At 37.7% G+C, this 60,948-nt stretch overlaps 9 protein-coding genes across 10 annotated transcripts in view; 1 reads left to right on the top strand and 8 right to left on the bottom strand.

The window, feature by feature from the left end:
- Positions 1-2,099: 2,099 nt before the first annotated feature.
- On the bottom strand, positions 2,100-2,881 carry LOC108118402 (putative gustatory receptor 36a). Its single transcript, XM_017231078.2, has 2 exons — positions 2,309-2,881; positions 2,100-2,252 (listed from the first exon to the last, which is right to left on the bottom strand). Exons 1-2 carry the CDS (start codon positions 2,879-2,881, stop codon positions 2,100-2,102), a joined length of 726 nt encoding a protein of 241 aa, XP_017086567.2.
- An 809-nt stretch (positions 2,882-3,690) lies between these two features.
- LOC108118401 (putative gustatory receptor 36c) lies at positions 3,691-4,990 on the bottom strand. Its single transcript, XM_017231077.1, has 3 exons — positions 4,720-4,990; positions 3,896-4,650; positions 3,691-3,843 (listed from the first exon to the last, which is right to left on the bottom strand). The coding sequence occupies exons 1-3, from the start codon at positions 4,988-4,990 to the stop codon at positions 3,691-3,693; spliced, it is 1,179 nt and encodes a 392-aa protein (XP_017086566.1).
- Positions 4,991-5,323: 333 nt separating this feature from the next.
- Positions 5,324-6,623, bottom strand: LOC108118430 (putative gustatory receptor 36b). The gene is made up of 3 exons (XM_017231112.1): positions 6,353-6,623; positions 5,535-6,289; positions 5,324-5,476 (listed from the first exon to the last, which is right to left on the bottom strand). Exons 1-3 carry the CDS (start codon positions 6,621-6,623, stop codon positions 5,324-5,326), a joined length of 1,179 nt encoding a protein of 392 aa, XP_017086601.1.
- Positions 6,624-12,556: 5,933 nt separating this feature from the next.
- LOC108118431 (putative gustatory receptor 36a) lies at positions 12,557-13,877 on the bottom strand. Its single transcript, XM_017231113.2, has 3 exons — positions 13,610-13,877; positions 12,775-13,529; positions 12,557-12,709 (listed from the first exon to the last, which is right to left on the bottom strand). Exons 1-3 carry the CDS (start codon positions 13,875-13,877, stop codon positions 12,557-12,559), a joined length of 1,176 nt encoding a protein of 391 aa, XP_017086602.2.
- Positions 13,878-17,194: 3,317 nt separating this feature from the next.
- On the bottom strand, positions 17,195-17,732 carry LOC108118421. Its single transcript, XM_017231098.2, has one exon. The coding sequence runs from the start codon at positions 17,674-17,676 to the stop codon at positions 17,302-17,304; it is 375 nt and encodes a 124-aa protein (XP_017086587.2). The 5' UTR covers positions 17,677-17,732; the 3' UTR covers positions 17,195-17,301.
- Positions 17,733-19,201: 1,469 nt separating this feature from the next.
- On the bottom strand, positions 19,202-20,028 carry LOC108118485. Its single transcript, XM_017231218.2, has one exon. It carries the CDS (start codon positions 19,756-19,758, stop codon positions 19,384-19,386), a length of 375 nt encoding a protein of 124 aa, XP_017086707.1. The 5' UTR covers positions 19,759-20,028; the 3' UTR covers positions 19,202-19,383.
- LOC108118484 lies at positions 19,202-20,602 on the bottom strand. The gene is given in 2 exon segments (XM_017231217.2): positions 19,202-20,414; positions 20,417-20,602. Coding segments are annotated over 2 exon segments (429 nt in total). The 5' UTR covers positions 20,484-20,602; the 3' UTR covers positions 19,202-20,052.
- A 13-nt stretch (positions 20,603-20,615) lies between these two features.
- LOC108118482 lies at positions 20,616-54,251 on the bottom strand. 2 transcript variants are annotated; one of them, XM_017231214.2, is made up of 7 exons: positions 52,793-54,251; positions 51,552-51,873; positions 33,242-33,450; positions 30,124-30,259; positions 21,947-22,209; positions 21,757-21,880; positions 20,616-21,689 (listed from the first exon to the last, which is right to left on the bottom strand). In XM_017231214.2, exons 2-7 carry the CDS (start codon positions 51,736-51,738, stop codon positions 21,589-21,591), a joined length of 1,020 nt encoding a protein of 339 aa, XP_017086703.1. In that variant the 5' UTR covers positions 51,739-51,873; positions 52,793-54,251; the 3' UTR covers positions 20,616-21,588. The 2 variants fall into 2 exon arrangements, with proteins under 2 accessions (XP_017086703.1, XP_017086705.1); XM_017231216.2 differs by having other exon boundaries at positions 53,684-54,251.
- Positions 54,252-59,544: 5,293 nt separating this feature from the next.
- Positions 59,545-60,948, top strand: part of LOC108118410 — a 2,659-nt gene continuing 1,255 nt past the window's right edge. Inside the window, exon 1 of the mRNA XM_017231086.2 lies at positions 59,545-60,948. This exon is cut by the window's right edge and continues 467 nt beyond it. Coding sequence (XP_017086575.2) covers positions 59,967-60,948 — 982 coding nt within the window. The 5' untranslated portion in view covers positions 59,545-59,966.

The following is a 60,948-nucleotide window of genomic DNA, read 5'->3' as shown; positions in this document are numbered from 1 at the left end:
TAATAGCTACCAAAATACAAGAAGCATCTGTATTTTTTCAGTCGCTATCCTTCGAGATCTTAGGATTATTTTCTTATTTTATTTCATTGATTCTTTGGTCAGACCTTCAAAATGGAAATCCGCCCCTGTTTCTTTAATGGAAAAGCCAACAAAACACACAGAAGGAATGGCAATTGCTACAATCATCTTTCTTGCATTGCCATAAAAATGCGTGGCAACGAACAAATTACTCATAAAAATAAATAAAAAATTGCCGCCTTCCCGTCAGTGTCTGCTATTTGGCCAGACCTTGGTCTCGCTGCAATTTCTGGCACATCATTCGGCCGAAGCCGGGGCCGTAAATTATATAGATTCTGGACAAAATTTCTACACTTCTGGCATGCAGGCAGCGGCAGGCCTTAGATGTTCGCCGGTCCGACCCATTAAAAGCCATTTTGTCCGGGGAAATGGAAATGATTTTGTGTCATTGCAGTTACGTGTTGGTCAAAATGGCAACGCAAATTCGGAAGCAGCAAAAAATATATACAAAATTCAACTCAGCAGCTTTAAGTCTATGCATTTCGAGCTTGGATAAATTTATGGAGAACATGGATTTATTTTAATTCATTTTCAATTCTCATTGGGTCAGATGCTGTAAAGTATTTAATACTTTTCCCCAAAACTTCTGAACTCTCTAACAAGAAAGCCACCTAATTTTCTATAACAATTTAAGATTTTAAAGCCTCGAATACCTTTCTTTCACAGCTATCCCAAAAGTAGGTAACCCATAAAATCAGTTCCCCAATTTACATTTTATCGAGAAGGCAGTTGTTTGGCTCATTACGTTGGCCATTTTTATTGGCTTCTAAAGATTTGCAGCTCGGACCCAACTCTCCAGCTCGAGCCTAGGAACAGGAATCCGCTCACGCATCCTCATCTGGTGCTGATTTCATCAGAAAATACATTTCGTTACCTGTGAATTTTTATGGTCCACAGCGGAGGGGGTATGGCAATGTGTTGTGGCAATTTTCATATATCTAAACAAAAGGCAAGTTTCCCGTTTCCTGCCTATCTGGCCACAAATGGTTAATGCCATCTTAAGCTCCTAGCAGACTCAGCCGATATTTGATTTTTTACGACTTTCAACATACCCACACTGAATCCTTTCCTTGCGATTTACTTTCGCTTAAAATAACAATTTCAAATTGGTTTTACTGCCTCGGGCCTGGATTTTCTCCTCGTTTTGTGTTTATGTCGCCTCGCATTTTGATCGCTTTGCATAAGCGCATTTCAGCAATTTGCTTTGCCTCTGACCATTTGCTATATACGGCTTAAAGTGCCACTCCGGCAGCCCTTTAACCTCTTTAGAGTCAAGTGCATTAGATCTGGAAAAGCTGCACTCGAAGGGGTGAATAACGGAGACTTTTTATGTAGAGGAGTGTGGAGGGCTAGAAAGACAAACTTTTTCGAACCAGACAATAATTGAAAATGCTCTTTCTGTGTGCGAAAGTGTGCGTGTGCTGGCCGAGTTTGTTGGCCCAACTTTGTGTGCTGGCCTTAAATTTATGTTAATTGAAATTAATGTGCGCTGGCCACAGCTCAAGCTCAAACAAACAAAAATTCAGAAAAAAAAAAACCGAATGGAAAATGGCAAACTTTTCCTGGCATTGGCATCCAACCTCGTCGTCGCATTAAAAGGCCAAAAATTCCCTTTGTTTCAACATTACATAATTTGATTCTCATTCGTATCGAAATACAAATCACATTAAAATTAAATTCACTCGGTTCTAGCCAAAGGCAATTTGTGGCAAATACATTCGTGTGCTCTAAAAATTTAATTTGACATTTTTGTCATTTGAGTTCGTATATGAAATTGAGCTGTTTGTAATTTTTATATTTTTGGTAATTTTACTGAAATGGTTTACAATTTTCAATCGAAACATATATCTTAACAAATAATCCTTTTTATATGTTTGGAAACGTATTTGGATAATTAGTTAATCGCCTTGGAAACCTTAATGAATGAATTCCTAATGGATACTTGCATTGTTGCATTAATCGCACGTAACAAAAAGAATGCTTACTAAAAGATTCACTGCCTTTTTATTTTTATTTTATTTTTAAAAGTTTTCCATGTCATATTGAATAAGAAATATTGAATGCGTAATGATTGAGCCACACATGGCAGCCGTAGAGCTGCGGGTGACTGGGAATAGTTTCATCACGTTTATACTCATCGGGTTCCGAACAAGTTGAAGCTGCAGTTTCTCAAACTTTGAAAAAGAAACTTCATTTTATAAGTATAACTGTATTTGATACAATATCTTACGGATTCCTCAAGGCGAACATCCAAACTAGATGAGAACAGTGTTCGCTCTTCTAATAGACGCACCATCTTATTGTGATCATCCAAAACAAAAAGTGTGTTTAACAGATTCAGCATGGCATCTAGATAGAAGAAAAAGTTCCAGACGAATGCCATGATTACAATATCAAGTGTCAAATTCAGATTCTCATGCCCATATTTGAAGAGACTATAGGTCATGTATAAGGCGACCACCGACGAGAAGTAGTATCCACCGTACACCATCACACCCTGTAGTCCAATTATTGCTCCAAGTTGGGTTATAATCCATTGCAGATGACTTTGCAATTTGGCAATATCGTCTAACTTATCCGACAAATAGCAACATCTTGTCATGAAGACACCCTTTCGCTTGGGAATGTGACTTAACATCTTACATTCTTCCACTAATTTCTGCAGCTCTGTGTTTATATGCTGATATTGTGACCGTATAAAAAGCATTACTAGATAGTGCTGCGATACAGCCAGATTCAAAATCGTCGAAGTCCAGAACTGCAGAGCCAAGCCCACCATTTGGGCGGAGTTCATTCCACCCATTATTTGTACAGTAATCGCAAATTGAAAGAGGTCAGTCGCAAAGCTGGTTAAGATCTTTATGAGGCACGCGAAACGGGACCAACTGTTTACAGGAAAAATGTTGGCCGAAAAAAGTCGAAGTATTTTCCTCACGAGGTCCATCAGCTGACTGCGTCGGTGCCATCTGTTGAGCACTGTCGAAAGCCCTGAAAAGAATTTTAATAAGAAATGCTATTTAATGATCCACTCCCACCTGCAATGGTTCTTAGACTGGACATTGCGATGACAGCATAAACATGTAGTTTATTTCCAAGGAGCATACTGAAATCGATGTGACGTGTCCAGAAATAAATATGGAGGATTAAAATAGCGATGTTGACCGCAGCGGCATAGAGAGTAGATCCCCATCGCGTGTAAACACATCCTGTCCTCCAGTCATGCTCAAAATTGCTCAATCCAACGACATGACAGTAAAAATTAACTTGTCCCAGCAACAAACCTACCCAATCGACCATTTCGAAAGACTAATTGCTGTTACTATCCACAACAAGGACATTCAAATATAGTTATGTCATCGGTTTGCTTAGCATATTCGATGGGTACTTTAATCTAGACGGTGTCTGATAATAATCCTATTTTTAGGCATTGAACATTATATCTCATCAAGATAAAAAGCTCATTTGTTTCGACCGTCATATTATACAATATAGTGTAACTAATACAAATAAAATTTGAAATCGTTTTGTAGAAAACGCTACAACCAGAAATAATTAAAAGTATAGAAATGCCAAAGTTAAACGAGTGTATTTTTTACAATGGGTGAATAAAAATTAAAAGTTTTCCATATCGTATTGAATTAGGAAGATTGAATGTGTTATGAGATTTCCAAACATGGCCATAGTGGAACTGCGATCGACTTCGTAGAATTTCATAACATCAATTTTTAAAGGATTCCGAATCAACTGCAACGTTAGGCTCTCAAACTGAAAAATATAACATTTGGATCTTAGAATTTGTATTCTTATTATAACTTACTGATTCCTCAAGTCGGACATCTAAGCCAGGAGCAAAAAGTGTTCGCTGTTCCAAAAGATGTAGCATTTCTTTGTGATCCTCAAGGACATTGATCATGACCGACAGATTTAGCATACCATCGAGGTAGTAGAAGAAACACCAAAAACAGGACAGGATCCAAGCGGTCAGTGTCATATTCATACTCGCGTAGCCATGCTTAAGGGTACTATAGGTCAGATAGATCGTGGATACCGAGGATAAATAGTACCCTGCATAGACCAAGGCCCCTTGAATCCCAAATGTTTCTTCCAACTGGTTCACAATTTTATGCAGTTGGCTCTGTATCTTGGCTATATCCTCCAATTTATCCGATAGATAACAACACCTGGTCATAAAAGCCCCCGGTCGCGGTGGATTCCAGCTTAGCTCCATGGCCTCTGCGATCACCTGTCGCAATTCGGAATTAAGTAGACGAAATTGAGCCCGAACAAACAGAATTATCAGGTAATGCTGCGATATGGCCAAATTCAGGATGGCCGCCATCCAAAACTGCAAGGCCATACCCAAGAAGAACTGCGAGTCCACTTGACCCATTACATTTAATATGAAGGCGGCTTGAAGGAGATCGGTGACTGATCCAGAAATAAACTTAATGAGAATGCCCTTCCTATATATCCTCTTCACCTGCGGCCTGCTAATATAAATCCGAAGTACCTGTTTCGTTAAGTCCATCAATCTTTTGCGCTGGTACCATCTGTGAATCACCGTAAAAAGTCCTAAAAAATTAAGAGATTTGTTTTTAAGAATTAACTCAAAAACAGAGCTCTATCAACAATAAACGATACCTGTAGCAATTCTCATACCCGCCATTATAACGACAACATATTCATGAAGCTTGTTTGCTTTGCCGAAAATCACATTCGCTATATTAGTATTCCCGGTCCAGTGATATATATATAAAATGAAAATAATAGAATCGATCGCAATTGCATATAATGTACTCCATTTGGCTGTGAAGACACGACCCGTATTCCAGTCAAATTCAAAGTTACTAAGACCGACTAAGTGACCATAATAGTAGAGCAGACTCAGTATCAAAGTTTCCCAGTCGAGCATTTCCGTGAACTGAAAGTGTCCTCAATTTTGGTTGTCCTTAACGGGCAATTGCTTCATGACTAAGCCTAATGTACTGATCCTGGAAAAGATCTGCTGATAAGATAGGGCCACGAGTGGAAGGCTAATAGAAAATGTTTATTAAGGTTAGTCAATGTAAAAATAGCCCTTTTGTGTTAATATATTGTGTGTTCTGTATATTAACAAACGAAAACATTTTTGTAAGATATTTTACTGCTGAAATGTACATTTAAAGTACGTCTTAATTCAAGTTCAGAATATATTTCAAACTGAAAATTTCAGAATCTTTATATATTTTTTAGCTCTCCATTCTATTTAAAAGTATTCCATATCAAACTGTATTAGAAATATCGAATTCGCTAGAACAGATCCACACATGGCCGCAGTAGAGCTACGGGTAATAGGGAAAATATTCATAACATCCATTTTCAGAGGGTTCCTCGCCAGTTGCAACTGCAGACTTTCAAACTGAAAGGAAAATGCATAAATATACGAGGTATATTCAATTATGAAAATAATATCTTACAGATTCCTCTAAGCGAACATCCAAACTAGATGCGAATATTGTCCTCTGCTCCAAAAGACGGAGCATCTCGCCGTGATGATCCCACATATACAACATATTAAAACAATTGATCAGGGCATCGATATAGAATACAGCGCACCAAATGCCGCCAAGAACCATGGAATTAACTGTCATATTAAGATTTTCATGACCATATCTGTATACGCTGTAGGTCAGATAATAAACACCAATGGATGATATATAGTAACCGCTATAAAACATCAGCCCCTGAATGCCGAATACCTCTCCCAACTGAGCCAAAATCGACTGCAATTGGCTCTGGACCTTGGCTATATCATCCACCTGATCGGATAGATAGCAGCATCTTGTCATAAAGACACCTTTCCGCTGTTTGAGGTAACTTAGCCTACGGCTTTCTTCGATCACCTGTCGCAGCTTCATATTAGCTATCTGGTATTGGGCCCGTACAAAAAGCATTACGAAATAATGCTGCGATAAGGCCAGATTTGAAATGAATGAAATGCATGTTCTTAAAAAAATACCCAACATTACTGTCTGTGCTTGGCGACTCGCTGAATCCACGAAAAGCAGCACTTGAAACAGGTCTATTGCACAGCCACTGAAGAGCTTCAGTAGAATGCCCCAGCGGATCATCTTTTTCACCTGGGGATTGGCCAAATAAAGACGAATTATATCTTTGGTTAGGCGCATTATTTGACTACGCTGGAGCCACCGGTTAAGCACCGTAATAAGTCCTGAAAATATATCATTTACATGAAGACTTAATAATTTGAAATAGTCTTTAGTTTTTTTTATACCTGTTGTGATCTTCAGACCGGCAATAATAATGGTAACATACTCGTGCAACTTATTTGCACTAACAAAAATCAAATTTGTATTATGTTTTTTCACGATCCAATAAAAAATAAGAGATATCGTTAGAACGGCATTCACCGTGAAGGCGTACAGAGAACTACGCCAGGATTTGAATACGCGTCCTGTCCGCCAGTCGTACTCAAAGTTGTTTAACCCCACGAAGTGGCAGTAAAAGTATACAGACCTCAGCAAGAAACCGACCCAGTCACCCATTTCGCAAAACTGAAACGCTGACTGTTTGTAGCCAGACTAATTTAGCTTAGTCCACAACTACCCCGATTCGATTTCAAGTATAGATATATCATATACAAAGATTCGTTACACTGAAAAATATTTATTTTGTTGAATAAAAATAATTCCAGAAAATAAGATTGTATTCATATGAGCAAGAAAAATGATTATTTGAATCATTTAGTTTATGTTTTTGAGTGCTTATAGAATTTCAATATGAATGGTGTAAGTATTAGCCAAAAAATTCCAAAAATTTGACATTGAAAATTGACCTTAATGGTATTCTATATCAAATTGAATGAGGACAATAGAATACATTATAATAGATCCACACATATTAGCGACAGAGATCCGAGTTATGGGAAAAAGGTTACATCCATACATAGTAAATGGGTTTCGCACTAGTTGAAGCTGAAAGCTTTCAAACTAAGAACAAAAGAACAAATATTAAAGATATAGATATCTATTTGATGCTGTCTTACGGATTCCTCAAGGCGTAAATCCAAACTGGTGGCAAATAATGTTCGCTTTTCCAATTCCCTCAACATTTCGTTGTAATCATCTAAGGCATAAAGCATATTAAAAATATTCATAAAGACATCCAATAAACTAATGCAGCACCAAATTAAAATTATAATTGCAGTTTGTTGTGCCGATTTTATATTGAAAAGATTATATTTGAAGAGAGTGTAGATGGAGAAGATCCCGATCGCCGAGTTTAGGAAGTACAAGCTGTATACCATTACCCTATGGATCCCAAAGATGTCTTCCACTTGGGATACAATCTTCTGCAGCTGATCTTGATGCTTAGCAATTTCTTCTATATTATCCGCCAGATCGCAACATCTGGCCATGAATATACCTCTTCGATGAGGAAGGTAACTTAACCTTTCGCATTCTTTGATCACATCTCGTAGCTGCTTAATTATATGTTTATATTGCAGTCGAACAAAAACAAAGATTAAATAATGTTGCCAAACATATAGGTTCAAAATTGACGCGATTAAAATCTGTAACCCGAAGACAAGGCCTTGAAACCCAAAATGTTTTAATGCGCCTAGCGAAATAGCAAAAAACAATGCTTGTTTGGCGAAACTTGTTACGGTTTTCACAATAATTTCTGGATGTAAATTTATGCTTTGGGGGCTCCTTAAAAACAAGCGGAGTATACTTTTAGTAAGGTGCATTATATCACTACGACGACGCCATCTGCTAAGTATTGTAAAAAGCCCTAAAAATATTAATATTAGTAGTGTTCAGAAAATACTTATTAGTACCTGCTATTATCCTGAGAGCATACGTACTGATGGTTACAAATAACTGCAGCTTGTTTCCTCTCTTAAACATCATATTGTAATCTAATTGCCAGGTCAGGCAATAAAGAACACAAATAAAAAGGGCTACGTTGATCGTTGCGGCGTAAAGTGTACATTTCCAGGTCTTGTAGACACGTCCTGTTTTCCAGTCGTACTTAAAGTTGTTTAAGCCAATCAACTGGCAGTAAAAGTAAACTGCCTTTAGCAACAAACCAATCCAGCTCACCATTTCGAATAACTGAAAGAGCTCTCAGTATAATTTCCATTAATGGAAAATATTTAATTGGCTCGAGCTGCCTGACAAGAAAATATTACGCCAATTCCAGAGATTTTTCAGATCAGATTGGCCTGTCAATATAAGTTTCTTCGCGTTGAGGTAAGCATTACAAAATTAAAACTCATTTGAATTACAAAAGAAAAACAATTTCATTTTTAGGGGGTATGGTGCATTATTTATTAAAAAGTAATAATATTTTTCAATGTGTTATTCTTATTAAAATGTTATAAATCTTTTTAAAACTTGTAATTAAATTAATTATATATTTCAATAATTGCAAATAATTCTAATCGATTTGCAAATCATATTGAATCAGAACTATTGAATTCAATATTACACTGTTACACATAGCTGCAATGGATGCATGATCCACTTGGAACATTCCCATGATTTCAATTTTCAGAGGATTCCGTACCAGCTGGAGTTGGAGGCTGTCAAACTAAAATTAACATTTTGCCATTAAAAAATAGGTCAATTAGATTGAAATATCTTACAGTTTCCTCAAGGCGAACATCCAACATAGAAGCAAACAATGTTCTCTCCTCCAATAGACGCATCATCTTTTTGTGCATAGCAATGATGGAAAAGCATATTTTAAGATTGAGAAAGCCGTCCAAATAGTAAAAGCAACTCCAAATAGATAGCACTTCAAGAAAACAATATGTCAAATTCAATTTCTCTGGACCATATTTAAACACACAGTATATCAGAAAGTTAGTTATGACTGAGGTCATGTAGTATCCACTGTAAGCCATCACCGCTTGAACCCCAAATACCTCCCCTAGCTGGGTTACAATCGACTGCAATCGGCTCTGAAGCTTGGCAATATCATCTAACTGATCGGATATAAAACAGCATCTAGTCATCACTGTACCTTTTTTCTGAGAAAGGTAGCTAAGCCTCTGACATTCTTGAATTAGTCGTCTCAGCTTCTTGTTTATATCGTGGTATTGCATCCAGATAAAAATGAGGACCATATTGTATTGTAATATGGCCATGTTCATAATTGACAAGGTCCAAAACTGAAGTACTAACCGGATAGGTAGCCCGGTAATTGTAAAATCCATTAAAACTACATTCAAAACAATATAGATGAGGTCCAATCCAATGCTGGTAAAGATCTTAAAGAATATCCAACGAAATTTCCTGTTTGTCGGTGGGTTACTCAGCATAAGAAGGGTAAAACGTCTGACTATCTGCATAAGTTGCTTACGCTGGCGCCATCTATTTAGAATCGTGCAAGTTCCTGAAAAAAATGTATCTAAGTCTGTTTTTCACTCATATATCTCACCTGCAACAATCCTGAGAAAACTTATAACCTCAGCCACACTGACGTGCAGAGGTTTTGCATTTCCATTTATTGTTTTAGAGTCAAGGGGCCCAAATGAACAATAAACAAGGACAGCAAAGAAAACAGAATTAATTGAAATGGCGTATAGAGTGCATTTCCAGGACTTGTATACACGTCCTGTTCTCAAGTCGAACTTAAAGTTATTTAAGCCGATCAATTGGCAGTAAAAGTTGCCCGCCTTTAGCAAGAATCCAACCCAGTTAACCATTTCGAAGAACTAAATGGTTCCTAGATGGGAATCCAGTTCATACCTTAAATTAAATTATACTGCACTGCCTGACAAGGAAATATTGCGCTAATTCCGGAGATTTGTCAGATCAGATTGGCCTGTCAATATTTTTACTATAATGTGTCGGTTATTTTTATATTTTGTGGGTTGGCTTCAGCGCTAACAAATTACTCATTTTAATGACTGTTTAATGAAAAATAAAAGAGGAAAATACCAAATAGGTAAAATATTATATATATCGGAAATGGTGCTATTTATTAAAGATATATAATATTATTTAATTAGAGTTTATGAAAAAATTCTAATGCGATTCCCCAAAAGTTTTGCATGTTATATTTAATAAGGTTTATTGAGTTTATTATTAGACTGCCACATTTTGTAGCAGTGGAGCCCTGTTTGGCAAGGAGCATTCCCATGGTTAATGATTTGTGGTTAATTGAAATGAAATAAATAAATATAAGTCAGGCTGCCGTCCACATAGTACACTAAGCTCCAGAGGCCCACTCTAACGCCCATAAAACCCGAAAAACTAAAATCGTGATCTTAAGATGGTACCCCATCCGAGTTCGCCCTCTGTTAGGCCCTCGAAGTCGCGGAAAACGGTGGCATTTATGATATTAAAATTTTCGTTTTCAATTGAACTTGAATACAAGCTTTTTTGTCAATACCAATCGATATACCAACAATTTTGTAACTACTATAGGTATTTTTTAAAGCGGTAATAAACTCGAAGTAGTGTTTTTTTATTAAATAGTTATTCTGAGAAAAAGGTTAAATCCTTTAGATGTAATAAGCATAACATTTTTAGCACGTGCAATTGTATAAGGTAAAAAAATGAAGATATTTCAAGCTCGGTTGGTTATTCAATTAATAGTGTTCCAAATCATACTGAATAAGGACTATTGAATTCATTATTATACTGCTAATCATGGCAGCAGTAGAACCCCGATCGACACGGAACATTCCCATGATTTCAAATTTAAGAGGATTTCGTATTATTTGCAGTTGGAAGCTCTCAAACTAAAGAAAAGAATCTTTCTTTTAAAAGGTGTATAACTACATATAACTATTACTACTTACAGTTTCTTCAAGGCGAACATCCAACATAGAGGCAAACAATGTTCTCTCCTCCAAAAGATTCATCAACTTTTGGTGGTTACTTAAAATATTATAAATAATTAAAAGACAAAGAAAGCCGTCCATATAGTAAAAAGAAGTACAAAGGCTGTAAAAAACAAGGCAGCTAGTGGTTAGATTCAGATTTTCTATACCATATTTGAAGAAAGAATATATTATATAGCTTCCGATGACGGATGTCATGTAGTATCCACAGTATGACAGCAACTGTTGGACGTTGAATGCCTCTGTCAACTGGGTTACAATCGACTGCACTTGGCTCTGAAGCTTAGCAATATCTTCCAACTGATCGGATAGAAAACAACATCTAGTCATAACCCCACCTTTTCTCTGAGAAAGGTAGCTGAGCTTCTGACTTTCCTGGATTAATTTTCGCAGCTTCTTGCCTAACTCATGATACTGCGCCCAGATGAAAATCAGTACTATATCGTATTGTAGCAAAGCCACATTTGTAATGGACAGTGTCCAAAACTGCAAACATAAATGGAGAGCTTGTCCTAAGTTAATTCGATCCACAATTTCTAAGGCGAAAGCAACATGACAGAAGTCAGTCGCTACGCTGGTGAAGATCTTCAAGAAAAGCAACCAACGAAATTGCCTTTCAGTCAGTAGATACTCCTGCCAAAGACGGATGGTACGTCTGACGATCTGCATCAGTTGGTTACGCTGGCGCCATCTATTTAAAATCGTGCAAACCCCTAAAAAATAATAAATTTAAATCTCTCTTTCACTTATTTATTTGTATTACCTCCAATAATCCTGAGGGCACTCATAGTCTGAACTAATTTGACGTGCAGATCGTTTGATGTTCTAAACAACGATAGATTTTCTATCGGTTTAATAAAAGAACAAACAAGGAGAGTACAAAGTGTGACGTTACTCGAAACGGCGTAAAGAGTACATCGTCGGGACTTAAAAACTCGTCCTGTTTCCGGGTCGTACTCAAAGTTGGATAAGCCAATAAGGTGGCAATAAAAATATACGAGTCTTAGCCAGAAACTTTCCCACTTAACCATTTTGCAAAACTGTACGGTTCAATGTAAAAGGGCTACATATTTTAAAGGCTACAATGGCACTGTGACTGACATAAACAAATGATACTTATACCGAATGGAAGTTTTTGTGATTAGATAAATTCAGAGTAATATTTCATGAAGAGGGCTTGGTGGTTGTATTGGAATGAAAAAGAAATTTATGTTCTCTATACAATTAAATAAAATGAGAATGAGGAGTATCTAATTAAATTGAACAATGTGCAGAGTCAGCAGGGAAATACATTCCTAAGATAGTAGCCCCAGGAAGCTCTCCATCATGGCAGAAACATGGATCACTTCGTGATCGAAGGATGAATTCCAGGACAGGCTACTCAACCAGTAACGGAAAGACTTATATTAAAAATTTCTATTTGCACTTGAGTCATTCCTTATCTTAGACAATCAAATGATTCATTATCATTGTCTGTATAATACAACTAATTGTCTGTAATTGTCATGCCTGGATAATAAATCAGAAATAGATGAAAGGTATCATTGCAATTGTTTCACCGCTAAGAAAACCCCAATAAATAAGCTAAAAAAATTATATTTGTTAACTGGTCAATGCAACTTAAAAATATTCCATGTCATATTGAATGAGAAATATTGAATGCGTTATTATTGATCCAAACATCGCCGTGGCAGAGCTGCGACTAAGAGAGAATAATTTGTTTACATCAATTTTGAATGAATTTCGAATTATCTGTAATTGGATGCTTTCAAACTGTAAGTAGGCAAACACGTTTTGATAATTTATATTAAGATATATTGAACCAACACTCTTCTTACCGATTCTTCCAAACGTACATCTAAGCCGGATGCAAACAGTGTTCGTTCCTCTAGAAGTCGTTTCATTTCATTGTGATCGTCTAGAACATTGAGCATGATGAACAGATTGATCATGGCGTCTAGATAGTAGAAGAAGCACCAGCTAATGGCTAATATTACAGAACTGATAGTCAGTTGTAGATCCTCCAAACCACTTTTGGTAATACTGTACATAAAGTAAGTGGTTATAATTGAGAAGACATAATATCCAGAATAAACCATCAATCCTTGGATGCCGACAAATTCATTTAACTCCGTCACAATGGATTGCAGTTGACTTTGGATCCTAGCTATATTATCTACTTGATCCGCCAGAGAGCAACACCTGGTCATGAAGCATCCCTTTCGTACAGGAAGGTGGCTTAAGATTATGCATTCGTTGATCACCTGTCGCAGTTCTGTATTGAGGAGATGATAATAAGCCCGAACAAAAAGCGTTATCAAATAATGCTGCGATGTGGCCAAATTTATAATGGCTGACATCCAGAACTGCAAAGTTAACCCCAATGACTGATTAGAATTTGTTCGAGCTACTGAATTCCAGGTGAGTGCAATTTGAAGGAAGTCGGTGATTATGGCTATGACAACCTTAATGAGGATTCCCCAGCGAGAAATTCTCTTAACCTGAGGTTTTGCTAGATAAAGACGAAGTACTTTTCTGGCCAAGCGCATTAATCGGGCTCTCTGGCGCCATCTATTCATAACGGTACATAGACCTGAAAAATCAATAACGGTTAGGAATTGGCTTTGGAAAAAGTTTGGAAAAGTATATATTCAAGATATAAAAAGTCCTGACCTGAAGTCATTCTCAGTCCGACCATAACCATGATGGCATATAGGTGTAGCTTGTTACCCTTACCGATGAACACACCGAAGTTAGTTTGCTTTGAAGATTGAACAAAAATGAGAATAAAAATGATGAAGTTGATAGCGATCCCGAGGAGGGTACTATTTTTGGATGTAAAAACTCGACCTCTTCGCCAGTCAATCTCAAAGTTGCTTAGTCCTATAAGGTGTCCATAATAGTAGATAACCTTCAATAACAAACCAGCCCAGTCGGACATGTTGACCAACTAAAAATGTTGTGCCTTATTTTGCTACGCCAAGGATATTCCATTTGTAACAATGACTTTCACTAACCTAATGTACCGATTGCTGACACAGATTATTTGTGATTAGATTGTATTTGAAGGACGAGAATAATTTATTGCTAGTACAACCTGGGCCTCGGATTAAATAAGGAATAAATATTTATTAACCTGGCCTGAGCATTGGGTTGGTTTGTCTTTCATCTGCCAGCAATACAGTTACTGTAAAGAGATTTATTTAAACCCAATGATTGAGTCACGCATCTAACAAAAATGATTTTTTGGTGGCTTAATTAAATACGATCCTAAAATAATGAGCATAAAGTTTACTTATTGCAATCGAGTAGGTATTGTTGTCAATACCAACTAGAATTAATGAATATCATTTAACAAATATGATAAAAATTTGTATGCTATAGAAAATGCTTTAAAAAATTTTCCATATCATATTGAATTAATAATATTAATTTTGATAAAATGGATACACACTGCGCGAGACCGCAGTTGGAGATGGAGCCTGTCAAATTCATAAAAGTATAAAAGAGAGCACTGAACTGAATCTTACAGGTTTATCAAGATGGACACCCAACCAGGTTCAGGCTTAATTACCTAAAAAATAAATCGACCCCTTGTAATAATAAATAATTTAAATTTTATTGATTATATAAGGGGTTTTGAATTACTTTAAAAGTATTCCATGTCATATTGAATAAGGAATATGGAGTTTGTTATTATAGATCCAAACATAGCCATAGTAGAAGTGCGGGACACTGAGAAAAGTTTCATTACTTCAATTTTAAGCGGGTTTCGTATCAATTGAAGTTGAATGCTCTCAAACTGCAATGAATGTATATTCAAGGTTAATATTAAACAATGATTAGGTAAGAAACAGCCTACAGATTTCTCCAGACGGATATCTAAAGTAGAGGCAAACAGAGTTCGTTCCAATATACGCATTGTCTCCTCGTAATCATCTGCTACATTAAGGGTGTTGAACAAATTGAGAACGGCATCCAGGTAGTAAAAGAAGCATAACGTGTAGAACAGAATTACTGATATCAAAGTTATCTGCAGATTCTCGTGCCCAAATTTTAGGAAAATATAGGTCAGATATGTCGTTGCTATCGAGAATATATAATAGCTGCAATACACCATCAACCCCTGTATTCCAGATATCTCTTCCATCTGAGAATTAATCGATTGGAGCTGACTTTGTAATTGGGATATATCTTCCAGCTGATCCGACAGATTGCAACACTTGGTCATGAAAACACCATGTCGCTGGGGAAAGTAACTTAACTTCCTGCTTTCATCAATTACCTTTCGAAGCTCTGTGTTAAGCAGGCGATAGAAGCCCCTAACTAATAACGATAGCAGATAATACTGTGAGATAGCCATATTTACAATGGCCGACATCCAGAACCGTAATGACATCCCTAAGCCATCGTAAGCTCTTCCACGGCTTATTGCATTCCAGGTTAATGCCATTTGAAAAACATCTGTCACTATTGCAATGATGATCTTGATAAGAATGTCCCACCGGAAAATTCCCATCACTTGCGGCTTTTTTAGCACTAGCCGAAGCACAATCTTCACCAAGCGCATCATTTGCGTCCGCCGACTCCATCTGGTGAATATGATAGACAGGCCTAGACAAATAGAACTGGTTATTGTCCTTATCTAATATTATGTATAAACTTATTTTTATATCCCACCAGTTGCTAATTTTAGTCCAAATACAATCAAGATAACACATTGGTGCAGCTTGTTTGCCTTTCCGATTATAACACTTATGTTAGTTTGCTTGGGAATTTGCAATATTAAGACAGTACAGATTACAACGTTAATCACGATGGCATAGACGGTACTTCTTGTGGATGTAAAGACGCGACCTGTTCGCCAATCAAACTCAAAATTACTAACACCGATAAAGTGTCCATAATAATAGACTGCCTTCAATAAGAAACCGACCCAGTCGAACATTTTTGCAACCTAAATTGGCTTTCGATTTCGCTCTGCTTTGGTTAATTCAGTTGTGCGAATGACTTTCAAGAACCTTACCTAATGTGGTGATTCCAGACACTGATTTTCTGATTAGATTACCATTCGCAGTGTCCTTAAAGTAAAATGGTATTGGGAATTAATCAATTAGGCTAGACATGAAACAGAGACTAACTAGTCCCCAAAAAACATTGATGCGAGTCTGTGAACTTTTTGTTGTCATAAATCAAAATGTCGTCGCAATCAAACCTCACTTATAGGCGCGATGAATCATTGTATTGCCAAAGTGGTGTAAGTGTCTATATATGTGAGGCGTGACCACAGTTCGTGTTGCGTTTCCGTTGCATATTCATGGCCAGTAAGCCTGGACAGAAGGGAAGAAAAACAACAAAAACACACAAAAATGGTTGTTGCATTAACCAACGTGTTTATGCTGCAATTTCACGCGGTTTTCCCACTAATTTGCTGGGGTGTTGGTGGAAGGGGGTGGATTGGATTATTTATACATTCATTCCGTCCGCACATTATTGCGAATTATCTATTCGATTGTAACGTTGTTTATCAATTTAATTTCATTTATCAGCAACACTGCCATATTAACACTTTCAAAAATAAGAACGTTAAGGCTTATTAAATATTATAGATAATTTCATAATTTGATAAGTAAACTAAAATAAGTACAGCCATATTTATCAAACTTTATTAAAATTGTCTTATTTTTGAAAAAATTAATTCAAATAATTTATAGTGCTTTGTTTTTTAAAATTGCTGATTCTTCGAAACTCGATCGGAGGTACATGAAATTATCGCTGCCGCGTAAGCATGGGCATGGCACTTTTATTAAATTTACGCTTATTGTATTTTAATTAATTATAAACAGGTAATTATGGTAAACAGACTGGGCCACCGTCGACCCATAAAACTGGGCTTACAAACATTACCAATTTACGACCAAGTGCTTGGCTGTACCGCTAAAGTGCCGCCCTGGGACGGGTAATTCGTATATAAAATTAATTTAAAACACGCCACAAGCCTTTCGACATGTACCCTTACCCTCAGTGCCATTTCAATGGATCTCCTCTGTTTTACTGCAGTTTTTAGTGGGCCTAAATGTTTGCGCCATAAAATTTTGCATAATACGCAGAAGTGTTGATAATGAGCGTGCAACTGTGTTTTTAAGGGGGGAAATTAGCGAAAAAGAGGTAGAAGAAATATCTTAATAAATGATTTTAAGGGCCTCTCAAAATAATCAAACCTTCTTGTATGCAGATAATATTTACCATATATTTGGATATTCAAAATCATATACAATATTCCAAAAAAGTTATAAATTCTTCCTGTTATAAAGAATATAAATTTGTATTTGAATTGAACAATAAAACCCTAACTCGTACAGATTTTAGTAACAGAAAAAGAGTTCGGATGGACGCACACTTCCGTATTCGCCATTGGTAGTCTGAGGATACTTGTATCCCACCAGGTGAGCCATGGAAACTTCAGTGTCTCTGTTTTCCTGACCAATCACAGACTTCGATTCGGAACGGAACTCCGAACGCAGGCGGTTCCTTTTCGCATAGTGCCCATATATTTTATCTCCGTATTTTTCCCGGCTTTGGGCATATAATAAACCATATTGGGAGTAATACTTCCTTTGGGCTTCTGGAAACCAGGACCAATTTTTCTGACAGTATTCCCGAGTCTTATCGATTTGCTTTGCCACAACGCGATAGTGTTTCAACTGATCCTCGAATACCACCTCATCGTACTCCTTCATCTTGGATTAAGAAAATAAATTCAAGCCAAGGCGCGTATATAATTAATGGAAACATATACTTTTAGGTGTTGTACTAAAGTGACAGACTTATAAAGAAGTACAAACTATGGCCTGTTGCGATTTAATATTGTGTATATAAGAAAAAGTACACAATAGAATAAACAAAATAAGATATATTTTTCAGGAGTATTTCAGCATACAAATTTAACATTGAGTATGTGAACTTCAACTAAAAGCTCACAGTTTTCTATTTAAATGGCGATTCCTTTGTGATGCATTTGATTTAATTTCAATCAATGTCGCCAACGGGCATATAAATCCAGAGCAGAACAGGATGCTGTGGAATGCAAATAAAAGACAAACCGGAAACGGAAATGCGGTCCTCTTTCAATAAAAAATCATTGCCCTTTGCTTGCTTTTCTGGACTTAATTTATTTTTTATTTTCATGTTCAGTTTTACAAACTAACTTTTTTTCATTTTCTTTGTCAAACATTTGATTTTATAATACTTACAAATAAATGCTAAACTGAAATGTTAACAAAGTTCATTGATGAAGGTTAATGAAGGAAGGTTAGTTCTTTGACTTAGCTAAAATGTTTTATTTTCCACCACTTGTTAGTTTCCATTTTCGTTTAGTTATATTATATTTTCATTGTTTTTATTTTTTAAAATTTACAACACGCACAAGATTTGCTTAGACTTAGATTTAGATTATGCTTAGAGACTTGCCAAGGAATTTTCCTGCTTATATCCTAAATAAATTTGAGTTCAAACGTCGCTGGCTATGTACAAGAAACATTCATTTTGGCTAAGTTTGAGGGGTTTTCTCCCCTGGCAGTCGATCAATGCCAAGCTGAGATGTATAAGATAAATTTGGCCAAGACCGGCAGCTGTTTAGTGGCCATTTGTAGCCATCACCCCAATGCATTTGGCCAACAATCGAACGGCTTTGTATGCAAATGAGCCATTGGATTGCATTTCTCACGCCCAGGTGAACCAGGCAGACATGCGATATACCATACATATGTTACTACCATTCAGCCTTCGCATGAGTCATGAACTGCTTTTGGCCTTTTGTTTGCTTCTTGGCAACATTGTTTGGACTTGAATGCATTCGATTGCGGTTTGTTGCGCATTCTCGCATTTTGCATGTCTCCGACAATTTCCACCTTTTTTGTTTTGCCATAAACTGCTCGATACCCCCTAACTGGCGGTATCAGACCTTAGGGAACTCTGACTCAGCTTGGGCCGAATTAGCATAAGCCAAAGGATTAGTATCATGCATGTGGCTAATTTCTCAAGGGGAGAATTTAACTTTACCTATTTGAAAGAATGATCCGGCTCGAAAGGAAATTTAAACAGCTAAAACTACCTCATGTGTTATTCTAGAGCTCTATTTTAGAATTATTCAAGCAATTTAAATGTGTGTTAAACAAAAGAGGTAAGTTCGCTGAAAAGTATTATTGTTTTGGAAAATCGTATTGTCAATTTGCAAAAGATATAGCTTACAGAAATAGTTCCAAGTGTATTAATATAGTTTTATTTATTGGAGACTATCAGTTACACCTCACAGGAATTTAAATACTTTTCTTAGGTCTTTAATGTACATCTTCATAGGCTTCGTTACTGTACTAAACCGTATAGTGTTCTCTTGTTCCAAAACTTGTCTGCCAACATAAATTTGAATTTCAGATTCCATAAAATTTCTAATAAATCTTGAATAGACGCATTGGTTTAACACTTCCATATTCCGCATTGGAAGTACGGGGTGCCTTATAAAAGATTAAATGATCCATAGAAAAATATTTGATCTTCGAGCGTCGCTCTTCGAACGAACGGGTATAGTACCTATGCTTTTCTCTGAGGCGATTTCTATTCGCATAGTACTCAAAATGATTGTTTCCGTACTTCTTTAGACTGTCTCTGTAAATCTCGGCATATTGCTCGTAATGCTGTCTTTGAGCCTCCGGATACCAAGAGCACAGCTTCTCCCAAGTTCGGCGAGTCTCCTCGATTTGGCTGCCCACGGTTCTTTGGTGCAGCAGTTGGTCTGTGAATATTACCTCCTCATATATCTTCATTTTTTCGGTATGTGTAAGAGGAAGTTTTGTTGGTTTGCTTTATTTTATATTTTTTATTTTATTTTTAGTTTTTTTGTTGTGTGGCTAACACCTGTTAACTGCAAGTTGTTATTTTCTAAAGTGACTAAAAAGGCGAAGGGTACCCTGTTCGCTTAGAGAATTGTTCTTAAAAATCATAAAAAATGTACCCTTTAGGAGGCTAAAAACAACAGTCTTAACACACAAATGTATGCAAAAGAATATAAAGGTTTCGAAAAATACAGTTTAATGATACTATAATTTAACAATTACTGCCTAACTTGGACTTTTCAAATTACGTGATGGAGATTTTAACAAGTTCAGAAAGAGATTTAGAAGCAGTGAAAGAGTTGCATGGGCTTGTACACTTCCATATTGCCCATTTGAAGTAGGGTATGTCTTGTAGCCCTTTAAGTGGTCCATTGATCTTTCCGACTTTCTCTTTTCCCGATCTTTATATGATTTGGTATTACGCCTATACTCTTCCCTAAGATGATTTCTTTTTGCATAGAACTCATAGTGATCGTTGCCATACTTCTCCAGGCACTCCTCATAAATTTCAGAATACCTTGCATACACAGCCCTCTGGGCAACCGGAAACCAGGAACACCGCTTATCCCAGTTACGCCGTGTCTCCTGATCAGGGTGCCCACAGTTCTGTGGTGCAAGAGCTCATCCGTGAAGATGACCTGGTCATATACTTTCATTATGTAAATAAGTGTGTAAAGAAACGTTTTAAAGTTTTCTTTGTTTAACGAATTAACAGCGAATGAAATTCATATTTATGTTTCGAAAATGATTACATAGTCAATGAGTAGTTCGCTCTGTAAAGAATATTTTGAAGTAATGATAAATTTCTATTCAAAGTTGTTAAAAGAAGAAGTTTTTAACTTTTGGTCTAAAACATTTCTCAGCTGGGCATTGATTGAACCGATAACATTCAGATACACACACATACTTATATCGAGACTCTGGCCAAATTTTAAAGTTTTTAACTTGTGCAATCCTCGGCTTCTTACCAGGCTATTTACAGGCTTCTGATCAAAAATACTTATAGATATATTTCTCTTTGAGGAATTTTTGGAATGCAAATGCAAGTTTTGCCTAATCGTTGCTTAGCTTATTTTCTGTCTAGTAATTTTTTATAGTTACGTCTTCACTTTTCTTAATTTTAATGCTATAAAGTTTAGATTTTTTGCTTTACAATTTTCTTACACTTGCTTAGGTTCTAAAGTTAAGTTAATGAAAAGTTCGGTTAGGTTAAGTTGTAGACTTGATTTGGTATGAAGATCAAAGTGAAAATATGTTATTTTTACAATCGAAATGCTTGGTTTCTTTTGATATGCCCGAAGAGGGTGGATAAAATGGAAAGGAAGCTAAAAATCAGATCGAATTGGTTGACTCTAAAGAATTTCCTACACGGTTTTACTTCCTTTCGTTTTCAAAATGAAGAAAATATCACAAAAGATCAACGGATGTTTTGCCTAAACAACGATTTTCTTAGAACTACATACAATTGCCTAATATTATGAATAAATATTTACAGTTGCTTAGCCTCTGCTTAAATGCTCACATTGAGTAGTTACCATTTGGGTATTTTAGTTTAATATCTGGCTCTTAATTAGTGGAATTCGGATTCCTCTTTTCATGCACACATACATCGATTGAATTTTAAAGATAACCAATGGCTTTGTTATAAATAATTCCTTTGGATTTTGTCTCAAAGTTTTTGGCATAGGATATGTCTGCTTTTTTGAATGGCTCTGCTAGTTTATGGGCTTTTAGTTTTTGCGATCCTTATTCTTCGAATAGTTAACTGTCTCTTGGCCAGGTCCAATTGTGAAACAGCAGCAGGAGGATAACCGGAGGCAGTAAAGTAATGAGGCCGGATGGGAGCTTTGATGCTGCAGCAGCTGTGGAAATATAAATTATTAGGTAAAAAGTCTTGGATAGACATTTAATATATATTTTAGGATATACCAATCGTGCTGGATTTGGCAGCCACCGTCTCCCGAGATTCCAAAGCCGGAGCCCTCTGCTGGCGATCGCTTTCCACACTCTCCTCGTTGCTCTGCAGATAAAGTGAGCTGATCTTGGCCACGCACTGCGGGAATAAACAATACAACAAGGTTATAATGATGAATATTGATTGTCAGCTGTCAAGACCCACCTTCAACTTCATGTCACCGTGCTTGAAGTGGTAAGCCCGCACTCGGAACTCCAATCCCAGGCGGGCCATCTCCAGTCCATCCCGATTCACCACCACCTTGTCGAACTGCCGCAGGTGCGTCTTTTGCACTGGTTCCCCGTTAATTAGCCAGCTCAGGTGACAGACGGGCTTGGACGGCGACGAGGTGCAATTAACCCGGACTGTGTCTCCAATTTGGTAGCGTGGCTGCCCGCCGGTTATCTTCGGTCCGTGGTTGGGAGTCACTGAAAGGGATAGTAATTAATAAGTATGTTTACACTAAGTATAACTAATAATACAGATAATAAATGGTTTTAATTATCTTAGATTAATTTTATTAAAGGCATTTATACCTCCTCAATTAATGGTTTTGCTTGATATTTAACTTGACTCTTTTACTTAATTTCTTATTCATTTTATTAACCGTTTAATATTTTATTTCGCTTTCCCTCCCATCATTTTCCAGGCATTTAAGACTGTTTTGGATTTGCAAGGATCTGCTGCACTTTAATTAAATTCCCCTGAACATCGTCCACCTTTCCTTTCACATAGAATTCACTGCCTTGATCCTCTGGCCATACCCTCATTTGTAGTCTCGCCTGAGCTTAGTTATTTAATTTTAATGAGCCGGGAAAATTGAATGTTTCCTAGACAAGAACTAGCTCGCCATTTTGTGCCAGGTTCTCTGCTTTTCCATCCGCATTTTGCCATCCTCCTGGCTGTTTTATTTTATATGCAGCATCGCTTATTTGCCCCACTGCCCCATAAGTAAAATAAGGAGAATGCGGAGGAATGGGCACTTTCCTCATGGAGGCTGGCCAAACAGTACCAAGATTTATGTAGAGATTTTCGCCAGGCGGTGGGTGGATGAATGTGAAAAGGTGGGGAAAGAGTGGGTGGTACCCAGAAAACAAGAATGAACTTTCGTTTTGGGCATACGAAATGCTTATTCAAAGTTTATTTGGCCATGTGTATGTGGGTAGGAGTCTGTCCTGCAATGTTCTGCTGTGTGGGTGTTTTTGTTTTAGCCCATGAAAGTGTATTTTTAGGAGGTGGAGTATGGGAGGGCATCTGGAGTCATCACCCATTTCCTACGCCTCTGGGCATATTTCCCTCGCATAACAGAAGTAATACAAAAATACAAGAATAAAATTAGAGCACAGAGAATAATAGATTAGACAGCAAATAATTTATTGGAAAAAACTGCTGTTAGTAGAGCAAATTACTAAACGTGATTATCGAAGCAATGTTTTCTAAGAGCACAAGCATTTTAGAAAATTAAATTTCATAACTTTCTGAAAATACGAAAGTTTCTACTATTTAAACTACCACATGCACCATCCTCGTTCTCTTCCTCGGCTTACTCCTTCCACCTTTTATCTTTATCCACATAGCTTGTACAGAAATAAAAATCAAGTCAAGTGGGAACAGGACCAGAATCAGGACTCCTCCTCGGGCGAGGCCCATGTCCCCCATATCCACCACCTTTCTCCTCATCTAAGTCGAGTGTTTTCTGTATGCATTAGAAATATTCGCCCATACCAAAACCAAAAAAATCGAGAAGGAAAATCTTCTTCCCCATAACGTTGCGGCTGCTGAATGTATGTGTGAGCCATAAAATAAAATTAATTTTTAATGGTTTTAAAAATATTAATTTTCCTTAGAAGTCGCAGGGTGTTTTTGTTGCTCTTCCCTTTGGTATGCTGTGGCTTATGGCCAGTTCGGATCTATATTCAGCAAAGTCCAGTCCATGCACTCAGAAAAAGAGGTCTTACTAGATTTTCATGGACTAAAGTTTTCAATATTTTTATATGGATTTCATTATAAATTAAATAGTCGTAGAGTCGTATAGAAAAAAAATTATTACTATTAATTTATAATTACAAAATCACTTAAGGAATTAATTCTTCTTTCGAATGAAATTTTTTCTTCAGCGTAATCATACTGGAAAGGTTGCCTTTTCCAGGATTGCATTTCCCTCTTCCGTTGGCTTATTTGTAATTTATAAAGTGAAGTTTACTTTGCTATGGTTCTCCTCTCTTCCATGTAAACTTAATTTTCTCCATGCAACTGGTAAAGGCTGAGGGAGAAGGTTATACAAAGGCCAACCATGGAGCAATCTAAAAATCCAACTTGAAGAAATGCATTTTTGATAAACGCATTTGGACAGATTGAAAATATTATTTTATGTTTTCATTTTGTTGCCATTCTAAATTTAATTCTTCTTTGTCACAAGCTGCCGTAGTTGGCAAATATACCTATATAAAAACCAAGAAAATAAATCTTTTGGTTTATCAACAATGAAAGTTTATCAAATTTGAAGGGTCCTTTGAACGTCAGCAAGCAAATGAAGTAAAAAATATAAGTGGAAGTTATACAAATATTGTTATAAGTTATACAATTTTAATATCAAAGAAACGAAAAATCTTCAACTCATTAAAATTACCTTTAAGCTTTTACACTTCTGCGCCAACAGAAAGTCCGAACTTTAATTAATGGATGACCTTATAAATTCAACTTTATCTTGGCCGTATATATTTATTACCCCCAAATACCAAAGTCTTTGCTTTAACCCTCAGCTCACCTGCTAGGATTGGGGTTATGTTCGGATAATTGCTTATATATATTATGTGAGCATTTTTTAAGTCAACGCCATATTGTCGCACTTAAATTTTATTTTGCGGCATAAATCTAGGGAGACAAAACGTGGCGGAAAAGGGACACGTATGTCTGTATGAGTTGGCAATTTATTTTGGCCAGACTTAGCACGCAACGATAAAGGACACACAAAAGGGGGAGGACTGGGTGGCAAATCGAGCCAGATGAGGAGAAAAATTTGGAGATGGGGAGGAAAACCCGCAGGTTACAGGACCAGCAGTAAGCCGAAAACTAAAAGCTAAAAGGGAAATGGCCGAATGTCGAATAGCCACATGCTTCAAGTATATTTTCGGCATTTTCCTATGACTAAGCAGTTTCGGTAGCCGAAGAGAGTGAGTGGTGGGAAAAAATGGATGGGAGGACACCTTTTGTGCAATGGCCAGAAGAAAAAAAAAAAAAAGTATAAAAATGTCTGAAGCACTTCCTCGGCAGTAACAACAAGTACCGAGAATAGGTACAGCAGAAATAGCCACAAGCAACTAGAGATGATCATACTAGATTTACAATCTAAGTCGTAGGATACCCTTTATAAATGTAAAATTATATAAAATATATTATATAACTTTGTTTGATTGTGCAGTAACTACAAAGATACAATAACCAAAGAGTTTCAAATTATTTGTTGTTTTTTGAGTTTTTAAAAATCATATTAATATCAGAAATTAAATTTTTATCATACCCCATGCAAGGGTATGCGAATTCAGAACAAGGGGAATAACTACAGTAAGCACTGTAGGTGGACGTCTATCTAGGTTTTTTCAAGTCTTTCCTGCTCAGTTGGTGGTCTTCTTTTAATACGTTGCGGTATATTTTTTTTTTACGAGCTACCCATCCGAAAACGCTTCCCCCTTTTTGCTCGGAGCACACTTTGCAGCTTCTTCTTAGCAGGTGATAAGCCAGGTCAGGTGGATGGGATTTTGGCAATGAGGATGAGGAGGATAAGAGGGTGGCACATGACGGTGGTACCCCTACAGGCAGTCACCTGTTCTATTTGCAAGGGAACTATGGCTTTGGGGTATCTCTATATGTGTGTGTGGGTGTTTGGATTAGGCACATGTTGAGCCCTTCGCTTAAGTGTTTTTCTCTGTATTCTCCCCTTGAACAATCTCCATTTTTTAGTATTTCTTTGTCTTTATCTACAAAATTTTAATAAACATTTACCAACATGATTTACACTCCATTATATTAAATTTATTCAACTCAATGGCGGGTGACCGAAAGAAAATGTTAATATAAATGCAATAAATGTAGGTTAAGAAGTCATTTGAAAGCAAACAGATATTTCAGACGTCTTTGTTACTATATATGTATAATAACATCTTGAAACTGTTTTTTTTTGCCTATTCACATTATTTAAAAATAATTTAAGAAATGTAGAAAGTTTAGAAAAATTGAATAAGAAATAATTAGTAGAGTATAGCGAAGCACAAGAAATTAACCCCAGTCGCAATTCACGTTTCACTTCCTGTTTGCCCTTCCATTTCACATTCCCTGCACCAAGCACTTCACGCTCCGTTTCATTCCGCACATTCCCCTTCTCATCCTCATCGAGTCCTGTTAGTCCCGTGACATTCCTCGTTTGTTATCTTTAATTTTGCATATGGCAACGATTTTTAATGCACGATACGAGTCCTTTCCCCTTTGCCGGCGGATCCTTCGGTTCAGTTGCGGCATGTTTGAGTTAAGACAACATTACAGTTACCGTTATTTCCGCGGCTCTTCCGTATCCTCATCTGCATCGGACTCCACTGTCTCCCCACTGTCACTGTATGTGAGAGTGTTTTTCTATACTGAGACAAAATTCATTCAAATTATTTAAATTAAAAGATTGCAGCGAATTAAGTTCCATAATATTAATAGTTTGTTTTGAAATATAGCTTTTAAAGTATGGTTTGGCAATTCATCGAAAATATTTTTGTAAAATTGTACAAACAGAAGGTAAATGTTTGAATCTATTATCGACTTTTTACAGTGCATCTGTTGCGTATCGCGCGTTGTTTTTTAATTAATGAGTACGCAAGGCTCTCAGCGCTTGGCACATGTCCTGCTCTTTCCACTCGATTTTCTGGGTGTCTCTCCGGGTCCTCATCCTGTTTCTGAATTTATGGTTAAGTGCACTTTAAAGGACAAACACATATATAACTCACTTTTCCCGTTGAGTTTCTTCACTCTACGTCCTATCTCCGTTCTCTCGACCCCTCTTCTTCTCGGACACAGTCATGCACAGACATATAATGTGATCGCTTATCGATTTTACAATATAAAAAGCAATTGCCTGCATAAAGGTCCTGGAACAGGACTCCTTACTTACAATCCCATGCAACCTCCCACTGGCAAGCAAAGTTAAATGTGATTTTTATGAGCTATGAGCGAAGTTTTGGTGGTGGTGGGGACTGGGGCGGCACTTTGTCATAATATTTATTGTTGCTCCTTGGCCTGGTCACACTAATGAGCTGTAAATTATCCAAAACGAGGCCAAAGGCAAGGCGCTCATTAAAGTTTAGTGCTCACAATTGGGAAAACACTTAGGGCACGTTTTTCAAGGATGTTCAGCCTAAAGAAAGGCTATTAGTAAGATATGTTAAATAAAATACTAATGTAGTGAGTAGCTCGTATGCCAGATATAACTAGAAATATATTTTTATAGAAAATCCAAACATAAATTTTATAAACCAAACTCAAAACATAATTCGAGACCGCGTGAATGCAAACATTAAGGGACCTTTCGTCGTCCAAAATGTTGCGGCTGACATTTTACGATCGCCAAATTAACATTGGCAACTCCCACTGGGAACAATCGGCTTTCACTAGAGCATATTTTATGGTTCAGTTGCATTAGCAAGACGAGGGTCCCTATCCCCAAACTCTTACTAAACTCCTCCGCTCCCTTTCTCTTTCGCAGCTGACACAGTTGTTGATGATGAAGCTTCATCCCACTCACCACGACTTTTTCCTTATTTTTCCTTAATATGCAACGCCCACAGTTGCTTTATGGTACAGGCAAAACTCGTATTCAAAGATCTATTTAAAGGAAAATAAACTCTTAACTTAAAAAAGGAGACTAATTAAATATTTCTGTTATTTCTTATTTATAAACTATTTAAGAAAATATTCTTTTTTTGTATAAAAAATTAGATACAGAATATTCAAATATAAAATAAACACTGTAACTTTCAAGACTGTTTTTTGCCTTTTTTCCGTTTTGCCCTATATTTTTTCTCGTCTTTCCTTTCCGACTTTCATTCGAATAACGTTCAATTTGGCTGCCCAGACACATTGTTTAATATGCAAAACCATTTCCCATTTCCCCGGCATTCCAATACGCCTTCGAAGGCTGAACCGAAGTGAGGGGATTTGGAGTAGCGAGCTAAGGGAATGGCCAAAAGGAAAATCAGCATGAAATGTGCTTAGTGCATGGGCGAGGGGCTTGGTCGCCTTTCTTAGCAATGTCCTGCTTCTTGTTGCCATAAGTTAATGCAGGTTTCTGCCCCGAGGACTGCGGCTTCCATTGATGATGTCGGTAGTTCGATTTGGCTCGGTGGTACTTCCTTGTCCCCAAGGGGATTTCCCTGCTTAGCGACTGCTCCTGCTGCTGCACATATTGATAACTGTTTGATTCTTTTATGGGTTTATAAATTTGTGATTAACTTCAGGCAAATTCGGCAAACTTGTTTGGGTTGTGTGAAAACATCCATGATGTGTTACTGATAAATGACAAAAAGAAGACCTTAAAGCATTTAAGTTTGTGCACAGGAAAAATACTATATATATAGTATCTCTTATGAGTATTAATAGTTAAATTATTCATTATCTGTACAAAATGATTCGCCATCTCAACCTTGTTTAGATCTATTTATTTTTATACAGAATTCTATTCAAAATATAGTCTTGCCTTTAAAAGTTTCCCTCAAGTGTACTCGCTTTTTCTACACACATGTAAATGGTGAGAGGATAGGCGATCTTTTTTTGCCAGCCAGCCTCCGCCAGATGGCGCCTTTGTCTTAGCCCAGTTTTTACCCACTTGAAAGTCGGACATGAAAACATAATTTTACTTCAAAATTGCAATGACAGTAGCATCCAGGCCCCGCCCACCTCAGTCCACGACCACGCCCCTTCATTGTACACACATATGCGCCTTTTGTTGGCGCTGCGTTGCCGTCGACTGCAACTGCAAAAATTCCATTTCAATTGTTTGCTTAGATTATGCAGTTGTATTAGGAGCGGGGTTGCACAAAAAAAATGAAGGAATGGGGGTCAGGTCCGTTACATATATATATAAATATACATTTATATATATATATATAGGGAGGAGTCTGGGGTTTCCAAGGCGAAACGCAAAGAAAAGCGAAAAATCCGAGAGTAGGGTGAAATCCTTTAAAAAGCAGCGAACAAGAGGAAAGCGAGCGAGTTTACAAGGATCCTGGGAGTTGAGATGACTCGACAATGCCATTTGCAACGCATTGCCATGTTGCATGAATTCCATTTACGGACTGAGACCGAAACTGGAGTGTGGAGACTGGCGACTGGAGACCTGCAACCTCGACCAGGTGGTCCAGGCGAAACAGCTTCAGGATCTGCACCACCTGCGGGAAAAAGCCGCTTTAAGTTGTCGTGGGAAAACTCAAGGAATTTAATTTCATTAAAATGATTAATGTGGTCTAAAAAGTGTGAGATGTATTCGAGAACCTAAGAGATGCCAAGATTGTGGAAAAGAAACGGAAATGGAATATTGTGTAATGCAAAACTTCACAATAAACACAGCTTTTTTTTAAGTTACTAGCGATATTTAGTACAATTAATAAGGGGAAATGGTCTCTTTATACGGAAAGTAAAGATGCAAAATAATGTCAAGTTCCTCAGCCATTATGTTTTTAATATAATATTAATTAATAATGTAATTTTGTTTTAGTGCATTTAAAACTTCCCAACTGATTTATATAACCCAATTTAAGATATATCCTTGCTGTCACTTTGCTGGCAACCTTAATATGCCACTCCCCATATGGAAAGTGGGATCCTTATGTAGCACGTGTTTTTATGCGAGGGGGAAACCCATCAAAGACTCCTTGACAGGGAGCTGACAGCCTGCATGCAATTTACATTCAGCAACCTCAGATTTCAGATGCCTCGCATGCGTTCTTAAATGGTTTTGCCTGGATTCGAGTTTTTCAGCCCCGGTGACAGGAGTCGGAGTGCTCGGCTGTTATCCTTTAACTTGCCTGTCAATCCTCGTCGGCTGCCTTTGGGCTCTGCTCTTTATCCACTCCCAGCAATTATGTTGCACATTCGGGATGCTGAGTTCTGCATTCTGGTTTCTGCAACTTCAGATGCCGCATCACTTGCCACTGTCATTCACAACATTGTTGGCTGCCCGGCACTATTAGCATTTTAATTAAATTTTCTGCTGTCGCCTGTTGTCCAAGTGCCTCGCATTCTGAATAACCCCCAGTTCCCATTCCCGATCCGCCTGCATTTATCCACCACCCTTATGTTAAACTCACCCACAACGGTCATGGTCTCCGACTCGGATACGGTGTTGAATGCGGGCGCCTCACCGGACACTTCGCAGCGATAAAGTCCGGAACTTTGCAGCGTTACGCGGCGCAGGAGAATCTGTGTGTCCGAGGAGTTACGCAGCTGTAGGGGAAAAGAAAGGTTATCAGGTGTTTCTTTTCTTAATATATTTAAATATGAATGTATAATTCTTTTCACATAATGAATATATGCAATCTTCTTAATGAACAACTTAATACTTATGGTAGTAGCCCTATTATTGCCATCTTTATATTATACAAGCGCAATATATTTAAACCATAGCTTACATGTTCATCCCACTTGCCTAATAAATACTAAACGAAATCCAGAAATTTGTATTGGTTTCCCTTCATTTTTCAGTTAAGCAGCAAAGTGGGATAAATTGCGGGGCAATGAATCGACACAAAATCAAACGCAATTAGAGTTCAAGATGATGATTTTTTTCTATGGATGATTTTGAACATTCGCAAATTCAAGGCAAAATGAAGATTGATGATGGGAAAGGCAGTTTATTATTAGTTTAGCCGCACTGTGGGCGAAAAATGTAATTTTCTCGAGGGCCGCAAGGAGAAGTCAAGTAAAGGAAAGCAAAAGTCATAAACCAAAAAGTCGGAAGAGCCAAGACCGAAAAGCCAAGCAAGCAAATGAAAATAAAATATCTAGAAACAATCGCACAAGAGCCTGAATGTAAGATGGAAGATACGCATGTGAGGGCGGAATGTTGTAAAAGTCACTCGCACAGTTCTTGCTTTATATTTTCTTTTTCATTTTCCCTGGGCAACAATTGCAGTCAAGTCAAGTTCTTTAAGTTGCACTTTTATTATCGCATACACATGCGGGAAGAAAGTTTCATTTGATTCGGGCAAATTTTTATGAAAATTCTTTGCTCTCGCTTTGTGCGCTTTCCCCTGGCCACATTTCACTGGCCCACTCTACTTTCTTTCTCCGGCGTAAACAATCACAAAAGTCACGTTCAACATTATTTTTGGTTTGTTGCTTGTTTTCGGCTGTCCCTATTGCACCCCTTTAACCCTTGGCAGCTTCTCCTGTCCTTTACAATGACTGTGGACTGGCTTTTGTTTGTTGCCTTCTTGGCAGTACTTAAGCCGATTCTTCTTCTCATTCTGCAGCTGCGTCTTTCGTCTTTTTGCCAATTCTTTCGGCACGCTCAAGTTGTCAGCACCCCCTTGAAAAATTTTGCTGAGGGGGTCGTTTTACTCTGGTTGCCGTGAAGGAGCTCTCGGGGTGGGGGGCATAGCATTGCTAGCCAAAAAACCAAATCTAACCGCAATTCAAATTGCAGTCTCTCTTTATTGCTTTTTCGTCGCCGGCTAAAACCCCTCCTGCCAGGATCTTGAGCGGCCATTTCGCTCATGACTGCAGATTGAAGTTGTTATTTGTAATTCCAAATTCGGTTTGGCTAAAAAGAATCAGCGCTCCTAACCTTGTTTACGTTGCCCTGATTGCAGTGACCAACAAATAAAAAGGAACCACATTACGATATAAAATAACATAGGAATAACTCGGGGATGTAAGAAGGAAAACATTTCCAAGATGACAAAGTCTGTCGGAAATGAAGAAAAATTCCTTTGAAGGGACTGATTAATAAATAACTGCATTATTCTGAATTCTCCGACAACCTTAAATACAGAAAATAGCATAAATAAAATTTTTAAATTTAATAATTCTGTGAAGCGACCTTAAATACCCGTGATAAATTTACTTCAAACAATAAGCATTATATGTTCACATTGGGTAAAGGTCTTCTTGCCAAATCCTTCAACAACTCATGAAAATATTCCCACTTTATCAAGCTTCTCTCAGCTATGCCACACTTAGTCACATTCGTAACCCCAAATAACCCGACTTTTGTTCTAATCATTTCCCTCCACTCAACTCGGCCTTCAACCCTTTTCAAGAGGCCGGCGACCAAATGCAGACATTGAAACCAAACGAAAATTATGCCGCATTACGCATTATGCCATGCCAAAGGAGTCTCCTTAAGCCTGCGTTTTTCTTATTCCTCTCTCTCTCTCTCTCTTACTCTTTCTTTACCCCATTTCCTTGGATTTTTCTTCTTTTTCCCCTTCCAGCCGCTTGGCCACACGCACACAGACCATAAAACACGCTGGCACATTGCTCATACGCCGCGTTAGCTCCGACAATTGACGGGATTTACTTTGCCACGCACTGAGACAAAAATATACAGAAAGAAGTAATCATTTTTCAAAAGTACAGCTGTTTTGCAATATATTAGTTTTAATAAACCCTTTTAGTTGGATTATCTGTTTCTAATTTATAAGCTTCATTAAATTACATATTTGCGAAATCACCCCGAAAATATACCACATTTTGCACAGTGCAGTCTCTGTTTTTCTTAGCCTTGCTTTCCTTTGACTGCCCGTCTTACAAAGTAGACGCACTTAAGTGCTTTTGGCAAATTATTATTATTAGAGCGGCACCAAGTAAAGGGCGGGGGATATCAACTTTGTCTGGGATATTGACAGCTTTAAGTGATTTCCGTTAACCTTTTCGATCGCCAGGCAAGCAGACCAACACGTGACCTCAGCCAAATCAGAGGGGTAGTGAAAATGGTGGTTGGGCGAGGTGGAAGAACAACCCACACAGACACACATTTTTATGGCAACAATGGAAGGTTACATCCACATTAAATTAAAGTTAAATGGCAAAACTACGTGGCAGCAATTTTCATTCCAGCGACGACGTAATCAGCAACAAGCATTCGGGAAAGTGGGGAAAGCGAATTGGGGGGAAAAGGGCACTAAGGGCTTCCTTCGCCATTGTGGCAATTACATGTTTTAAAATAATCATTATGATCAGGTCGTAACACTAAATCCTAAGCAACATACCCCACCATCTCTAAAATCACGTGCATAAATTGTAATAAAATTTTAAATTAAATTTTTCCGCTTCCTTTTTTTCAGATAAGCAACACCTGTTGCCACATAGACAAATATTTATATACTATTAGTTTTAGCTCTTTAGTATTTGCTGCTTTGTCTTTTCTATGATCACCTCTATCATTAATAATATTTTTTTTATAATCGGTTACGGGATACTTACATCGATGTTGACTCCGGGCAGGGGGAAGGATTGGCCGGGGGGCTTATCGCGTGGGACGTAACGGTAGATCTCGTGCCCGTCCTTATACCATTTCACTGAGTACAAGGACTCCCCATCGAGGGCATAACGACAGCCCAGAGTGGCGCTCTTCAGGCGCATTATGTGATTGGGTATCTTCACTTCGGTCATTGTCAGCGAGCTGCTAATGTCTGCAATTAGCGTGGGTAAGGAAATAGAAAAGGACGTTAGTGTGGTGAAATTATTTTTAATGGAATACCCAGTGGCAGTGCCATTCCCGTTGCAACTGCACCAAAGTTCCCTCCTTTAATTCGTATTCCCTAACCCACATTCATATTTCAACTGTTATGATTCCAGATGGCCATATTTTCCCACCAAAATGGCCAGAAAGGAAACACAAAAAACCTTTTCGGCCCTGTCACATGAATTTTGACTTGTCCTGCTGGACTCCGGCTCTTAGATCCCAGTGCACGTCACTGCAGTCCACAATTCACGTGTAAGGCGAAACAAAAATACATGCGCAAAAACTGAAAGTTTTCGAGAATGAAGAAGGCAAATAACGGTAAAACATGAATACCCTAAAAATATAAAAATTATTTTTAAAGAATTTTTTATAAAAACATAAAATTTTTCTACATATTTTCTAGATTATGTTGTAAATAAGTCAAAACGGGACCTGACCGTCAAAATGGCGACTTTTTTTGCAACCAACGACCAAAACTAACTATCCCTATCCCTTATCCACTGATTTTAAAAAGGTAAAATGTTTTAAAACAATTTTCTTATCATTTGAAGAACGCTATATCCACTAATATTGCTAAGAATGGTCAACAATTTAAATTTTACATATTTTTATATCTTTTAACGAGGTTTGGCTTCGTTGTTAACAAAATAGTGATTTCTTGTTGGAAAATCTGGGTGAACCAAATTGGGGTTACAACGTCTTATTTCGATAAAAATGTTTAAAAATTTGTATCCAGAACATGTTTGATCTAAAAGTACGTATACCTGCAAAACGGAAATACAAAGCCAAACACAGACCAAAAGCTTTTAAATCACAAACATCAAAACCCTGCACATATCCCCATATTTGCCTTGCGCGACATTTTGGCGGGTTTTCGGTAAGACCCCAACGGGACTACCGTTAACCGTTACGGTGGCCAGGACAGTAGCCGTTATATTTTCAGCTGTGTGGGTTGGATAACACCCACTTATTTAATATACCGCTACACTTTTCATTTTTTCAAACGTCAAACGTGAAAAAGTGAGTTCGTTCTGTGGGAAAGCGGGAAAAAACAAATACTCACGCACACTCACACAGATACTTCTTCTCAGACGCATATATGCATATGTATGTGTTGGTGTGTGTGGTGTAACGTGCAGCGCCGCCATTGAATTTATCACATTCACATGCAAATTGCGCCAAACGACCTTATTATGCAAATTGCCAACTGCAAATGGAGAACGAAATTGATTTTCCTGCATTTGCCGCTCCAACAACAACAGCAGCAGCGCCACGAATAAGGAAGCAAAGGGAAAGTTAAGGAAAAGGACTCATGCACGATGAACTAGAGGTACAGTGGTTACCTGATAAGGAAAATGAATTACTACACGGAAATGTGTAACCTGCACGATCATTTAAATTGGCGAATTTAAGAGAGCACTAAATGCGAGTTTAGAGACGAAAATTGCGGAGTTTTACAAAATTAATCAGATGGATTTATACACAGAAAGTGGAACGAAAAATATATATTTAAGGAACAGTGCCATGAGCCTTCATCTATTACCTTCAGATTTGTGGAAAATCTTAGATTGAATAGAGCTGCATTTTAATAAACTAGAAATTATATTTCATGGCTTTGATGATTATATTTTATTATCTAATTATTATATACTTTAAACGTGTTTTTCCCATACTTTTACCATCAGAGAATCACAGTGTCATTCCCTGTTTATCACGAGGTGGAAGGTGGGTCTGCGAGGTGCCGAAAGAGGATCTCCTGTTGTCTATAGCATCTCTCAACAATTTTGCGACATTCAGCAAGCCACATTTATATGACAACTAGTGGGTAAGGGACAGAACACCTCACGTTAAGTGCGGGAAAAGAGAGACCGAGTGTGTGGTTTTTACAGCGACAAATGGCGAATATATTGAGCTGTCACACGCCCAACTCAAAAACCCAAGCCGGAGGTCATGCACACGGACACACTAGCACAGTAGCATCGGTAATATTGAGCAATGTGCACACAAATAGGGCGATGAGCACTAAGCAAAATATACTCACATCCTAGAACAAAAATTTTAAAAATAAAAATATTGTATAATAAATTTGTATAACTATGAGTGTGTAGAACAGCTACTAATGTCTCTATATGCTTAGTTTAAAGCGTACTGGTTAAGGGTTCAGAATTGAGTTACGGTTCCGATATAGCAACCACATTTTCTCCGAGTGCAAAAAGCAGGGTCAGAAAGAGACAAAGTAAAAGGGGAGCAAAAGAGAGCAACGGATTTGCAATCGGAATCAAAATCGCAGTCGCGCCTTCAATAAAAAATACGTTGAATGCTTTCTGTTTGTTTGTTTGTACGTGTGTTTGTGTGTGTTGGCCTGTTAGTGTTTGCTTATGCGTGTGTGTGTGCCCGTGGCAGACAATTGGCATAAAAGAAGAAGAGGAGACAGCGATGGCAGCCACAAAATGAGTTAGTTGTTTGCCTTTTTGCTTTTTTCCACAAACACAAACAGAAGCACACATGCAGTCCGCTTTTTTGGGCTCGAATATTTTATAGCCCCAAATACGAATCGCAACAACAACGAACATCATGCATTATAAATTCATTTCCGTGTCGGCATATTTTTGTTAGCCCAAAGGGAGAAAAAAGCAAATAAATGGAGTAGATGGTACCATAAAATGTGCTAATAAGCTAAGGTTTTGTGTCAGTGTAAAAGGAATGGAAGAAACCAGAGGAATAAAATTTACGGCCTTAGAATATCTTAAAAGGTAACTTTTGCAATATAATCGTTGAATGTAAGTTCTTAAATTCTTTCAAAATGTTTGATCCAAAATACCATAATTACCAAAAAGTACTTTAAAAGCTTATTATTAAGGTTCGGAATTACATTAATGATATTTTTTACATATTTACAAACTCTTACATATTTTACAAACTCTATAAGCATTTAAATGAGGAAACTTCCAAGAACGCTAACTGTTATGTATGATCCTTGTAATTTAAGGGCACCTCACCCATGTCCCGTTGAGGGGATACGCCCTCGGTTTTTAGCGAGTTAATTGCAGTTGACTGGCATTTGACTTTGCAAATTGGCCTGGGACATTCCCTCCCTCCCTCTCACACCCTCCACACCCCTTCTCTTTCGCACGTTGGCAGTGCACGAGTGCAGGTCTTGCTGCGTAAATGGTGTGTGTCCTTTTTTCTACTGCAGACTACAGAAACAACAACTGACTGCACATTAAAAATTAAAAAAGCCAACAAAACGACAAGGGAACTTGAGACGAAGTAGAAAAGCAGTGGCTTAAAGGGGATTTTATCAAGGAGCGGTATTAAAAATATATGCTTATGAAAAATAATATTATACATTCTAAATAATTAAAAATGAATATGGTTAATATCAACGAGTACACTGCCCTCTTTGATTTTGAAGCTCAAACTCAGAATTCTGCCAAATGTATATCTTAATCTTGAACTGCTTTGGGTAATAACCCCTTTTCGTACACCCATGTGCTTTGAAGGAAGAACCCGATCCATTCAAAGTCAAAAGCTAAAGCTAAAGTTGGAGAAGAACGGGCTGGAAAATGTGGGGGAGTAGCTGTAAAAGAAAATTTGCCTACGACAACGAACAGCAGCAGTGAGAAAAGTTGAAAAAAAGAAGCAAAGTAATTTCATGCATCGTTTAATTTTCATTCGGGCTTAATTTGTGCAACGCCCCCACAACATAACCCCGCTTTTCAGGACCTTTTTCCATGCCCGCCATTCTCACCATATCACAATAAAGAGTTCCTTGATGGCATTTCTTCCCCTTTCTCGCCGGAGTGTTTGCAATTCCCCATTTAGACCTAATACTCAACAGCCACTTCCAGCTCAACTGACAATTGAAACAGCAAATAAAATGGCGGGTAAAAGGGGTAAAACAAATGTTAAGCAACCAGAAAAACAAAAGCCCTCAAAAATACAATATCACAGAGTTGAAACTGACACCGAACAAATTTGAAGACAAATAAAATTAAATGATGCTCAGTTTTATACTTCTTTTGGCATAAATAAGCCTTTTTAACATACGTGATTTCGAAATACACTTAATTTAAACTAAAATCTTCTTTCTTTAAGCAAATATTTTTAGATTTTTGGTAAAATACTTGAACTAAAAAAAGTTTTTTAGCCATTTTAAATCCCACTTCTTGTAGAACACAACCCCCACTTGTATCGCACTCCCCAAATCCCTGCCAAACCCATTTTGTTGTCATTTCCACACGTCCAAAAGAGACGACTTGTCCGCAGACAAAAATTGTTTTGACTTTAATGAAGTCAATTTTGGAAGTTGTTCCCAACGTCTCCTTATTTCCGCACCCCCACTTTTATCCACCATCCTTTGAAAAGTTCTTTACCCCCTTTTGTAATTGAAATTTTTATAGTTGTCGCACAGTTTGGTATCTCAAGCGAAAGAAAATGGTAGGAGGCTGGGTGAAAACTCGGCTGAGACAAACTTTTATCAGCGCCTGGCGCATTCTTTAAAACAATTTCCAGTGTCTACCAACCCCAACCATACCCAACCAGCCGTCCCTTTTTCCGCAACAAATTAATCCCTTTATTTGCATAATTGAAAAACATCAACTGAAGCAGTCAAAAAATATCAAGAACTCCGAGTTTGAATAGCCAGCGGGCAAATGTCCTCTGAGGGCGACGGAAAAGGATACACTCCGGTGAAGAAAATTATAATATGGATGTGTGTCCTTTTTGTCTAAAATTAGAATGACTACAAAGAATATCCTCAGTAAATTTTACAAAATGCAAATATCACAAGTTGGTCTCGTTTGGTCCCACTAAACTTCTTCATAGCTTAATTTTGATTTCAAACATTTTTTCAAGTGTTCAGGCCCGAACTGTCGCCACATTTTAATGTTGTTGGCGGCATCTCTGCCCTGGGGAGCTATTTAACATTTTTCCAACACTTTGATAATCGCACTTTGCGGGCAGATTAATTATTTACGAGCGGCGTGTCCTCTTCTACCTGAGTTCACTCGCATCGTTTAACCCGCAGAGAGACGGAAGACAACCGACAGCCGACGACAAAAGCCCAGAAGTTGCTGTTAAATCTTGGTAATGCCTAAAGCTCCGAACCGCCCCCTAAATCCCGAACCTCGAACGCCAGACCAAGTATATTTGTCGCCGGTCTTAAGAGATTGCGGCGCAAAATTTCCGCGACTGGTTTGAGGTCAGGTCGCCATCTCCCTCCCGGGAGATTTTCCGGGGCGGAAAACAAGCCGCAAGACATCAAAGCGCGCACGACGAGGAGCAAAAGTCAACGCAAGTCAGGTAAGGAATGTGAGTGAGGCAAAGGCACAGGCAATGGAATGCCACTCTTGTGAAAAATACTAAAGAAAAATAAAAGCAAAACAAAATTTTTAAAATACAAAATTTAAATCGAAAATACAGCGTAAATGAATTTAAAAAAAAATACGCCCAATGCCTAAAATAATAAAATTAAACCCAAAACTTGAAAGACTTTTTCTCGAGTGTGTTTTCTAAAATCTCCGGAGGAAATGAGCAATTGGCGACCCAAATATCCCCGATGCCTATTTAGTTATCAACTGATAATATTTCAATTGTATTTTGCGCTTTTACAGATTGAAAATAAACAATGAAAACGACCTAGATCATCTATAGTTATAATTAAGGGTCGTGCGGTTAACTGCTCCTTTATATCCGCTAACGACTAGAGGCGCAGTGGAGGCGTCAAATTAATGCGCTAAATGCAATTTGCGGCGCTGAAAAGACGGCTTAAGGCGATGCCAAGTGCCTGGTCCTTTGAGCCAACTAACAGCCAAGGCAACTTTTCCTTTGGATCCAGCCCTTTGCCATATGAATTATGCAGTCAAGAAGAACAGGAGACGGCTTGGAAGTAACATAAGATGAAAATCGGTTTATGTTCTTAAAGGGGTGAGTACTGAGAAAGCTAAAGCCCATTACAAGCATATAAGATAATTGAATAAAATAAAATGATTCAGCATTATAATGAAAATGTAATCAAAAAATAGTTAGTAAGTGAGTTCTACTAAAATTAAAAAGATTGAAAGATGCAAGGACGTTTTCATATGAACTTTTCCTAATTGGTCATTTTGTATGCAACTTGTGATGATTTATTCAAAAAGTTGGACTATCATATTCTTGCAGGTTCCACCACCACAAAGCCTCCATTAACATACGTCCCACTTACTGCATACTCTTCTTGGACTTCCTTCCAACCAAAATTAATATTTGATTACCGCTCTCAATTCAAGTTCTTTTCGAATAGTACCGAAAAAATTTCTTTTTGCCTCGAGGCCAAGACCAAAAGTTGAGCTATAATATTGGCTCATAGAGTGCCTTCAGTTGGCCATAGAAAAATATTTGCCTAAATACATAGCAGAGAATTTAAAATAAAAGGCCATAAGCACGCTTTTTACCAACCAATTTTTTTTACTTTTCTTCTATCCGCTTTTTTTTTGTATTTTTGACTGCTTCTGGCATAATTTGAGGAACTTCCTATTCAACTTTTCCTGACCAGCCTCAGGGGATGGACACACACCTCAAAGGTGGAGGTGGTTTATATATATTTATAAAGACAACTTGGCCCTGGCATATTACCATGCCGAGGGATATACCATGACTTGGGCCGACCGAGAGTATTATAAATAATTCAGAGGCCGGCTCAGACCGGAGGCGCTTTAATGAGGCCAAAACGGACTTTTGCCATCACGAGTTTAAGCAATTTTCATAGCCAGGTGAAGGTAGAAGAATTTATGAAAAACTTTCCCTTTTCCAATCGGGGTTTTCCGTTATTTTCATGGGATCCCACTTAGAAAAATAAAACCAATCGAAAATGTAAAAGTAATTTTATTAAACAATAAAATAATAAAAGAAAATAAGTTCTTAAACAAGTTTTATATATTAAATAGTATTATTTATGTCAAAATTTAAGAATTCTTAAGTAAATCCGACAGTTTATCACAATTTCCATTTGTGTGAAAGAAAAAATATAAGTCGACTCAGATTGCTGCGCGTCAAGGAAAATCAACCGATAAAGGTAAATATACATGACATATCCAAATGTGGGCGGAGTTTGTCTGGGGCAGAAGTTGGATGGGTGTGGCAGATGGGAGAAGTCGAGGGGGTAAGCAGCCGCAATGCGTTGGGGAAAATCAATTTCACATAAAAAATTCAAGCAAAATTTTATGCCAACCTTTTTTTTTCTGCTGCTGTTTCTGTCAAGGCTCAAGTAAAAGTTATTGCCCATGTGTGTGTGTGCGAAGTGCATGTGTGTTTGTGTGGCGGCATGTGAACTTAATGATTATGCAAATTGGCCTATAAATCGATTGCCAATCGTCGGCATTGCCACAAATTGCCGTTAGTTTTTTCCACAGCCCTGATAACGACAAAGTTGAAAGGTATAAAAAGAACTTTGGCTATATTTTCATAAATAAACATTTTCTTTATTTTACGAATTTCTGTTGACTTAGAAATCACAAAATAAAAAAATAATATTTCAGAATCAATTGCGTATTTTCTTAGCCAATTTAAGGCTCAATATAAAAAACCTCAGGCACTTTTCTCTTAGAGCCCTTCGAGCTCGTCAACGCACTATAAAAATATCATTATCAGTGCAAAAGTTTGCTTATCAAAGATGACTCCGACAACAGCAACAGGATACAAACACAAAAAAAAGACAAGAAATGTTGGGAAAAATGTGGCAAGAAATTTGCATATTCCACAAGACACGAGGCAGAAGCCAAAGACACGCGGCTGCCACTGTCGTTGAAGTTGAAAAATGAAAGGCCAGGAAAATTGAATTGCCAACTGGTCGTCTGGGTCCCTTCCCCCTTTTTTTGATTTCCCATCGTCTCACAGAAAGCTTATCATTAAATTCAAATATCAATCAATTTATCATAAAAAGAAACGGAAGCGTCAACAAAGAAGCCAGTTGAATGGAGGAAAAGGGGAATTATGGGACTGCATCTGCCAGCAGGTTGAAGGATCTCCAACTAATGCAATTGGCAAAAGGAAAGAAATGTCTTAAAAAAGGATGGATATTGGTAAGGTCATTAGTGCTTCGAAGATGAAGTGAAGATACATTAAAGTGTGGCTTAAATGGAATCAAAGAACATTACTTAAATGGCAGTGGATAAAATAATATTTATTGGCTTCTTAATAAATAATAATCTAACCCAAAATAGAATTTAAACCCTTTACAAGTAGCTTTAACTCCTGGCACTCTCTAGCCGCAAAAACGTCCGCCCCTAAAAGGCTTCGATTACCAGTTGACACTTGTGTCTTCAACTCCTTTTAAGCCCCTAAGTAAATTATTGCTAATGGCCTCCATCGACGTTTTGGCAAAGGGATTGCGATAGGAATCGTTCCCCAGCAAAGTAATCACAACATTTGATTGATTGAAATCAATTTCCCGTCAGAGACATCTGTGAGTTGTGTGTGTCTCTGTGTGTGATTTCTGGGTGAGTTTGTGTTTATGCATATATTTCCTAGCTTTTGGTTACTTTCTCTGCAGTAACACTCAGAAAAACGCTATAGAACTTTATGATCACATTGACTTAGGGTGGATCTTAGCAGATATACTCATAACGTGTTAAATTCATAAACCTAAAGCGGCCAACTCTTGAACCATATTGATTTGTTATTAATATATAAAATATCTGTTTATTTATAAATCTGTTTTTATTTGTGTTTGGTGAGGTGTCTGAATTTACGTTTACCATTAGATAACGATATGCTTGAAATCAAACAGGGTGAATGGCAGCCCCTTTCTCCATTTCTCCGATTCTCCACGGGAGTTTCCATAGATGCCGAGAGCAGGCAAGCGACAAGCTCAAGTTAAAAAGCATCATTCCCCCTTTACAGGCCCCAGACCATGACATTCACCTGGTTTTCCCTATAGCCATAATCTATCTGGTACATCTTTGAGTTGCTGCTTTATTCCGCAAAATTAATTTCAAATGAGTGGCTGACTGTCATTATATAGAGTCATATATATGAATAATAAATGGAAATGCATTTGTCTGGAAATCTTAAATACGCTCCATTCCCAATTTTCGCCCACATTGTTGGTTGGAAAAAGCAAAACAGATCCAAATACGTGGCTGGGATTTTTATAACCAAATCAGGACAAGACCAGCCACCCTGAGATACAGCTGCTTTTTGGCATTGCTTTTTATTGTTTTTTATGATCATTTGTATTCATCAATTTTGTATTGATTTGGCCGGGGAAAGCCAAGCTGGAAGACGAAAAGGAAGCGTTTATATGCCAAGGCAGCGAAAGGATAAACAAAACTTGGCAGAAGCCAATGAATTCTGATGTTTTGTTGCCCGTTTCGCCCTTTCCCAGGACTTCTCCGGTCCTTGGCAATTCCGCACAGCATCTTACGAATTTATGAGCTATAAAAACATCTGCCCGAACGGACTTCCACCACTCCAACTCACCCTCCCACAGCCCCCCTTTATTTTCCCTGTGTGGTAAGGACAAACAAAAGTAAAGTGCTCCACTTTTTGATTACTTTTTGTTATTGTTTTTATGATTTTTGTTTCCTTTACTTTGCTTTTATTTTACATTTTTATAGTACTTCTTCCGGAGTTTGTGTGTCCTTTCTGTCTTTCTTTACTCGCGTAATTTTAATTAGGCGCCAAATGCATAATAAAATAGATATTTGTTTTCCAGATTGGGGATGAGCATGTGTGGATTGATAACACAAATGGATCTGAAAGCTGAGTGGGTTGTAAAATAATATTCTAAGGGATTAATAAAAAAAATATATAGCTAAAGTTCTACATAGTGGCATTATTAAGAGCTTGTAAATTCAATAATGAAAAAAATCTCTCATTTGGAAATTAAAGATTCAATTTAAATGTGTTGCCTTCTCGTTGGCAGAGTGCAAGAAAAAGGAAACTCGCGGTTAATACAATTTATTGAATTTATTAAGTTCCGAACAGACAAATATGGATGGTAATTAACTTTTAACCAGCAAAGAGAGCAGACTGAGGAAAAAGCCAGCTATATTAAATATTTAATAAAGCTGCGCGCGCATATTAAAATTGCATTAAAATTGTCAGTGGAACTCTTTCTCTTTTTTTCCTTCAGAGCAAATTAATCCATGAAAAGCCAAAAAGGGGGTTGGGGGTGGTGAATGAGCGGATGAGCGAGGATGCCAAGCTGAGGCGGGAAAGCGAATAAAAAATTGAATATGCACCCAACGGAATAACTGAATTCATAAAACGCATCGCAGGCGAAATGAAATGCGGCAAAAATGAAATGTTAACAACGCCAAAAGCCGAAAAGTAGTTCGCCCATTTCCCATGGAAAATAACGAAACGAGGCATATATAAATAAAAGAGGGCAAAGAGACTTTCGGCGACATCAAAGTTATTGACAGCTGTAAAGTTGGTGTAATCTCTACTCCCATTCCCGCATGGTAAAATGTCAGAATTCAATTAAAATTTTATGATATGCACAAAGCAGCAAAAAGCAGCGACTTCAGAGGGCGTAAAAAGTAGAAAAGGAAAGTTAAGCAGGCGAAGGGAAAGTGGGAACATTTTCCTGTCATAATGAAAGCAGCTGCATGCCCGCTCACACACTTGCACTTTACCTCACATACACAAGCATATAGACACACACACACATACACACTGGCAAACGCTTATTGAGGCCATTGGCAGTTTTCCCCGCTTTTCCCCACCATTATGCGCTTTTGCCAGCTTTTCTCTTTACTTTGTGGCGGCGACAACTGCACAGAAGTGCTGCGCATTTTGATATAAATTTATGAATACCCTACCCGCAAGCTGAATGGCATATTGAGATTGCTGTAGAGCATTATAATTTTATCGAGAAGAAATAAATATATGGAACGTTGGATTTTATTCTTATAAGTGAAATAAGCAGTTTGTTTTAAGTAGAGACTATTGTTAGGTAAATAGTTATATTAATATACTTCAATATATATTTACAAAAATTAAAATATTGCATGGTCAAATCATAAATCATAAATACGAAGAGAATTTGAGAAATACATCCAAGCGAAAAGCACATCCTTTAGCCACTACAGCCGATGCCAAACAGTACTTGCCAGGACAATCTCAATTTTGTTTGTTGCTATTATTACTGGTGGCCATCTTGAGCATCATTTGTGCGGCGATTTTTGTGCTGAGCTCTTGGTTTTTGCGACAGAGAAAAATAAAACGAAAATAGCCATTAAAATGATGGTTATAATTTAGCTAACCATTTCGGCGGGCATTGTTTTGTTGCAGGGCCAGCTGCTAATGCGGCTTTATTGTTATGGATGTGATAGTACTTTTTCGCATTTCTTTCACAGGACCATTGGATGTGCTCATGTGAACGAGGATATGCAAATGGGTATGTTAACAGGATGTTGCAGCATGTTCGTCATAAATTCTGTTGGAGGAACGTTGGAGTGAGGGTCACAAATCGACCATCTGCAGTGACCTTTCAACTGGCGCCCATAAAACTGTCTCTCAACGGCCTTCCCACCCACAATTTCCCATCCTTTTTTTGGCCACTTTACAACTTTAAGACCACGGACCGGGCCGAAAAGCGGATGCGATAAGCTTAACCCATCCGCACTCTCAGCGGAGGCATTGATTACCAGCGGCCCAAATAAATTACGAGAGCTCAGTTCTCTGGTCCAGTCAAATGGCAAACTTTCCCCTGCAACTTTCACTTTGGGAACTCTGAGTTGGGGAAATAGAGAAAGCAAAAGCAGCCATCGGAGGCGGAATTTTTCCGCTCTATTTGCGCCGCACAGTGACTGCCAAATATTCACTGCAGGCACCTCAGACAACGGAGGAGTCTTTAAGAGATAGCCAACGATTTTGACTGCCAGATACCCATTAGTTAAAATAAAATATTTTATTTATAAGAACATTTAGGAGGATTTACTTGAATAACAAATATGGGGCTTAAATTGTTCTGAGAGATTAAAAACTAAGGTTATACGAGGTGTGTTCAAAAAGTAAGGTGACTCTTCAAATTTCGCGAATTTCAAATTTTTCGATTATCGATTTTTTTGTTTTGTTATATTGGTACACTCTTCCCTAACATCTGTACCAAGTTTCAATGGAACATCCTCTTTTGTTTGGTTGTGAGAGGCGTAAAGTTACAAGTTGTTTTGCGAGCTCGGCGATTTTTGCTATCGAAAAAATATGGATCAAAAGATTTGGATTTTTTGGCCAAAAACAACACCACAATAATGCCTCAGCCACCATATTCACCGGATTTGGCCCCATGTGACTTTTTTCTTGTTCCCAAAACTGAAGATAATGAAAAATTTGAAAAATGAAATTGACATTGAACAGTAAAAGGTTTCGATAATCGAAAAATTTGAAATTCCGAAATTTGAAATCACCTTACTTTTTGAACACACCCTTAATTAAAAATATTTTTATGATGATTTGTCCCTTGAACTTACCGATAAATGGAGTCCTAAAAAAACCAAAAACCAACTTTGAGCTGCCATTTGCCATTTTCCAGGGCCATTCTCAAAAGCGTCTTAGGAGCGATGGGCGCGTGACAGGCAGAGGGGCGTGGCAAATGATGCGTGAATAAATCAGCTCGAGTTGCAGGCACATGTAAGTAATGTTTCCTTGGCCAGACACGAGCCCATCCCTAAGCTTCCGTGGGAATGTGTTCGAGGAAATGACACAAGTGAAAATATTTCAAACACTTTGGCCCGAAGTGAGCAAGGAACTTTCCCCGAGTGCGATTGCGATGGTATATGTGGGTATGTGGCATCGATTGAATTGTCTTCACGGCTTGGTGAGCGGCTTACATGACTTAGCCGGAGCTCTGATTGTGGGTGTGAGCGTCTTATTTACTCACACACCCCCACTCTCTCCATCCGACTGTCCTAAGCCTTTACTTTCGCCTGCCTGCACTTTCTTCTAATCAAGTGCTCACTTCCGTTGAGTGCATATAACATTTAAAACTAGCTCGAAGGTCAAACTATACTTGGATTTGCTTAAGCAGAAGTGTGCAAATTAAGGAAAGAGTATTTATCATCTTGTACAACCCTTTTCCCTTCTGGATTCTTGACCCTTATCAGATCTTGTAACCATATTAATCTCACATTCCTTACAGATTTCTCTACTCGATTTGCACATTTGATAATTTCTGACTGCGAATCGAAATCAATTTGCTGACCATCAACGCCCATGAGGTTGAGGTCTCTTGCCAGGTCTGACCTGAAAAGCCTTTTAGCCCAACAGTTGCCTTTTCCTCCGACCTCCGCACAATTTCCTCCCAATTTCCCGCACCCATCCTGTAGATCCTTGACTGTGCTGATTATTTTATGCCTGGACGAACGGTCAGACGGTGTCATGTTGTTGCCGGCCCCTTGGATTTTTGATAAATTTTCCATATCGTTAGCAGCAGCAGCAGCTGATGAGGAACGGGGGGTTGGCAAGGACCCTTTCAGGGTCCGTTTTAAAGGGTGCTTTCTCCCCATTTTTCACTTGCTCTTTTTTGAGTCAGGCAAGTTGCACAATTTGTTGTAATACAATATTTTGGCCATTAGGAGCCAGAAGTTGGGAACAGGCAAATGGCCACTGACTTTGTTTGCTCCGCAATGTTTGCGCTTTTCTGTTTTTCTGCCTGCCATTTTCCTTACAGTTTGAACCTTCGTACGTTCCGCAAGTGGTGGGTGGAAAACTGAGAAGACTGAAATGCAGGAATATCGAGTTCAAAAAGAAAGGGTAAAGCATTCCTATCTCTTGAGGACTATTTGATATTTAAAAGAAATCAATATTACAGTAATTTAAGTTAAAGTTCTTTGCTTAAGTAAAATGCTCTTCTGTTTTCTTTATATAATTCTTCTATCAAAACAAGGTGCTCACCCATATTATATGTAATTCATGCCTTCAGTAAATACAGATAACTTAAATATTTATATTTTATTCCTTTAGGGTATCCCACCACTGCCTCTTAACATTGCTGATTCACTCAGATTGCTTAGGATTGCTTTTGGTTTGACCCAATCGTAATCCGACCAAGTTGAGGAATTGTGCTTCGAACATTTTTGGGCATAGCCAACACATCTCCTTCATCTTCTGTTGTTTTTTTTTCGTAACCTCCCTAACTCCCAGTCGTTGACTGCTTAATGGAACGTAAAGTCTGCATGATTAATAGACGTCAGTCGGTCGTTCGTCTGAGCCTCGTCAGACATTAATGCTAAGTCCCACCGAAGCCCAAAAATATACACTTTTTTGCTCTCTCTACGCTCTAATGATTTCAATAAAGCTACAAGAAAGAAAAAGCCTTAAAGAAGTCAACACACGGGTCTTTTATTTTGTTTCAATTTGCTTAGGGGCGTTTTCTGACCGGATCGGACAAAATTGAACCGAACTGAACTGAAAAACTGGCTCCCAAACTGTTTGTCTTGTCCTGTGACATTGTGTGCTTCTTGGCCTCTTTTTGGCCTTTTCTGACATTTATTTTAATTGAAATGTGAAAATTTTCCTATGATTAGTATCAGTTTTCCAATAGAAAGTCAATATTAACATATAATATAAAGTGTTAACCTAAACATACACTTTTAAATTTAACACAAACTTAATACACAATGTATGTAAGCACAGTTTTAATTTAAAAATCTGAAATAAGCACTAGTTTAATATTACCATATTATCATCACTTTATGAAATTTGTAAAATGGAAATTAAATGCTATTTTAAGTAAAAATAGTTATCTCTAAAGGAAAAATTCCATCCACCAATTTTATATTTATATTTAATGCTCCAATAAATTAGACATCAAACACGTTTTATGCAATTTGTTCCGTCAAAACGCTGTCACCGAAAAGTGCCATGAAATATGTACGAATGTTTTGGATTACTGTTGATGAACATTTGCACTCCCCCAATGATTTATTTGAGTTTGAGGCACCTTTAGTACCTGCTGCTTATGTCAACGACAATAAATAAAAGTAGAGAAAACAACAATGAGAAAAGAAAATAGAAACAATCGAGGGGCTTCCATCAATTGGGCAAATGCAGAGATAAACTTCAACAAAAGCTTAGTGGCTCAAAATGTTTTTGTCTGGCAAACACAGGACATTGATACATCCCTCTGTGTGTATGTGTGTGTTTGCATGTGTAAGTGTTTTCTATCTATTGCAACAATCTGTGTGAGTGCGTGTGTGAATAATCAAAACATATACAAAGCAGAAGAAAAAACACTAACCCACACAGAGACTCAGTTGCTTTGGCCATTGTGGCGACACAGTTTTATTTAAACAAAAGCCTACTTGAGCTTATGCTCAGTTTGCCAGCAACAATTTAATGGCAATGTACGGTTGTATGTATTAGTTTCGGGGTATTAGTGTGTACACATGTAGCCCATAATGCCAACATATGCATCATCTGCTGGGTAGCTATTTGGGCTATATAAGTTTTCTATGCAAATGTGCGTTGCAGATATATATTATATTTTCAAAATATATAGAATTTTTCGAATCCTCGAACTTTAACTTATAGCTAAATATCCAAGTTTTTAGGAAGTTCTAAATTTCTAAAATATAGCATACTTAGTTGGGTAAATATTTTTCTCAGAACTAATCAGAACTTGTTAATCAAACTTTTAAAGCTTCAAGAGTGACACGTTTTCGGAACTCTTTGAAGCCGCAAACATAATTAAATCGACATGAAATACCAGGAAATATGTATAAAGAGAGAAAGGCCACCGCATTCCACAAGATTATTTTGACCCCTGACGATTTGTTCGCTTTACTTTTTATAAAGTGAGTCAAGGGCAATTCTTACTATGGGCTCGACTTGATTAATGGGAAATTGTGTTACCGGCTAATGAGGGGGGTTGGTAGCAAATGGGCGATACGGATGTATATATTCGTATGTATATTTATATATAGATCTGTATAAGTATAGGAGGAAGCAAAAACAGGTGAAGCTGCTTTATTTGCGACTAAGCAATTTTTTGCAAAAATTCAATGAGAACGAGCTGAATTTCCAATGAAATTTTAACGAATTTCATATTTACAGTTAGCCCGGAGTGGTTGGGAGACTTGGGAGGACGCTGTCAGAAGCAATCAGGCTGCAGGCGATGCTTGGCAATATCAAAGAGCGTATTAACATGCAAAGCAGGGCCCACAACCGGAGTCAAAGTCAGAGCACAGAAAAAAAAATCAAAAGTAGTAGGTGTGGGCTGAACAAAAACCAAAAAACAAAACAAAAAAACAGACTGAAAAATAAAAAAAACGCGAACTTGACTTGCCACAGAAGGCGCAACAAAATTGAAAACCATTAGGATTAATGTTTAGTTGAAAGATTTGCGCGTTAAGCCATTTTTACATGGCTGCCTTCGGCTGCCTCCGATTGCTAATGTAGTTTATGTGTAGGAGTGAGTGGTTGGCGGCATGGATCCATGGATTCTTCGAAGGCTGGTTGGCTCTTTGGCTCCAAGGGAGTATCCCTAACGCTAACTGACGTTGGCTTCTGCTGCGGATGCTGTTACTGCTGTTAGGCTTAAGGCGAGACGCACAAACGACATGTAAAATGTGACATTTTAATGTATGCAAATGAGACGTTGAATTAAGCCAACTCACCCACTCGCACACACACACACAGAGAGGGGACGAGGAGACAGGATAACAGGAGAGATGGATATAGGAAAGCAAAAGACCTGCAAGGATCCCCGCTGGTGTGCAAACATTCACTTGGCTCCATATCCGTTTCCGCTGTTCAGCATGTCCCCATTCCGTGTGCTTTGCCTTTTGTGATATGATTTGAAAATAATGAAAAAACAGTTACTGTCTTCTTTCGCAGTTTTGGCCCCTTCTTCTTTTTAGCCACTCCCATTAGTAACCCCCTCACGTTCCAGTCTTGGCGGAAATGTCAACTTAACTGGCTGGAACCCCAAAAAATGCGACAAAGGGCAACACCAGAGATTATTGACAAAATATTCTAGATGAAGATCTTATGAAATTAAAAATACCCAGTAAAAAGTAGCAATAAAAATAACCATATTAATGAAACCTAAATATATATTGTTAATAGGATAATCGCTAGTAATAAACAATCAGAAATTTAACCAAATTCATAAATACGTATACAATAAGATATTATGTAAACAGTGTAACTAGCCATCTAGCCAGTTTTTCACAAAAAATAAGAAATAAACAAAGTACCCATAATAGAAAAACCCCTAGAGTGGACTTCTTGTTCAATTTATTAATTTTTATTCCGCCGGCGTCCCCCAATTTGTCCTTATCGGCCCTTTTGTCTTTCGCCAATGAACTTGTTCGATTGTTTTGGTCTTTGGCTTTCAATTTGTTGATTGTTTTCCTTGGGATTTTCTCAGGAATTCGCTTTGAGGCAGCTGGATTTCCGCCCACAGAAACAATGCTGTAAAAATGTTTGATTATGAAATGCGTAAACTTTTTGTTTCTCTCAGATTTTCTGAGAAATGCTGGGAAAGCATTTAAGATATTTGTTACTTCACTTGAAAGTTCATGGAATATTTCTTTGTTGGCGATATAAAAAGTATTGCTTTTTAAGTGTGTTGTTTGGTGAAGGGTTTGATTGAGAGAAATAACAAACTTTTTGAAGATTATAAATAGATTTTGATAATAATAAATATTAAGGTGAAATCAGTATATTTTTTCTTTCATAATAAAGATTAAATATGGTAATCACAAAGTATTTCCTAGTCAATTGCCATAGAACCATTAACCAAATATTCTATTTGAATAATTTAGAGCTCATTTGCCATTAACCATGATTATAAGCTGAAATATTCCCTTTAGTTTATCTCATGGGCAAACTTGTATAATTAGATCCCCCATTTAAATTAATGCTCCTCTCTTGACTCTGGATAAGTTAGGCACACATTTGCCATTAGTTATTAGCTTGGGCATACCCCTGGAGCAAATATTTGTAAATAAATAAAACTGAAAAAAGATGCCCACAATCCTGCCCTGGAATTAATTATGAACCATTTAAACTGTGCCCAAAAGAACCTTTTATGCATTTGGAGAGAGATTTATAACTCACCGATTAGGACTAGTATCACATGTAGGATATACCAGATCTGCAAACTCGTGGCCGCTGTCCTTCCTGTGGCCCATTTTCTCGCTCCCGGAGCCTGTTGCTCCACCCTCAGTTGCTGGTGGCATTGGTGGTGCTCAGTTTTATGGTGGTGCGGCAGCTGGTGCTGGGTAAAGGGATCCGCTGCACACATCTTTGCCTCCGTTAAATGCCCCAAATGAGCCACGCCCACACGCACTAATGTCTTTATTAATTTCGGTGTGAAAATTTCACTTATTTCATTTGGACATTAAGTTGTTGTTCTGGGGGTTCCCTTTTAGCGCTGCCTCTGTGCGGTAATAAAATGTTGGCTATTAATCACTTTTAATCGCGACGCGAACGAAAACAAGGGAAAAGTTAAAGGCAAAAACTATTAAAGGACCTGCTTGCCCCCAATTCACTTCTTCCATCATATGGAGCGGCATTGCAGTCAAGTTAAAGACATAAATTTTCAAGCATTTTGGGCAAAGATTAATTACACAGCAGCCTTTTCTCGGTTCCGATGCGGGAAAAGCGTGGAAAAGCGGAAAAGCAAAAGAAAGACCTTGCCACATAAATTCAAAATCCAGTTCCCACTCTCTCCTTAACCTTTTGGTTGATTTAGAGCGTCAGGAAAACGCTTGCCAGGCAATTGAGTTGGTGACTCGAAGTTAAAGTGGCAGGATGAATTAGAGTTTCAGTAAAAAGGCGAAGTCTTTTTTAAAGAATGGAGGAGAAATTTCATAAAATGGTCTAACAAATATATAACTAACAATGAAATTAGGAAGCATTTATCATACAAATAACTTTAATGCTTAATTCAAGCAATCAGATTGGCAATTAACATATGATGGTTTATTGCTCTTCATTAAATGACCATTCCAAGACTTTTGTTTAGTATCGAGATCGAGCCTTCGAAAATTACTCATATATCAAAATGCGGAAATTATGGGCTCATCTGAGAAATGCATTATATCGAAATTTATTGGCAATTTGGTTATTTATTTCCAAATTATTATTTTATTAATGACAGCAATTAAGGTGAATGAAAATTGGACAGATAAGTTGAATAATACCAAATTCAGGTCCATTAAGATGAATACTGATCAGAACAATAATAAATGCCAATCAAGCCTGAGGGTATTGAAATATATAAGCACTACTCAAGAGCATCTAGATAAACAAGAAATAAATGTGTTGTATTCAAAAAAAAAAAAGAAATGATGTACCTTTAAAAAACAGATTTACATTTGCTTGTGCTTTTTCATATTACAAGCATTTCGGCATTGTTCGGAATGATTTATGGGCTTTCACAAATCTAGCAACAACAGGGATAATTAACAAATATTTATAAATATTTATAAATATAAATATACTGTCATGCTCCGACAGCTAACAATAACATTCAACTTTTCCGCTCATTTCCGTGTTTTTTTTTTTTTATAAAACATTCCACTTCGTTTAAAGCCAACAAAGGCTGGATAAACACAAATAAATAGCTAACAAGTCAGGTGCAGATAATAAAGCAACAACACCAGAAGCTGTTTTTATAATTACAGCAATAATAAAATCGCGTACACCCGCAAAACCAACAACAATGACAAGTGGAGCGCCTAAAAATATGCACCACGAAATAAATGGCCAAGACCCAGCCTTATATACAGGACATTATATTTACTCCAACCCGCCCAAGCAACATAATTAGCCTAAATTGAAGCAGGAGCCAGAAAAGAGAGACGGCACAAGCGGGCAGACAAGAAAAAATGACAAAATATAATTAAAGATTAAAATGTTCTCTGGCTAAAAGTGGAATTTATGATGGCAAATTTTCTACTTGGAATTTTCTAGCGAGACTCGGTAAAGTCCTTATGTGTTTCGCTTCTCTTTTAATATTTGATAAAATTTACGCTAAAACGTAAATATATATGCATGTACTGGTATTTTAAAGATTTTCGGAGGTTTTCTAAATTAATATTACATCAACAAATATAGAGATGCGTTTGTGACATTTTTTTTATCAAAATTTCTTTAAAATTTGTTCTTCCTTTTTATTAAACCAAAAGTTAGTAATGTTAAGCCAGACTTGTAATTTTTAAAGGTTATTTTAGAAAAGGACCAACTATAAAAACCAATGATGCAAAAGTTGTGCCGCAGCTTTTACAGGGATTAAGTCTTAGTTTCCCCACTATTTTTATTCTTTTGGCTATTTTTAATTTTGGTTAGGTTTTGGGGTCGTCGGATGATTACTCCTTGTGTTCTACTTTTCGCGCTTTAATTAACCGCAACCGCAACAGTTTTCTCAGTTTTCCACAGCAATAACAACAAATGCTTGACAAATGTTTGCGGCACGCAACAAATGCGGCATTTCCAGCTAAAGGCTCAGAGATTTCTCATTTCCACGGCATGCACTTGCTCAGATTTGCCTTGAATTCGTTTCTGTTATTATTGCTGCCACACTTGCACTTTTCCGTTTTTATTTGTGTAGCATTACGGGTATTTTCCTCCTTTTTTTGTAAACACGATATTACTTTTAGTGGCCACTCACACACACACAAAGGCACACACGCACAAGAGGTTGGCGAGTGTGCGTGTTGTTCGGTTGGCTCAGTTTTCAGTTTCGGGTTTCGTTGGGCTCTTTCAAAAAAGAGGGGTTTGAAATAACGCGCGCGACAAAAATAACGTGCGTTCGCCTCAAAGTTGAAATTGCGACTAAAAAAAACTTAAGGTCGCAGAGACTAGTACTCTGGTGGCGCCATCGCACGGCCAAGCTAGGAAGTTTCCTTGGTAGAACGTCCTTTGCTAAGCAAAAGCGAGAGAGCGAAAGCTCTGTGTGAAATGATTTGCTCTTTTGCTCTCTCTCTCTCTCCTTTGTTTGTTCCATTCCCAAAAGTTACAGATAACAGGGCTAACTTTAACAGCGAACTTTCCTATAATAATGTGGTATAGATATGGATGATAGCATTAGGGACTTATGTTAATAAAAGGCACTTAGCATAACAGAGCTAAGAAATGTATTTCGTCTTTAAGTAGGCAGGAACCAAACACAGTATAAATTTAAAAAACTGATTGGTCACGAAATAAAACTGTTAGTGTTATAAATATTTATATAAAGGAAACTCTTAATTTAAACACAACTATAAAGCTAGCATCTTCATTTTAAAAATATTAAAAGTATTTAAGCCACTATTTTAATAACAGAAACTGCATTGAGCAGGTTAGTTAACAGTTATATGTTGGTAAAATATTCCTGTTAACTTGAGATATTTTAAAATGGTGCGGTTTCATAACAAAGGGATTTTTCGGAGTATAGGAAAGACTGTAAGGGACGCGCTTTTGTGATACTGTTAGTTGCATTTCATATTTGTATATATCTTTAATAGTAAAAATAAGTATGATTTTAAATCCCGCGATTTGTTTCTATTGTTAATTAATAAATCAATTTAAATGGATTATAAAGCTCACCCAAAGCCATTACTGCAGATAAGTTAAACTTCTTAACCCTTTCTTACAACTATTACGCTTTTATTGACCAACAAAATTTTCAAGGCTACCAAAAAAAATGCAAATAATGTGCACATTATTTTCTGGTGCTCAATTAAACGCAATTAAACGAAGGACGAAATAAAATTGTATATGCAAATAAATAAATACGAATACATAAGCGCAAATGAGTGTGAATGTGAAAATCAAATATAAATGCTGCTTTGCTTAATGAAATAAAATGTAAATTTAACTGTCACTGTAAACCACTTAAAAATAAATATGAAAAATTATCACAATATTTAATGAACCAACAGACCAGAAAGCCAAACTCCAACTGATGACATCGGTGCGGAGGGGTTGGGGAGTGGAAGGGTTTTTAAAATTATCCCTGATATATGACTTTATCTATGCGATGCACACAACCGAGAAGGGGGGAAACTGGGGGTTAAATGAGCGACTTTTGTTTGCCCAACAGCAATGACAATGAGCAAAAATGAAATTCAAATTGAAAATGAAAAATAATGCAAATAATTGCACTTTGTGCGCATTAATCGAGTTAAAGTTTCGTTTTGCATGCGAAATTTAAGAATGGAATAAACCGAAAACAAAACTGCAGACCTTTTCAAGGTTCAACTCTGGTTTTTTGGGCCATCTTGTGTTCTTCCTCCTGTATTTCCTGGTTTTATGCCCTTCCATATGCAAATGCTGACCACTGCTGTTGCATATCTTGGGTTCACTGAGAAAAGGATTATAAAATATTAATTTTAATAAAATGTTGAAAATGTAAAAAATGCAAATTAAGTTCACCAAAGAGAAAATGGATCCTATGATTATGTTTGAGGTACTAGCCAATTTACCAATAGTAATCCTTAAAAATTGGCTACTTTGAAATACACAAATATTCGCTGTGCATTTTCCCAGTGAAAGAACCTTCTCTTCTATCTGGAAACTCTGTCTGGGTCAGTGGCATTTCACTTCATTCCTGTGCTAGGTTGAAATCGGTGCAGCACTTGAAATTTTTAAGCTTATGTGGTACTCAAATGGAGCCTGAGCTATGAGAGGGTTAAGAGTTGGAAATAGGGGGCTTGGGAAGAGGATAAAGCTCTGCTCTCTGTGTGCTTAGCTAATGGTTCAGTCTGGCTTAGGTAGCCCTCGAGGAGATTCCATTCCCAACCAGAAACATTTGTGGGCGGCATAACCAAAACCTCCAACTCCAATAAAAACACTAAATACAGAAATTTAAATTTGGAAATTGAGTAGAGTACTTAAAAAAGGTTAAGTTTTGTAACGAATAAAAATATTTGGTTTTATATAACAAAAACTAAATGAATACATTTACATTTTATACATTTCTTTGTTTATGCACTTTTTAACACATATGTTAATATTATTTACATTTTTATAAAAACAAATAAGGTTAAATCAAAATATTAGAGTACGTTTAAACCCATCGTTGCCATTGTATTTGATTCTCTAGATGGATATTAATATTCCAAATATATTTTATATTATTTTTACCCATATCGATGACATAAAAAGTAGGCCGGTTCCCCCAAAAATCCAACTTTCACTGCCATAACTTTACCCGCAGCTGTCATAAAAAAACGCGCAAAAAAATATTTTTTTGGCTTGGCCCAAAGGGAGCTGAACGTTGGAGTGGGGGTAGGGTTAAGGGCACACACATAAATTAATACGAAATACACTTAAACAAGGGCAGCAACAGAACAAGAACGAAAAAATGGAAGAAAAACTTTTATACTCATTGATTTATAGCGTTAATATTTCTGCTTTAATGCATCAAATAAATTAAATTGTCTTACGCACCTTTCAGCAGTCGAAGAAAGGAAAACTTTGATGCCACTTCGAGGGGCTGGGAGCGTGTCTAGCAGAGCATTATTTCCACCAAGAAAAGAGCGAGCAGCAAATGCATAACTTCGATTTCGTAAAAACAAATAAATATTCATAAAAAATTATTCTTCTCTCTCCCTCTCACATTCACTTGTCTTATTCTTTCTTACTTCTTCGTTCTTAAAAAAAGCACTTTGCGGATCTTCAGTCGCCGCCGCTGTTTTGCATACCGAAGGTAGAAGTATGGGCAAAAGGCGTTTGAATTATAAATATTCATTTATGCTAAGCAAGGTGTTCGTGGGCAGGGGCATTGGAGGGAAGGGAATTTCTGCAGGTATATTTGGTGGGCGTTACCTTCGTCACGCCTGTTGCCTTCCCCCTACCACTCGTCCCTTTTTTGGTTTTGGCTGCTCCTTTCGCTTCTGTTTCTGCCTTGGCCTCTTTTGCCAACAGGTCGTATGATTGATTTAATTACGGTGTAAGACGTGTTTTTCGTCAGCCATCGAGGCTTTACACTTTTTCTTATGCCGCGAAGATAATAGTCTCTTCTTTTAAATTCTTAGGACTGGTAAGGAGGTAAAACAATCTATCAGCTTCTCAGAATTCACCGCCAACAAGCTAAAAATAATTATGAAAACGTATGATAAGCCTGCATTATAATCCATATAAAAATAATAAAAGTATCCAGATCTAAAATATTTTGTTAAGCCGATAAATATGTAAGCTTTCTTGCGAAAACTATTTTCCCCCAAAAACTTTCCTGCTAAATATCTGAAAATAATACTTCGTTAATTACGGATGTTGTTGTCAGCTTGCGGTTCTTTTTAGACTGGCGGTGGTCGAACTGCAGTGTTCTGAAAATTCCCGCTGGATATTAATAATCTAGGCAAGGTAGGTCATTAAACTCGACGCCTCCCCTTTTCCTTTGGCCAAAGGATTGCTTATCGCAAAACAACCAAATGTTTGAAATTTATGGGTTTCGCTCATTGTTGCTGCCTTCGCCGCTGCCATTCTGCCACTCTGTTGTTAATGCCGAATGAAAAGCTCGGCTAAGCGCCAACGCCCGCATCTACTCTTAATTTCCGTTTTCCTTTGTTGCGCCCACAGCATCGGATGGGCAAAACGGGGGCGCGGCACAAGGGAAACAAACAAGCGGCAGTCGTACTTCATGTAATCAACATTTTAATTGCGGAAACGGAACTCGCACACACACACACGCCCATCTAACGTGGCGTATGCGAAGTATCTGTTACACATTACGCATACGCAATGTATGCTTCAATGATGTTATTTTTTGCTTCGAAGCCGAGCAGAGAAAACATTTCCCTTTTTCCTGCCCACTCTGACAATCTCAAATCTAGTTTGCCTTTCTCCCTCCCTGGAATTCATTACATCAAATATAAAGAAAGTTTTAGGCAATTTGCCAGATATACCGGGGAGAGAAAAAGCAGCTAAAACTCGTTTCACTCCCATACCAGCGGCTCGGAAAAAATATACCCTCTCAAACGCTGCAGCTGCAGCATAGCTGCATGCTGGTAGCCTAAATCTACTTAGCTGATGGCGGTCGCTAGGGAGGGGAAAAGGCAAAAGGGGTTGGTGAGATGGCTAGGTAAAAGTAAACGAATTTGCGAATATTCAGCAGGCGTGGTAGCAATATCAAACTAAACTGAGGAATGCGAAAAGGTATCGCAAATGGGGTACTCAGTGAAAAAAAAACAAAATTTTGCTAATTAAGCCCGTGCTCTAGAGTCATAGGGCTTAAGGCCTATTTAAAGTTCTACCATTTTTCAAAAATAATTTAAAAAATCAGACTAAAATCAGAGGCAAAGATAGACGGCCAATCCTTTTTACATTGAAATATATTTGCCAATATTAACCCATAAATATATCTCCTCCAAACTCTCAGCTCAATTACGGCAGTCTGTCAAGATGCAACGACAACTTGCTACCCCTTCCTCTATAGAGACAGATATACTTCCCTCTCCTCCTGCAGCTTCTAGCCATCTTACTTTCGCCACCAATTGCCTTTTAGATGGCAAGCCAGTTTGCCGAAACACTTGAGCGACAATGGCAGGCGCCACAGCTCGGGGCTAAGCAATGCAGACGAAAGCCCAAAAGCCTCGAACCTCGATCCCAGCGAGTCCTTCAGCGAGGATGCCCTCCTACCAGTTTGTGCTATTTTTTATGGCTGCATCAACAGCAGCAGCAGCAACAGACATGATAAATTCTCTTTAGTATGCGGCATACATGAGTGATGATATTAACCAACAACTGGCAGCTTCCTCGGGGGTGAAAGCGAGTAACAAGGTAGACACCCAAAAAGGAAGAATCCCTTGAATCTGCACCTTTTTTCCACCCTTCATTTTTTGAACACGTAAATGTTCAGGGCCACAAAGAGGTGTTTGGCACACTGTCCATGGACGGTGTTGGTATTGATGGTTGCACAGAAAACTGGAGTTTTTAACTGGCAAAAAGGGAAAGCCAAAGAGGATGAGTGTCTAAAATAACCTCGCTGAGACGATATACACTCTGGTTAAATCAAATTAAGTATTAAGCTTTTAAGCTTTCTCTGGGCAAGATTTTAAAATGTTTATATGGTAAAATTCTATATTCTACAAGTTACAAAATTATTTTAAAAAGTATTCAAATTTTTTATCTTAGCTATCTTTTATTTATATATCAAACTTACTCATTTGTTTTTGTTGCGTCGACGTTTTTGTTTCCTCCCAATATTTATTTTTTAGTCATTGTTTTTCTTTTTTTTTGAGTTCTGCTTTGTTATTTTGTCCATCATGAGCTTCATTAGGAAATCCTCTTCCGCGCTGGTATCCAAAAGAACATTAGATTCAGAGCCAAGATTCAGGATTCGTTCGTCTGTCTCGTTAGGTTATGAAACCATAAGGAAGAACAGTGGAGACCTCTTGCCGCCAAAGACAGTCATCCCGGAGATTATATCAAAAGTTAGGCCATCACCAGTTGAGGTAAAAAAGGAAGCTAAGAACCCTAGAAACTCGAGAACTTTTGTGGAAAAGGCACTACAAGGAAAAGTGCCTAAAATAACCCAAAAGGAAGATGATCAACTCGAAGATGATCCCAAAAGAGCAAAGGTCCGTGGAAACTTCTAAAGAAGTGTCGCAGAGATTAGACAGAAAATTTAATTTTCGTGATCACTCCCCTGGGAGTTTCCATTCCAAAACGCCTGTGGATCGGTCGAGCTTAAATCATAATTCTTCAAACACTTCCATTGCATCTAGATTGTCTACATCATCGGGCAAATCAAAAGGAAGTGCAATGAAAAGAAAGTCATCGAGTACGGCTTACTGGGGTCGTTATGGAATACAACTTCTCAAATCTGAGAAACGACACAAAGCAGATATAGTAAAAACAGAATTCATGGATAAGGATAAAATAGAGGCTCATGTCATCGAGTCGTCTGATTCGAATTCAATAGACTTACCAACTATATCGGATTCTGATTCAAGGAAAGTTTTAACAAGTATTAAATCAATTTCAGATATTGAATCAAATTCGATGGAGTCAGATACAGAACATAGAGAAAAAACCCCTGAACGTGATGAACAATCTGATCGCTTACGATTCCTTAAGATTTTTGGTATTCTGCCGGATATAAGCACTCTGTCGGTTGACGGCAGTATGGAGATTGTTAAATTTTCCAGAGAGGATGGGAAATTCTTAGCAGCCGGGGAAGGAAGCCATAGGGCAAGTGAATCGAATGCTTTAACAGATCTTCAAGTGGAAAACGAGTACTCCGAATATCGAGATATAAAATCGTGCAGTTCTGATATTAGCATCGACTCTTTGACCGATAGCGATGAGGAAATTGAAAATGTTACGTTGCCAGATAAAGCATCAAAAGAGGATATAAATGAACGTCTATTGCGTGTAGAGCCCAGACAAACAATTATCGATGATAGTGATTATGACGACGTCCATATGGAAAATTTGGAGGCAATTGAGAATTTCCTAATTGCAATTATGAATCAAGTAGTAGAGTATGCCGAAAGAACTTCAGTTAGACTGAAACGCGTGCTGG

Source organism: Drosophila eugracilis, unplaced genomic scaffold, assembly GCF_018153835.1.
Source record: "Drosophila eugracilis isolate 14026-0451.02 unplaced genomic scaffold, ASM1815383v1 contig_1197, whole genome shotgun sequence".
Lineage (NCBI taxonomy): Eukaryota > Metazoa > Arthropoda > Insecta > Diptera > Drosophilidae > Drosophila > Drosophila eugracilis.
This window is presented reverse-complemented; position numbering and strand designations above follow the sequence as displayed.

Coding starts and splice junctions, on each gene's coding strand:
- LOC108118430 (XM_017231112.1), bottom strand. CDS start 6,623: ATGGGTGACTGGGTCGGTTTCTTGCTGAGGTCTGTATACTTTTACTGC. Junction 6,290..6,352: donor CGGTCTGAAGATCACAACAG/GTATAAAAAAAA, acceptor ATATATTTTCAG/GACTTATTACGGTGCTTAAC. Junction 5,477..5,534: donor ATGTTCGCTTAGAGGAATCT/GTAAGATATTAT, acceptor TTTTCCTTTCAG/TTTGAAAGTCTGCAGTTGCA.
- LOC108118431 (XM_017231113.2), bottom strand. CDS start 13,877: ATGTCCGACTGGGCTGGTTTGTTATTGAAGGTTATCTACTATTATGGA. Junction 13,530..13,609: donor CGGACTGAGAATGACTTCAG/GTCAGGACTTTT, acceptor TTGATTTTTCAG/GTCTATGTACCGTTATGAAT. Junction 12,710..12,774: donor ATGTACGTTTGGAAGAATCG/GTAAGAAGAGTG, acceptor GCCTACTTACAG/TTTGAAAGCATCCAATTACA.
- LOC108118402 (XM_017231078.2), bottom strand. CDS start 2,881: ATGGGTGGAATGAACTCCGCCCAAATGGTGGGCTTGGCTCTGCAGTTC. Junction 2,253..2,308: donor ATGTTCGCCTTGAGGAATCC/GTAAGATATTGT, acceptor TCTTTTTCAAAG/TTTGAGAAACTGCAGCTTCA.
- LOC108118485 (XM_017231218.2), bottom strand. CDS start 19,758: ATGAAGATATATGAGGAGGTAATATTCACAGACCAACTGCTGCACCAA.
- LOC108118482 (XM_017231214.2), bottom strand. CDS start 51,738: ATGTGTGCAGCGGATCCCTTTACCCAGCACCAGCTGCCGCACCACCAT. Junction 30,260..33,241: donor TGCCCGGAGTCAACATCGAT/GTAAGTATCCCG, acceptor TTTCCCCTACAG/CTGCGTAACTCCTCGGACAC. Junction 22,210..30,123: donor GGAGACCATGACCGTTGTGG/GTGAGTTTAACA, acceptor TATCCCTTTCAG/TGACTCCCAACCACGGACCG.
- LOC108118401 (XM_017231077.1), bottom strand. CDS start 4,990: ATGCTCGACTGGGAAACTTTGATACTGAGTCTGCTCTACTATTATGGT. Junction 4,651..4,719: donor GGGTATGAGAATTGCTACAG/GTATCGTTTATT, acceptor TTAATTTTTTAG/GACTTTTTACGGTGATTCAC. Junction 3,844..3,895: donor ATGTCCGACTTGAGGAATCA/GTAAGTTATAAT, acceptor TATATTTTTCAG/TTTGAGAGCCTAACGTTGCA.
- LOC108118421 (XM_017231098.2), bottom strand. CDS start 17,676: ATGAAGGAGTACGATGAGGTGGTATTCGAGGATCAGTTGAAACACTAT.